The following is a 72,089-nucleotide window of genomic DNA, read 5'->3' on the forward strand; positions in this document are numbered from 1 at the left end:
GATTACTTCTGTAAAGACCTTATCTTCAAATAAAGCGACATTCTAAGATATTAGATGTTAGGACTCAACATATATTTTTTAGGGGGACGTACTTCAACCTATAACACTAGGACTTAAAGATAACATATGGACAATGCAGAATAGAAAAGAGAAGCAAACTGAGTCTCAAGTGTCATGTTCATGGAATCCACTGGCGAAGCCTGGTGCAGGGTCTGATTCTCTCCCTTCTTATGTCAAACCTGCCACCATGTTTCTGGAGCCAGCTCAGCACCCCGGGTACAAATCCGGTGATGCACATCTTTCACTCCCTGTGGTGGTACAGTTTATGTGTCAACTGGACTAAGCTACAGGGTGCCCAGATTTTGCTCAGACATTATTCCGAGTGTTTCCATGAAGGCGTTTTGGATGAGGTTAACATTTAAATCAGTAGACTTTGTAAAGCAGATTGTGGTCCATAATGTGGGTGGGCCTCACCCAGTCAGTCAATTGAAGACCTGAACACAAGGCTAACCCTCCCCTGAGTAAAAGAGAGTCCTGCTGCCTGACAGGCCTAAAGCCAGAACATCAGCTCTTCCTCGTTCTACAGCAGTTCCAGCTTTAAGACTCGGACTGGAGTGTCGACTGCAGAATGTACACACACACCGTTGGTTCTGTTTCTCTGGAGAACCCTGACAGATACGCTCCCCAAACCAGGTCCTACCTAAAAAAGAAAAACCACAAACAACGTAAGTCCCCCTTCAGGATTGCTACCTATCTGCCACAGAGCCAGCTCTTTATCTTACTAAATTCCCAATTCCCCTAATCTAAAGCCTTTACATCTGGGTTATTCACCCAGTTTTCAGTCATCTTTATGACTGAAAGTGCTCCCCCATTGGTCTGTCCAAGAACAAAGCAAAAGCCTGCCCCCAAATACAAAATTCAGCTGCCAACCTTTGTGTAATCATGAACTGAGGAGCTGTGAGGCCCGAGCCAGAGCTCTGGGCCGTGTGTACAAACTCCTCACGTGCTCTTTACACACATTTCAAATCATTGAGGACTTTCTCAAGTGCTCGCATCTGATTTCATCTGGGGCTTTTTATGCATCTAGAGCAGCGATTTTCAACCTTTTTCATTTCATGGCACACATAAACTAGTTATTAAAATTCTGCGGCACACCAAAAGATATGTTTTTTGCCAATCTGACAAAATAATAGGCATATTTTGATGCATTCCCAGTGGATGGCTATTGCCATGTTTTAGTTGATAAACTAAGGGAAATGAGGTCACTGCCCCCCACTAAATAGTCAGGTAGTGTATGTTTTAAAAATTCTTGTAGCACACTGGTTGAAAAACGCTGAACTAGACAATTCCCTTATCAACTGTCTTTTATAGGTTAATATTGTATATGTGTGGCTCTGTAAAGAATCAGCCTTGTCTAGTTAGGGCTCAGCACAAAACCCTCCAAAGTTTAAACAGATCAGCACTGAACCAAACCAGACTTTTGAAAAAGCATCTCCAGACTGGAAGGGGATGAACAACATCCCCTGACTCTGCGGCTTGGCTTTCATCTTTACTTTGGGTTTCTGTTTTCCAGATTCTCACACTCAACCATATCACCTGTTCGTGCCTCACCCAAGGCTGTATGGTTTCCCCTTTAAAAATTTCATTGTGGATACAAATGTATTCCCTTGGCATAATGGAGACAGGCTGGTATTTTTAAGACAGCTTTACTAAACATGAGGGAAAACAGAAAAGAAATAATTGCAGAAAACATACATGGTATAAACATAGCCAACTTCCCAACTGCAGGGTTCTGTTTCTAAAAGTTCCATTGGAAGTAGGAGAGCTTCCCCGGGCCTCGGTCTCGTCCACCCTTACTCAACCACATCCCTTAATTTCTCCGTATCCTGTCAGAGCTGCTTCCCTCCCACCCCCAACGCCTCATCTGCTCCTGAACCCTGTACTATTGAGCTGCTACCTTGATTTTCTTGAACCCATACCTCAAGGAAAAAAAATACCAATGAACTTACTTTTAAAACTATCATTCTCCCAATAAAAATATCCCAGACTCCCAAACACCTGCCAAAATACCTGCTTACAAGAGATTTTCAAGTTTTGGTATTGAAGATCCACAGGGTCTGAAACATGAGCTCTTCTCAACACTGATGTTAAACTAGCACAAAGCAAAGTATATTGTAGGAGAAAATCTCTGGGATCATGAATATTCTTTACAATGGCAGGTTGGTTCTGTGGTCAAATAAATTTAAAGAATATTGAGTTCAACTAAGTTTCACAGTTTTCTCCACTGCATAACCTCTTAAATCTTTTCATGCCATTAACATTTATTGAGCATCTATTATGTGCCAGGAACTGCTCTAGGTACTGAGAACACCCTGGTGAGGAGTGAACAAGACAGATAAATTCCCTTCCCTGCCTTAATAGAATTTACTTTCTGGTTGTGGTTCCAAAAAAAAAATACTGAAAAGCAAATGAGTAAGATTTCAAATAATGGTAAGAACTATGAAGACCTTAACAAGTGATATTACGGGGAAGACTGGAGGTGGGAAAAACCAAGAAGCAGAGAAAACAATGAATCCACAGACTTGGCAAGAAAAAGCTTGGCATATTGGAGGAAGAGAAAATAGCTGAGAAACTGAGGGGGAAATTGCCTATGACGAGGTATGATCTTAGAGGCCTTGGTAAGAAGTAAGATTTGATTGTTGGTGAAATGGAAAGCAATTTGAAGGGTTTTAAGCCTTGGCACAATCCAATTTACAATTTGAAAAAAAAAATCTCCTTGGCTGTTGGGTAGAGAATGGAATTTAGAGGCCAAGACTATAAGTGGAAAGCAGTTAGGAGGCTCTTGCAGTAGTTCATCTGAGAGATAATGATGGGGTTGTCAGTGCGATAAAAAGATGTGGGTGGTGTCCACACGGTTTGGAGGAGTAAAAACAACAGGACTTCCTGATGGGTTACTGTGGGAAATAGGGACCAGAGAGAAGACAGCAATGACTTCTAGCTTGTGGGCCTGAGCAATTAATTACACAGCAGTGTTATCAACTGAGCTGGGATAGACTAGGGAAGCAAAGGCTTAAAAACGTGAGGGAAATCAAGCGATTGTTGTATCCATGTTAAATTCAAGGTACATACTACACATGTAAGAGGTGCTACCATATAGGCAGATCTTATACGTCTATGAGCCTGGAGCTTGGGAGAAGGGTTTGTGATATAAATCGGGAAATTATTGGCCTACAGATGGCATTTAAAGTCACAGAGCTGGATGAGATCACTAGGGAGATTGTAGAGAGAAGCTGAGGCACAAAGCCAAGCCCTGGGGCACTTCAAATTCAGAAATCTGGTACAGAGGAGGAGCCAGCAGAGGAGACTTTACCATGTTCCTGTGCGTTAATGACTGGAAGAGGCAATGCAGAAGGCGGAGTTTCTCCAGCTTATTTGACCTTGATCCTTTCGATACATAACATCTCCCAGGGTTAGAGTTCAGAGGAAAACAGTTTGGAAAATACTGTTTGTACCCTTCTAGCTATGCTCTGTTGTGGCATAATATATTTACTTTTAAGGGGGCATAGACAAGTCTCCTCCCTCCAAGCAGAGAGGTATTTCAGTAAAAGCCCCAGCAATTGTTAAACAAAACGCTGACCTGATGGTCCAGGCCAAGAAACAGACCTGCAGGAAGCACATGTGTGCCAAATGCAGTGAGAGGAAAGGAGGGCTGGGCCACCATCACCTCACTGAGCCAAATGTCACAGAAAAAAGGCAGTTCTAGCCTTTTTATATGAATAATGTAAAGCCTTTTACATGTTCCACCATCACCTCACTGGGCCAAAGCTCATATGCTGGCAGTTTTTAGCCTTTTCAGGTTAATAATAGTTATTCTGGTGGAGGAGCAAGATTGAAAGTCTGAGGAGAGACCCAGGGTGTAAATGCTCTTTGTGTGTGGAGGTGCGGGGGTGTGCATTATGTAACCTTCCTTAGGCTACTAGCATTTGGACGTTTCTACACATATACACTAATATCCTGCTCTGGAAAGAGTTCATTTGGATAAAGGTGTTTTTCTTTATTTTATAGTTAGCTTTTTCTTTTCTTGTTTTGCTTTGGCTTTGGCTATAAAGAACAAAAACTCAGGTATGTTACTAGAATCAGAGACAACTCTAAGAACAGGTTTCACTCTAGGGCACATTTTCATTTTTCCTCTCTCCCACCCCCCACACAGAGGCTCAGAGAACTCTCACTTTTTACAGTTATGTACCAAAAAATCATAATAAAATCCTCTACATTTGCATACCATAATCTAAGTGGAGCACACATGTTATGGACTAAATGTTTGTGCTTCTGTAAAATTCTTTTATTGAAATCCTAATCCTCACTGTGATAATATTAGGAAATTGGGCCTTTGGGAGGTACTTTGGTCCTGAGGGTAGAGCCCTCAAGATTGAAATGAGTGCTTTTTATTTTTAATTTATTGTTGTTCAGTTACAGTTGTCCCACCTTTTGAAATGAGTGCTCTTATAAGAAACACATGGGAGATAATCTCTCTCTCTCTCTCTCTCTCTCTCTCCCCCCCCCCCCGCCCCCTGCCATGTGTGGATACAAGAAGAAAACAGCTATCTGTGACTGGGAAGAGTTCCCTCACAGACACCTGATCTGTAGGGACCTTGATCTTGGAGTTCTTGCTTCCAGAACTGTGAGAAATCAGTGTTTGTTGTTTAAGCCACCCCATCAGTCTATGAAATTATCTTGTAACAGCCCAAACTGACTAAGAAAATACACCAGAGTTTTGGAGGTTTCCTTTATAAACAAGGACACAAAGGCCCAGGGAGGAGAGACAGAACCCAGGGGAAGGAGCCTTAGATGGATTTGATAAACCTGAGTTCTGCTCTTGTGTGACTATAGATAGGGAGGTGGCTTCATCTGAGCTTCTAATTTCTCTTCTGCAAGGGGAGGAGATTGGGTAGGAATAAGTGATCTTCAATTTGCATTTTTCAGTACTTACAGTCCGAATTTACGATTTTGAAGTGGAGTAACTTGACTGAGGTCAGACACTTAGGTGGCTCACGACACAGTGGGAGCCACATCCCCTATCGTATGGCCCAGAGTTTTGCCTTGTTCATTATCCACAATGCATTTCCAGTACAAATTTTTTTTTACCTCAATCCATTTTTCTCATCTATTTGGATTGCTGTGAAAACACTGCAAGCAGGCAGCATTGTGCAATGAAAACAGTATGAACATTGTGACCGTGGAGCAGTTACTAACCCTCCTCAACCAGTTTCATCATCTGTAAGACAGGTGTATATATCTTTCTCATTGGGCTGCTGATCCAACTGAGATTATTCTATAAAGTGCCATGGCCATACTAGGTACCAACATTCTGTCTTGGTCCTTTTAACAGAACACCACAGACTGGGTGGCTGAAATAACAGACATTTATTCTCAGCACGAGAGGCTGAGATTTAGAATCAAGCCACCTTGATCTGGTGTCTGGTGAGCCTGCTTCCTGGTGTGCAGATGGCAGAAGGAGAGCTAGTTAGCTCTTGGCCTTTTCTTCTTTATTTTTTCAGGTTCCCAATGCAATTATAAGTTCTTTTTATAGGTGCATAATTTGAAATTAACGGATAAACTGGATAAGTATGATATGGTTTTTAACTTGTGTTAGATTTTAGTTAACATAGTGAATATGAAGATACCATTATTATGCTAATTGACATCTGTTGCTACTCATTAGCTGGGCAAAATAAACTTGAAATGATACATCTTGTGGTGGTATAATTTAAAACATTTTAATTAATTAATTAACTAGCTAATTAATTAATTAATTTTAGAGAGAAGGGAAGGGAGGGAGAAAGAGAAGGAGAGACATCTATGTGCAAGAGAAACATGGGCTGATTGCTTCTCATACACCCCCAGCTGGGGTCCTGGCACGAAACTCAGGCATGTGCTGTGACCGGGAATCAGACCGGCAGTCTCTTGGTCTGTAGGCTGGCGCTCAAACCACTGAGCCACACCAGCCAGGCTAAAATATCTTTGATATGACACTAACAACTTTCAAATTCTGGCCACAAGCTGCACATAAATTGTAAGCTTATTAAAATACACCTTTTTGAAAAGTAGTAAGATGAACATTTTATACCTAAATAAGTTTTCCCAGAAAGATAAGAAATACTTTGGCATATGAAAGTAGTTGCCCCTCTCCATAAGGATTTCCTTTTTCTAAGGCTGAAAAATATTCCATTGAATGTACATACCACCTTTTCTTTATCTATTCACCTGTCAGTGGACACTTAGGCTACTTCCATACCCTACCTGTTGTGACCAATGCTGCAGTGAAGATGGGTGTACAGACACCTTTTTGAGACCCGGATTTCCATCCCTTTGGATATACTCGTACCTTCTGGATGTGCCCAGAAGTAGGACTGTTGGATCATATTCTAGTCTTAAGTTTTGGAGGAACCTTCGTTTGGATTTCCAAAATGGCTAATTTATGTACTAATTTACATTCTGACCAACAGCACACCAGGGGCCCTTTTTCCTTCACATCCTCACCAACATTAATTATCTTTAACTTTTTTGATAACAGCCATCCTAGCAAGCATGAAGTGATATCCCATTATGGTTTTGATTTGCATTTCCCTGATGATCAGTGATGTTGAGTACCTTTTCATTATCTGTCGGTCATTTGTGTACCTTCTTTGGGAAGTCTACTCTGTTCCTTTTTTTCTTCTAGGAATTTTATGGTTTCAGGTCTTACATTTAAGTCATTAGTCCATTTTGAGTTGATTTATGTGGTGTAATAAGGGTCCAATCCCATTCTTTTGCATGTGAATATCCAGTTTGCACGTGCATATCCCCCAATAAGGTCTTAAACTCACAGGCTTGAGATTTTTATTTTATGCCATATTGTTTATAACCCAAGTCAAATATTTTCTGTTTTTCACTGTACAGGCTTCCTCCTCCAACCTTTTCCCCCAAAGAGACCATGTGCTCCTCTGCCTCTAATTATTGTTAACTACTTCTGTATTTGTCTTTCCTCATTATCATGCCATTGACGGGAAGAGTGGTTGGCCTCTGCTTTTATGGGCACTAATGCCATTTGTGAAGGTTCTGCCCTCATTACTGACTTATCTGTCTCCCAATGGCCCTACCTCCTAATGCCATCACACTGCGGATTAGAATTTCAACATATGAGTTTTGGGTAGATGCAAACATTCAGTCCATAGCACATTCCATCTCACATTTTACCTCCCCCTCCCTCTTAATTATTTGGGGAGATAAAGAGTTACAGCAACGAGTTCATGAACCAGGATGAGGATAAGGCATGTGATGGCTTCATTTGCTGTACAAGTAATATTTATTCAGGCAAACATTTTAGCTCAGTCCCTCTTGTTGAAATCCTTTTCAAAACATCCATCCAAGCTTCTCCTTTGGAAACCACATAGTCTGAATATACTTGAATCTTTCTTGGTGATTGAAGACCTTGCCATGCCTTAGGCTTATTATTCAAAACTTGAATTCAAATTATTCAACTACTTGGATAAATATGCAGAAGGTACAAAACTCAGTTGGAATGTGCTGAACTCAGGAAATTTTCTAGAAGTCTATTGTTTGTTTTAAATTGAAATCTTTAACAAAGTTTTGGTGGTTCAGACTTCAAATAGTGCAAACATTCCATTTATAGATGAGGATCATGGATATTGTGTTCTGGTTAAACAAATAATCAACAGATTTTTTTTTAATGCCTACTTTGTTTGAAAGACCTGAACCAGGCATAATTTTGAAAACAAGGAGACATAAAGATACGTTTGAGGCCTTAAGGAACATATTCTCTCATTGGGAGGCAAAATATAAACTCATAAAAATGTAACTATAACGAGAACTGAATAAATGAGAGTACTCTTCATAAAGAAGTCAGAACTCGGAATGCAACCATGGCAGGATTTGGTCCTGCAGTAATCAGTGGTGGGAAGAATGCTTGATAGGGAAGGGTCTGTAAAGTACAGGGAACAGTTGGAATAAATGCACAGGGATGGGAAAGCTTGGGGTATATCCTAAGGACCATAAGTTTTCCATTTCAGAAATAATTAAGGCTAATACCAGCTATTTATTTGGGACATTTATAGTTTTTGATAATAGGTACTGAATATCTAGATTCTTGAAAAGTGTTTCTTAGGCCCCTGTGGTTGTGAGAAACTGTGACCTACTAAACAGTACATTCTTTTGCAAATCAGTTTATCTCTGTGGGCCGATAATATATAGGTCACAAGAGAATTGATAAGGTTTCCAATCTACCTATTGTTAGAGGCCTGGACCCATCTCTTAGATCCCAGAGATGTATAGTTCACAGACAGCCCTACCAAAATCCATTCCCTTTGCAGAAAACAAGCTTTGGATTGGTCCGCAGGATTGGTCCTGGGTTTGGATCCACCTCCTTAAATATCTCAAGCCAGGAGTGTGGAGGAAGGAGAGAAACAGGTTTCTCTAATCTTCCTGCTTGCCTCACCTGCCCCCATTTGCCAGCCAGGCCAGCCCTGTGCCCACTCCTATCCCATACTGGCTCCTTCAAAACAAGGTCACTTTCCTTAGAGGGTAAAATAGCATTTAACCTACTGATCAACGGACTTACACACTCCTTCTTTATGAAAGTGGAATAGGAGAAAAAGAAGGGGGAAATGTGTGTGGGACATGACTTGGTCAGCTTTGTGGGAGCTATCACTCCCAGCAGAGGTAAAAAAAAAAAAAAAAAAAAAGCATGATATAGCAATGTGTGTGCCACATCGAAGTGTCTGGGCAGAGAGCCCCCTTGTTAAAAATTGCTAGATAGATAATCTCATCAACATGTCCACTCATTGATTGATTCTGGTAAGGAGGGAAAAGAAAGGTTGATAAAATTCTTGAGCTCCTGAGGTAAAGCAAGTCTAGATTATGCCAATGAATACGGCTTTTTTGCTTCGTAAGGACACAGACATTTTATACCGGACACCAAATGAGGAGGGCACTTGGTGTTACTGCTTATCTAGGGCTAAGTTTCCCTTCTTTTTTTGTTGTTGTCTTTCCATGTCTGGCCTCTTTGTTCCTGCCCTTCTTCACCTTCAATCATAATGTAAAACTGTTCTCCATATAGTGAAAAACTCCTTTCTTAACAAGACTCGGGGCCAGAATGGTAGAATTGGAAGGGAATTTAGAAGCACTAAATTCACCCTTCTGGCTTTTGAGATAAGGAAAGGATCTGGCTTTCTTTACCCAGAAAGATAAAGTGGCCGTGTTGAGTGTAGGGATGGAAGCAAATGGTGGAAGGTTGTAAGATCATTTATATAGTATTTGACAGTTTACAGAGTTCTGTCATACATGCAGTTTCACAAGAACCTGTGATGTAGGTGATATTATGATGTCTATTTTACAGGTGAGGAAACTGAGACCCAGAGAATTCTCCTGGAAGGTTTAAGAGCACATATCTTTCATCAGGGAAAGTGCGCATGACAAAGCCTAGGGACATTGAAGTGTTAAACTTTTCTTTGAAGGGCAAGGCATACAGAGATTAGGAAGACCTGCCTGTATGCTCACATCTACTAGGGGAAGGTTGTCAGTCTCCCCAAAGCCGCACACAGGGCACCCTAATGCTGTCCAAAAATTACTTGAACCCTGAAGGGAATGAGTCCCATGAAGCCATTTGATTCTCTGTAAACATGGCTATGTGGTAACTTTGGAAAGGGCCAGCTATTCTGCAGAGGAACCTACATTTTATACAGCACAAAAGTCAGAATCTCTGTAATGTGAAAAGTAAATAAATAAAAGTTGGCTCAAGACGACAGAAGCACTTAGTGTTTACTTGGAAATAGAGGTGGGGTGGGGATGACCTAGGGGCTTTCAGGCCTCTTATCTTTGACTGTCCTTGGACTAGAACTCACCTCTGTGTACCTGCCTTTTCAGAGTGACCCTGATGAGCATAAAATCTTTTTCCTCCTTGTATCTGATCAACAACTACATCATACTTTCCCGGATGGTGAAAAATCATTTGGAACCAAATTCCACTAAGACAAGGGTCAGCCAACTACTGCCTGCAGACTAAATGCAGCTGCCACCTGGTTTGCAGGCTTGTGAGTTAAGAATAGTTCTACAATGTTAAATGGCTGGGAAGAAAATCAAAAGAAGAGTAATATTTCACATCATGTGAATATAATATTAAGTTTAAATTTCAATGTCAGTAAATAAAATTTTACTGGAACATAGCCACTTTTATTATTTATATCTTATTTATGGTTGATTTTGTGCTACAGCAATAGAGTTTAGGAGTTGCAACAGAGACTATATGGCCTGCAGAGCCTAACATATTTACTGTGCAGCCCTTAATAGAAAAATCATTGCCAACCCATCTTACAGCACTGATTATACTGTATGACAATTGGTTCTATTCCTATCTATCTTCTGAGCTAGGCTTTTGAGCTTATGAAAGACTCCACTAAAATGAGGTTTTATTCTTGACTGGTACTTTATAAATGTTCGTAGGATGAACAAGGGAAAATGCTGTGAACTTGGACAAGTCAGTTCTTTCTGGTTTTCAGTTTCCCCTTTTGCTCCATGAGAGAGTAGGCTAAGGTGAACTTCGTCTCTTCCAGCTCCAACAGTCTATATTTTATGTTAATATAAGCAAATGGAGAGATAAGCAAAAGCAGCCTGCTTTGAAGGAGTCTGCAAAGGCTGATAAGGCATATACATAAATAGGAGGGGTTCTTCTACCATGCTGGCATTCTATATTTTATATTAAAGTTACGGTGGCCAAAAATAAATATCACATTCAGTTTATTGAATCTTTTTTTCTCCAGCTCTGGGTTCTCCCTTAGTGACCTTCTGACTGTTGGTTGGTTTCCCAGCTCTGTCAGTGTTATGAAGGGATGACCTTACTAGCTAATGTTACTGGAGCATATGCTGTTAGTGTGTGCATTGCATGTAGTATGACAATTTATTATGAGTCAATAACTTCCTTTCTTCATGTCTGCTGGCCTTGTGTGAGTCTAGTAACATAAACACTTTTCTCAGAGCCTGCTCACCATTAAGAATATCTGAACATGTGGAGTCCAGAGACCACACTCTGGATTTATGGGCACCCCCCACCTCCATCAGGATGCATCCACCTGGCCCAGAAAACAGCCATCTGCTCTAACTTAGAAAATCTCACTACTTAGAAAATCATGGCATTTTCAAACCACATGGATATAAAGTTCTCCTCCAAACCTCACAAGCACATAGGACCAATGCCTCAGGTGGTGTTTGGTAAGACACCTTCATGGCACAAGGATATGGCCCGATGTGTGTCAGTGAGATTGATTTAAATCATTATCCTGTGCTCTTTCCTCCCAGAAGGGCTGTTATGTCTCTCCAGCCCCATTAATGTTAAGGGACAGAATCTTAGAGTTGAGGTGCATGTGATATGAAGAAATGTGTTTGCCTGTAAATGTGGCCTGATGAAGGCTTTCTGTGCTGAAGCCAAGACCAACCCTCACACAACAGGTGCAATTTGTCTTCTGGACTCTTCTGTTCCCTTTTATACTCATTCCTTCAGGTTTTTAACACTATCCAATCTTTATCCTGGGCTTATGCTGTAATGCGTCAGGCAGGGAAACACTCCTAAATGAAGGGTAGTGAGGCAGAGTGGAAAACTATAAAGCACTCCAAATCAACCTAGCCTGAGACCCAGTTCCTCCACTCCCTGGCGGAGCCTCAGTTGCTATTGTCTGCTGACGGGAGCTAATACTTATCACCCACCTCTATAAACCACCCAAAGATGGTGACAGGCAACAACTGCGTGTTATTTATTCTCTTTCTGTCTCGCACCGCTCAGTACACAGCATGAAGCAGGCACTTAACATAGGCCTCCTGAGCAAAACTGAACTGACTTTACATGTAATCTCGCGTGAATGATGAAACGTGGATTGTTTGAGCTAAGAGGAACTTGAAAACCTGTCAGCAAGTAATAGGCAAGTGTGCCCCATTTCCCACTTCTCTGCTAAATGGTCAGAAACAGTCACTATGGGCCTCTGGCTAAGTGTCCAAAGCTCTCTGGGGAACCACTACCGTTCGATTGAAGTTAATCACTGGAGGAAAAAAATCTATATATCATCTGAATTGAGTTCTGACTTTCATCTTAGCAGTGGAGATACACAGACCTAGAGAAATGATACGATTTGGCCGAGGTCACTAATTGCAGGATGAGGTGGAACTAGAATATAGGTCTCTAGGTGATCATCCAGTGCATAACATTTATGTTCTAAGGGAAATCTCAATGCCTTCAACCAGGGAATGAGCACTGGGGGAAATTTCTAGCAAGGACAAATTAGGGGTGCGTGTGTGACAGGAGGGCCTCTGAGTCCTGTGGCTATCTCCGTGGTAATTCAGAAGGCAAGTCAGATAGTCCCCTTCTGGGCAAAGGTACAAGGCCCCAAAGATTTGGATAAAGTGAGGACTTTGTCCTAGAGCTTACACACACACACACACACACACACACACCAGTGAAAAAATATCCAGGATGATAAAGGAGCTAAAAGATAGCTTGGAGTTTTCCAAGGCCCAAGGCCCAGAGGGCATGACCCAGAGAAGAAAGGAGGGCTTAACTGAGGAAGTAACTTCTGAACAAAGTCTTCCAAAAAGAGCCATAGTTCTCCAAAGGAAAGAAGGAAAGCATGTTCCATCAGGAGAAATTGTGTACACAAAGGTGTGGGCTGGAAAGAGCCAGACACATATACAGGACTAGCAAGCAGTTCTGCGTAGAAGGAACTTCCGATGCTTAGTGAATGGGGGAGGGAAAGGGAGAGCAGCCAGGGCAGTGTCAGGACAGGGATCTGAAGAGATAGCAAAAGCAGCCTGCTTTGAAGGAGTCCACAAAGGCTGATAAGACATATACATAAATAGGAGGGGTTCATCTCCCATTTCGGCAGCTGAAGCTCTGGTTACCCCTGCAGTGATGCCCCCCTGGTTCCACCTATACCACTGCTGCTCCGCCCTCACTCTTGGGATGCCCAAAGAGCACTGAGCACCTGTGACCATAAGTTCACTACCTCTTCAAAGTTGGCCTTACCAGGAAAGAGTAATCTCCAGCCTTGATTTACTCAAAACAAGTTTAATCTCATAACCAAGAGTATTGTTCGAGTAAAGTTTGCAAAAGAAGCATCCAGGTTGTGCCCTGACTGGTTCAGCTCAGTGGATTGAGCGCAGGCCCGAGAGCCAAAAGTTTGCCAGTTGGATTCCCAGTCTGTGCACATGCCTGGGTTGCGGGCGAGGTCCCCGACTGGAGGAGGGCAAGAGGCAGTCACACATTGATGTTTCTCTCCCTCTCATACTCTCTCCCTTCCCCTCTCTCTAAAAATAAATGAATGAAATCTTAAATTAAAAAAAAACATCCAGGTTGATGAGAAAAGAATAAAGGTATAGATGTGGAACACGGCAGAGCAAGAGTGATGCTGAGCTACGGCATCAGCATACTATCGTGGAGCATAGGGGCCTTTTTGGTTATGACAGCGATTTTCAACCTTTTTCATCCCACAGCATATATAAACTAATTACCAAAAAATGTTATTTTTTTTGCCTGACCAAAAAAAATAGGTATAATTTTGATTCATTCACACCAACAGCTATTGTTGTGTCGGCTGTTGTTATCTTTCTGAGAATCTAAGGGAAAAGAGGCCAGCGCCCCTGACTAAGTAGTCAGGTATTGCATGTTTTTAAAAATTCTTGCAGCACACCGGTTGTAAATCGCTGGTTTATGACATTGTTAGATGTCTCAGATATGAAAATGTAGAACCACAGCTGAGAGACCTGAGCGATCATGCGGATAGTGACACTGTCACCATGCTTTGGGGCAGTAAGGGTGATTTGTGTCATCTCAGGGCAGTTCCCATAGATGAAGCAAGACGTTTTGCAGAAAAGAATGGTTTGCCATTCACTGAGCCGTCGGCTCTGGTCTCTACAAATTTAGGAGCTGCTTTTTAGACAATTCTGACAGAGATATGTCTCACTGTTTCCCAGAAGCAAATGTCAGATGGAACTGAAAATGACATGTCTCTCAGCAACAATGTGGTTCCTATTCATGTTCCACCAGCCACCAAAAGTAAACCAAAGGTGCACTGCTTTCAAAACCTATAAGACATTTGTGTTCTCCCCTAGAAGGCTGTGTGTAGGCCATTTCCCAGGTCTGAGATTTAAATACACTTGTAATTCTTATAGTCACTCTTGTATTTTATGACTTCCTCCTACTTACCATATTTTCCATGTCTTAAGTCTTCTGATTTCAGCTTTTTTTTCATATTATGACTTTACCAGCCTTAGTGGAATAAACTGAATGTTTGGATTCCTCATTTATTATTTACTTTTCATCATGGAAACCTGCACTATATACATAATAGAACTTGATCACTTGAAGCTCAGACCTGTTGGTTTTGATTAACTCAAACTAAGAAGACTTTAGAAATAAGCTATCATTTTGCCACAAAGCGACTTATGATGAACAGCTTATAATTCATACACTCTTCTCTCAGTGCAGAGCTTGAAATTTTTCCATTATTCTGGAAGTCACTTTCTAAAATGCCTTAATAGGGTTACAGAGTTCAGTAAGTTTTGGTTTTAATTTTTGTAAGCATCAAAGTTGATTCAAGAGGAGGCACTTTTTTCCTGGACAAGAACTATCCTCATAAACACAAAAGACTGTTTAAAAAGACATACACGATTAGTAACACACAATAGAAGGCCACGTGCTTTCAGATGATCAAAGGAAATTCAGGGCAGCTGAGAAGAGAGAGATTTCCCACTGGAGGTGGGAGACTATCACTATTAGGCAGGGTTTGAATTGGTCCTTTTGAACTTTGGGGACTCAAGTAGAAGTGAAAAATCTGCCATCTGATTACCCGATCATTTTCTTTTCAGATCATGTCTTTAACTTAATGGACCAGATCTTGCATCTCAATGCACAACTCAGTAGGGCGCCCATTCCCATGACATAACATGCCTGTTGTCCACCACTCTTCTGTCAGTGCCTGGAACAGAGCCTGGCCCCTGGTGGGGGCCCAGTAAATATTTGTGGGATCTGTATTCCAAACAATGTGTTTGTACCATGGCAATTACATACTGTAGATATTTTCAGAATGTTTTAAAAATATTCTGTCCTTGCCCAGGCTGATATGGCACTGTTGGTCAGAGCATCATCCCATAAACCAGAAGGTCAAGGGTTCCATTCCCAGTCAGGGTACAAGCCCGGGTTGCAGGTTTGGTCCCCCAGTCAGGGGCATGCCAGAGCCAACAGATCAATGTTTCTCTCTTACATCCTTTTCTCTCTCCCTCCCTTCCCCCCTGTCTAGAATCAATAAACATGTACTTGGGTAAGGATGAAAAATGAAATCCTGTTCCTTTGTTGCCATTAGTACAACTGTATTTGTCATGCATCTGGACTTCTGATTTAAAAAATATGGTAACAGAACCCATAGATGCAACACAGAAAAGCTTCATTCTCATTTTCTAACTCTCCTTCTGCCAGCTGGAGTGTTTGTGAGGGAGGTGGGAAGGGAATGTGGTTTTGCGGAGAGCACACCATTTCTGGGCTCCAAGCCTCAGCCACACCCTTCCGCATGGTTGGGTGCCCATGCGGTCTCAGACCAGAGCAGTCCCTTCATCTTGTGCTTTACCCAATAAACACACAGGCTTTGGGAGTCTTGGATGAAGGTGGAAAGTAATAGCATCTTAGAAAGGATGTTGTTAGGGGTGCTTTGTGGCCTTGTTTGGGTCTTTCCAAACTAGTTTCTGGCTGCTCTGTTGGAAGAGGAAAACTTCCACATCTGCAGGGATGAAAGAGACTGTTGTTTCACAAACTTAGCTAGCAAGCATCTGCCCAACACTCCCTGCAATGTAACATTTAATGTGCTTCATCATCACTGTCAAGTGGACCATCAGTGAAAATTATCGACCTCATATGTTCTGCCATTTTCTTTCTTTCTCTCTTTCTTTCTTTCTTTCTTTCTTTCTTTCTTTCTTTCTTTCTTTCTTTCTTTCTTTCTTTCTCTCTCTCTCTTTCTCTCTCTCTCTCTTTCTTTTTCTTTTTGGCATTCCATTTCATTTAATTTTAGGTTAAATGTCAAATCTACTGGGTGCATGTAGATTGTTTTTTGTTTGAGTTGAGAAAGAGACTTGCATTATAGTCTGACTTTTCAGACTATCTTTATCTCTACTTGAAAACTTTGAATCCCATCTGTGTGTAGAAAACAATAGAGAAGGTTGCCTTTCTTAATGTTTTCACTACCCTCCAATTAACCACAAATAAAAGCTCTTAGAATTATCTCCTCCATTCCTCTTACCACTCCTTTCTTGAGTTCTCCTAATTCTAACTCCCAAATTATTCTCACAGGTATCTCCTCTTGTCTGGCACCTGCATTGAGGCTCTCAGTCTAGGCCATTCTAACAGCCTCTTAACTGTCTTCTGACTCCAAGACCTCCTAATCAGATCAACTTTGCACTGCTCCCTAAACCACCAGTAGACTATGATACTCTCCTCCTCTAAGCTGTGGATTTGCATTTTATTCCCATCACACAGGGAATAAAATGCAAATCCTTGGCATGCTATTCAGGACCATGCTAAATCTTGACCACGCTTTAGAGCCAAACTTTGGAAATGAAAGATAAGCAGAAGGAAAATCAATTTAGAAAATATACTGGATGTATTACATAAAAACTGTTCTCCAAAAAAATCAGTGCAAAAATAATTTGTGTGTGTGTATAAATATATACATACAGATAGACAGATATGTGCGTACACACACAGTGTTACAAGTGGTCATCAGGGTTTCTAGGCAAGCCCACGAAAGTCTATTCAATATATAATCCTAAGCAAACTGCTGTGCATGTGCAATTTTAAAAATTACTGAGTGATGCCAATTAATATAATAGGAAAACCACTAACATTTAAAATTATTTTAAAATAAATATGTCCTGACTACTGGCCCTTGAAGGTGACAAGACTGACAGATGACTCCATTTGTCTTAATAGCTTGCCTTTCTACTAAATAGCTAACATTTACTAGTGCTTACAATATGCCAGGTCATGTTCTAAGACCTTTACAAACATTAAATTACTTGATCTCACAACAACCTTATAAAATAGATATTATTATTTTCCCCATTTAACAAACAAGGAAACTGAGGCACAGGGAAATTATATAACTTGCCCAAGGTTACACAGGAAGCTGTAAAAGTGGGGTTTGAATTGAGGCATCTTGGTTCCAAAGTTCCCACGCTAAATGACAAGCCTAAATTAAGAACCACTGAAGAGTTATTGGGAAGAGTCAGGGCCAGTTAATAGTGGAGGGTGCATAGGAGGTGATGGGAAGTGTCTAAAGGTGTCAGCAAGAGACTGGCTAGGGGCAGAGCTGGGTTGGGTACTGGGTATATGTTTTGCTGAGGTCATTTTGATACTAGTGATACTTTGACATTCACACTCAATTCATTTCTTAAAGAATAAAACATTAAGTTTTCAACTTTTAAAAGTAATCACACATTTGAAACCTATATAATTTTATTAACAAAGTCACCCCAATATATTCAATACCAATTTAAAAAAATAAGTATTATCAGACATAAATAAGGTTATTTCACATTGATAAAAGGCCAGTTCATTAAGAAGACATGCCAGTGCTAAATGTGTTTGCATCTAATAAAAAGAGCTTCAGAATAAAAATGAAAACATCATCAGGTACTCTGGGCAGAAGAAACTTAGCCTATGTCATGGTAAAGTGAGGGTCAGATGGGGGATTCGAGGATGGGGCTGGGGTCAGAGGTGTGGTGAGAGATGGTGCAGCTTAGAAACTTAGAACTGGGCTCACGCTGTTACATTATTTTTTCATTTTTTATGAGTGATTGGCTTGATATTTAGGGTCATGGAATGTCCATGGTGTCAAAACAGTTGAAATAAAAAGTTCTGCTTCAAAGAGGGGCTTGCAGGAGGAAGAGGTTAAGCGGAGAGTGCTAACCACAGCCTGTCTTAGGCAGAAGCAGAAGGAAGCCTTAGGCCATGTAATGGAAGAAAAGTTGCTTTCTGTTTTGGTTGTCAGAAAGGGCAAAGAATCAAAACACCACTTTGCAAAGGATGAATTTATAAAATTGCAGGAAGTGTTTCAAGATCTGCAAGACAAGACACATTTTTTAATCATCTTCATGCAGTATCTTTTTGCTGTGATGTATTTCCCATCTGCAAATTGGGATTATTTGACCAAGTGGCATCACCTCTGGTGTTCATGGATCAAGACAGTTAAAATATTGTGAGAAGATGGGATCCAGAACCAGGTTCAAACCCAGACTCCACCACTTGCTAGCTGTGTGTCTTCTGGCAAATCTCAGCCTCTCTGAACCTCAATTCCTTAATTGATTAGAAGGGAATAATAATGCCATGTAAATCTTGGGGCTGTCTGGGCCTTAAATTGTGCCTCCACTAGTCAGCATTGAGCAAATATGCATCAAATGACCGAAGTGGTTAGTGGGATTACAGTTGAGTCTTTATTTTTCTTTACTGAACTTTTTAAATTTTCTACCATGAGCATATATTGTTTTTATAATTAGAAACAAAATATAATAGAAGTTATTTTCTACACAGCGATATTCAAAAGATGGGACATCCACGGCAGGATGCCGGTTGTCTTCTATACTCCAGCTTGGCTTTACTGGAGTCAGCTCACTGTACCTGGGCCTGGAGCACTTAAATAAGGCCGAGATCAGTGATAGCTCAGTGCCCAGGAGCTCTGTTCTCTCCATTACATATTGGTTTCTGTCCTGCTATTCCCTCAGTCTGCCACTCAGCTGGATGTTCCCAGCCACCTCCAGTCCTCAGGGAGCTCCATTTTTTAAAATCCTTCTAGTTTCATTTATTCAGTGCTGAGGCCTGGAAGCACTGACATTGGCCGCAGGAGTCAAGTCTGCATTTGGTCTTTGGAAACCAGGGAGAGTGTGGGCGAGTACATTAAACAAAGCAAAACCCTGGCAGGAAATCAACTTCTAATCCTGAAGCTTCCCCTGGTTCTCTTCTTTTTCTTTATAATTTTAGGTTTGTGGGTCCCAGAACTACCTTAGTAATAAGAGAAAAGATGAAAGTAGGGATTTAGGTCTGAACTGTACCATCCCTGAAGCATTCCAGCACCAGGAAGCATAACCAGGGGGACTCTGTCACATTTGAGCTACCAGGACTGTCCACCCCCTCAAGCAAGGAGCCCATACCCACTCAAGGAGGCAGGGAAGAGCCAAAGGGCCAGGATCTTTCTGAGTGTGTGGGCTCCTCAGAGCACAAGGTGTGGTTCATTAGCTTCCTCTCGAAACCACTCCTGCTTGCTTGTTTCTGTATCAGCACACATCGCTGCCATCCACCTAGCTGCCTAAGTCAGAAATCTAAGAGCTGTCCTTGACCACTTCCCCTCCTTCACATCCCACAGCCATTATAGATGCAATCCTACTCACGCTACTCCTTTAAAATGGCCCTTGCAGCTACCAACTTCCACTGCTACCAACTAGTCAAGACAATCATGCTCTCCTGCCTCTGTAACAGCTATTCCCCAAACAGGACAGTTGCTGGGATGCCAGGTAGCCCCAGATGACAACTAGAGAAGATAAGGTACATGCATGGATCACACAGGCAGTGAGGAACGGACATATCCAGAAGAGAATCCAGGCTTGCTGGCCCCAAATCGAACACTGCTCCCGGAGACCACCCTGCTCCATTTGTTCCTTTATTTGCTATACTGAGACCCTGACAGGCGCCAGGCACAATCATGGTCTCCCTCTGGGGGTGACTGCTCGCGTTGGGTTATGGTTTTCTGCTTGTTAATTTATGTCCTCATCACTCCTGCAGATAAAGGAGGGCATCTCTCAGGCCCCTGCCTGTCCTCTCATCCCAGCATCCCATGAGTTGACTTTTGAGTGGTCTACTCACAAACAGCTTCTGAGCTAGTGAGGCCAAGAGAAAATATGCACAGCAAGGCAAAGACTCTATGTGAGTCCAAGATGCAAGACACAAATAAGTAGAAATAGTTCCCTTTGGGCCGAACTTATAATCTACATAGGAAAGGGAAAAAGGAAAGTGATCTGGTTCAGTTTTTGTTCCTATCACACAGGAGACATCAAGGAGACACTCAGTTAGCCAAGTGCCTTTCTCTGCTTTGCCAATGCTTAAATCCCTTTTACAACCCCGCCCCGCCCCCGTCAAGTGATCATGCACTCCTCCTTTGGACATCTTCAACAATATGGGATTTACTACCTCCAAGGTGGCCTATTCTTTCAATCCATAACAGGAGTTAGAACATACTTCCCTACGTCAAACCAAAACTGGCTTCCCTAAAACTTGCACTGTGTTCTTCCCCTTTGACCTACATAGGCCAAGACAGCCTCTCCTGCTCTGAGTCGGCCCTGGGCTATGTGAGGATGGCTATTCAGTCCCCCAGGCATTCTCTTCTCCGGACCAAACATCTCCACTCGATTCTACCTTTCCTCATAAACATGGTTTCCAGCTCCTTCTCCAGTCAAGTGGCCACCAGAGCCACTCCCTCCCACCCTGTGGAAGCATAAACAGAATCTTCACATAAACAATGTTATTTGCTTTGACTCTCTCATATTGTGCTCCAAGATCATGTGATCACGGGGCAAATTTCTCCCACCCCTGCAACACCCCTTCATATAACTCTGTAGCTTTGAAACAAGCAGGTCAACTTTATTGTGCACAAACTAGAGCTAATAACACTGAGCTTTCCAGGGTTGTCCTGAGTATTAAAAGAGATAATAAGTGTTGAATTAAAGATTTCAACAATATTGATGGAACACGCATCATGTATTGGGCACTGCGCTGGGCTCTGGGTAGGATGTAGTCCTGAAGTTGATAGAAAAGACCTCTACCCTCATGGAGCTTACAGACTGAAGATGGAATATAAGCATCTTTTCAAGGATAACAGAGTTTGAATTGAAGCCCAGGAATCCCCATGACCTAAACTGGAAGCTTAAAAGTGGTACCCACTGTTAGGATCACCATCGTGATGAACACACATGCAACCACGTTAACATCAGTGATGCCTTTAGGTATTCTAGTTTCCTTATGAGATTAATGCTTTTAGAAACAGAGGAAAAACCATGGTGGTATTTCTGATGAATAATAAGCACTGTATCACAAATGGTCTCATTACCTCCTCCTAGAAACCCTGTATTTCCCATAAATCAAGGAGTTTCATGTTATATGAGCTGAGTTAGCTTTTACACGGTAGGTGTTTATTTAACTGTATTACTGGGGAATTTGGAGCCATCAGAACTGCCACCACAACTGTGGGTGAGAGCAGCAAGATGCTGCAGCACATCGACTACAGGATGGGGTGCATCCTGCAGTCCTGTCTTCATTGGCTCCTTCAAGGCGTTTGACAAGTGTATGAATTTGATCCTAGGTGATTGTGATGAATTCAGGAAGATCATGCCAAAGAACTCAAAACCAGCAGGAAGAGAGGAGAAGCGTGTCCTTGGTCTGGTGCTGCTTCCAGACGAGAACTTTGTCTCCATGACAGTCTACTCTCAAAGATGCTGACATTGCCCAAGTGCCACTTACTGGAGCTGCTGGGGGCCCAGGGATCAGCAGGGCTGCTGGCAAAGGAATCCCAGCTGGTGTTCCCATGCCCCAGGACTCTGCAGGACTTGCTGGGCTAGTTTGTGGGGTTGGTGGGTCATCCTAACAGGTAATAACCCCACAAGGAAGAGGCACTGTTGTAGCTGCTGCCCCAGCCAGTACTGGGGCCTCTACCCAGTACCCACCTGACCGTGGGGATCCTCCCCCACCAATGGGCCAAGGGACACCCCCTCCAGGTGTAATGGATGCACTTCCTCGTCTGAGACCTCCCATGGGTCCCCCAGGGGGATCTCCCCTGGATGAGGAACTCCAATGGGCATGCCTCTTCCAGGAATGTGTCCCCCTGCCCCAGGAATGCCAGGCCTTCTTTGACCCTCGGCCACAGATATGGAAGTAGCTCCACAGATGTGTGTGCCCAGTGTCCCAGGGCCACATTACTACAGACCTGATTGTTATGCCATTTGAGTCTCACCAGATTGTCTGGTTTCCCTTACAGGACCCCTCCCCCAGGAATGCATCCACCAAGGCCCTAGGCTCACACTGGTCCTTCTCAGCTCCCTGCCTGTTTCCCGAAAGACTGTACATAGTCCTTTTATTTCTTTGTGGCCAGTGAAACAAATTTATAAAAAAAAACCTCTTAATAGGATATTTTAAATGCAAAAAAATAAAATAAACCTGGATTAATTTCCTAACTTGGTCAAATCGAACGAGAGATTGTAGTGCAGGACAGCAGCTTCATCAAGGAAGTTGCGAGCTTCCTCCCTCCTTCCGCCCATCTGCTAGAGCAGTTATTCTGCCCGTAGGGTTGTCTTTAGCCGTCCTCTCATTCAGCACGCTATGGATGCAGAATGTGCCTCCCACACCAGGGAGGCTTTCAGCTTGTCCCAGAGATGAGTCTTGGCTTCCTTATTATTTCACATCACTATTTGCTCAGTGTTCGGTCAAGGAAGTGAAAAAAAATAAAGAGTTACTTACTGTAAAACACGTAACATCTTTGCTCAGTTTGAAACCACTGACCTTCCTGTTTCTCTGTTACCGTCAGATAATCCACCATCTTGGGTGGGGTGTGATGAAACCACCACCTAATGTCTCCCTAGAGGAGTGGTGACCACAGGATGTCATCACCTGTGCCAGAAAAGGGGCAACTGTTTAACAGGAAGGACTTAACATATGCATATCTGAGAAGACACCCCATGTCCACCTTGGTGCGGAAATGAAAGTCAGGATCCCTTTCATTAAGCCTTCTCCACTGTTCCTATAAGCTGACAAGACTTTTAAATACTCTGTATGTCTTGGTATATTAATCATATTGAGATTTCTATGGCTAATATGTATTATATACAATTAGCCCGGCATGGTGCTTGGTAGGTACTTTATCTCAGTCTTCACAACAATCTTGTGGGATAAGCATTATTCTCTTTTTTCACATGAGGAAATTGGTTCAGAGAGGACAAGTGGCTAGCTCAGGGCAGTTCACTAAGTACAAGTGCCAGGATTTAGGCCCCATCCAGTGCACATGATCTTTTAAGTCCCCCACCCACCACCCGGTACACGTGAATCCCAGTTCAGAACAGAGGGCACAAAGCTCAGGTCGTCCTTCCTCCCCTACTTATTCACTCTCTTCCACTGTTTGTGTGCTTTGCTAGCTCCTTCATAGTATGTCAGTTCCTGAGGGAAAGACAATCTATTCGCCTTTGTGTCCCTCCCCAGAAAATAGAATGTAGTAAGGTCTCAGTAAGTGCATTGCAAATGAAAACATATACACAGACCAAAATACAAAGCTACAGCTAGAATTTCTTTTTTAGAAGATTTTATTTATGTGTTTTTAGAGAGAGGGGAAGAGAGGGAGAAAGAGAGGGTAAGAAACACTGATGTGAGAGAAACATTGATCAGTTGCCTCTTGTACGCATCCCGACCAGGGACCAGACCCGCAAGCCAGGCATGTGCCCTGATTGGGAATCGAACCCATGACCTTTAGCTTTGCAGGACAATGCCCAACCAACTGAGCTATACCAGGCAGGGCTATGGCTAGAATTTCTGACTTCAACTTCAAAATTGCAGAAAGGCTCCTGTTTTAAAATTAATAATGAGTCAAATCACTAAGATAGCAGATGTGATAGCAGCCACGGGATGACTAAACAGTAAAACTTCCTTTTTTCTATGGCTCCAAGTTGCACATCCTTTTGTTGTCCAAAGCCAGAGAGAATAAGATTCTCCACCATCGTGCAGACTGCACGGGAAGAGAGCTCTCCTCTTTATATAAGTTTGGCTTCACTGGGAGCAGTTGCAGGCTGAGAGGCAGAGTTCCTGGCATTCGTGTTTAAGACTGTGACACCTGAAAGTCATCATTCCAAGTGGAATGGAAGGAAAATGGACCAAATCGGTGTATAGGGATCAGCAAGCCGGGAAAGACAGCAGACGGAGACGGTAATAATAACAACTCTGCATTTACAGAGCATTTCCTAAGTTCCAGCCACTTACTTACCTTATTTATTTTAATCTTCCAACAGTCTGAGGGGTAGGTACATTTTAAAGTTGTAGAAATGAAGCTTAGAGAAGTTATGTAACTTGCCCACGGTCTCTTTGTTGGTAAATGTAGAGCTGAGAGGACTGAACCCAAGTTTTTCTGACTCCAAAGTCTAAGCTCTTAACCATTAATGCTAATCATTAACTATACCTGCCTAACCATTACATATGTTCCTTGGTGAGCAAAGACTAGAGGTTAAATACTAGAAACACACTGCCTATTATGTGTTGTCTTTTATTTCTATTTATGTAAAAACTAAATGTATAGTTCTAGCCTTCTACGAGGAATGTTATTCTAAATTAACCTTTTAGTTGTCAATTTAAGTCTTCACTAACAACTATCTCTACATAACATACAGGGCCATCTGGACTCAGTGTCTCCAAGCTTACCATTGTATTCAAGATACTGATCCCCAGAGCGGGTATATGCGATAAGCAGCAGCCGTTACCGGCTCGAGCCTGGTGGAAGTGCTGCTTGTTTCACTGATATCTGTAGAGTAGATGGTGGTCTACAAGCCAAGGCATATATATTATTTCATTAGGTCCTCTAAGGAAAATTATGAGACAGGTAAATAAATAATACCTCTATTATACAGATGAGGAGATTTACCCACAATTAGAAACCTACTAAGTAATAGAACTGGGACTCCAGTTCAGGTCCTGAGGATGTAAACCCCAAATAAATGAACACCCTGCCTTTTCAATCCTTCAATAACGCAGGTGTAACTGAGCCCAAGGCTTGACTCTACCACACACCTCTGTCAGGTGAGGGAATGAGGCCCTCTACCTCACAGGATTGTTACACTAAATAAAATAATGTAGGTAAAGCCCCTTTAGTAAAGCAGTGGACAGAACAGATGCATACCCTGCCTGTCTCATAGACCTTACAGTGCGGAGTTGGGAGGCAGGAGTGAAAACAAACATTCAGTAATCACACACTTACTGATCAAGGTACAGTAATAGCAGGTGTTATAAAGGAAGAACACAGAGTACTCTGCAAGCGTACAGTAGGCAGAGCTGGCCCCCTGCGTGGCTGAGGGAAGGTGTCCCCCGCCCTGTGACAGCTAAGCTGAGATCTGAAGGAGGAGTGGCAATTAACCAGGTGACTGGGATGAGGTGGGAGGCCTGTGTGGGGGTCATCATTGAGGAGGATGCTTGGTACCCTGGAGGAACAGAGAAATGACTGTGTGCCTGGGGTATAAAGAGCTGCAGGAAGAATGATGTGAAAACTGCTGGCGAGGTAGGCAGCTCCAGGCCACAGAAAACCTTGCAAGTCAAGTTAAAATATTTGAACTTTATCCTCAGAGTAACAGGAAGTGCTCAAATGCCCCCAGGCAAATGCCAGCTTCTCATTATTACCTGCAGGATCTAGGACAGGTCCCCTCCGAGACTATCTCTGCTCTGGCCACCTAATACAGTTCTTCTTTCTCTGTGCAAGAATGAACCTCCAAATTCTAAAAGTACATTGAAAACCAGTGTACACATTTCTGGGAAGTTTGTTTATTCATTCTTTCAGTTGAGCAAACATTTATCAAGCATTAACCATGTGCATGTTGGGTGCCGGGGTACAGAGGTGAATAAGTAATCACAGGAAAAATAAGATCTATCACAAGAGAAGAGGAGGGAGGGAGTAACTCACAGAGCCTAGAGTCAGGAGAAGTTTTTAGAAGAGGAAATTGGCCAGCAGTTTGTGCTCAATACATGTCGAGTGATACATGTTGTATGAATAAAAGTTTGAGCTGAGTCTTTTTTCCTGAAATTTATTGAGATATAATTGACATGTTACAATGTGTGAGTGTGAAGTACACCACATGTTGATTTGATATACTTATATATTGCAAATCGTTACCACCATAACACGACTGGGCCGAGTCTTGAAGGATGAGGGGAAATTTACGAGGGAGAGTAAGAGAATGAAATGAACAAGACTGCAAATACCATAAAAGTGATCTTTTGGGATTAGTTTATCAGTAGTCAACTGCATGGGTTGAAAGGGAAAAACTATAGGTGAGGAGACCAAGTAAAACCCAGGGCAATAACCCAAACGAAAGTTGAAGAAGACTTGATCTTCACTCAACAGTACCCCTGACTGTACTCAGTTTGCCTGACACAAAGTTGCACTTGGTAGTACAATGTATGGCTTGTAGCTGTTACTGAATCTCTCCATGAATGGATGTCTGTTCTCCTTCACAAGAGCAGAGACTGAGTTATCTACTAAAATATTTAGCCAAACCTGCTTGCTTCTTTTCCTGCAAAGCCTGGTATGTCCTTTTTCTTTGTCATTTGTAGCCATCCACCCTAGCGAGAAACCTCAAGATAATACTGGAAGCCAAAGACAAAATATGGGCGGCGGGGGGTGGGGTGGGGATCATTTTTTGGGTTTCTAAGACTATACTTTTTCCTGCAGGATCTCCAGAGGAGTGTTTCCTCTCATTCACACGTAGAGAGAAGTAGGTGATCCTAAGATCCAGCAATGTCGCGTCTCTGAATCTACTCTACAGACACACTCACACACGTATACAAGGAAGATCTTGTAAGCATGTTCTTCCCGCCAAAGAGGAAAATGGAAACAGCCTAAAGTCAGTTAATACCACACATGCTAAATAAACCATGGCATACCCATGGCACAGACTACTGTGCAACAGCTAAAATGAATGAACTAGATCCATAAGCATTAACACAGAAAGCGGTGCAAGACTGTTTAGTGAGAAAGGCCATTTAAAGAATGTTAGATATTATACTATTTGTATAAACAGATAATTAACAAAAAACCGACAACTTGAAACAGTAATTTGTTTCCTGTGGCTAACATAACATCAAATGCATAGAAACTGGTCATTGTAATTACCTCTGGAAAGGGGGGAAGGGAACCAAGGCTGGGAATGATGGCCAAAAAGAATTGAGTGTTATCTGTATCTAAATTTTTTTCTCAAGTATAGAAATGCATTCATGTATTCAAAATTTAATTTAAAAATTAAAGAATTTTTAAGGTAAGAAAATTATTAATGATGCACTATTCTATTTTTAGTAGCAAAAGGTTTGAACTACCTAAATATCCAACAATAGAACTATTATTAAATCAATCATGGTACTATCCATATGGCAGAATTTAATAAAAATGATGCTGTCTTATGTTCACAGGTGTAAAGAAATTAGTAATCTATACTTCCATTTAAAAGGAAGTAGATACTAATTAATATGTCTCGAATTATCCCATTTTTGTTAATAAATATATGCCCAAAAATGTTTAAGATAATTTTATATAAAATTAAACATTTTATATAAAATGTTTATAGTTGTTTCTACATCGATGAGACTCTGGTCATGTTTTCTTTTCCTACTTTATTTCTTAATTTTCCTATAAGGATTAAGTAACAAGAAAAATTGTGTTTTAAAAAATAAAAATGGTGTAAGGAAATTATACTAGGAATAATGAAAGAGGGAAAGGTAAGAGGAAGAAATACATAGTGGTGGATAATAACATAAGGAAAAGATGTTATTGGGACTTTTTAAAGAGATTTTGTTATTTTCCAAAGAGTTAAGGGGAAAATATTTTTGTCCTCAGAGTTTTTCAGTATAATGTCCAAGCCTAAATATAACCAAAGATGACGACTTTACAAGCAAGCCAACGTAAACATGGTAGACGTTTACACTTCTACATTAACACCATGACGTTAGCACTGCAAAAGTTCTTTCAAATCGGCTATATTTTATTTAAAAAAAAATTCCATTTGTGTCCCCTTTAAAAATATAACACCCCCCCCCCCGCAACTTGGCTTTGGATTCAAGAAAAGGCAGAACTAGGTTAACAGAGTGACATTTAGGAGTGGGGCAGGGGTGGAGGCACGAGAGGGAGGAGGGAGAAAGAAAGTTAAGCATTTGGGCAGGAACTGGACAGGACGGACTTTTTGCAGAGTCTTACCTTAAATCAGTACTACTTTAGTGTGTATTCAGGTCATCTGGGGATCATGTGAAAATGCAGATCTTGCATCAGCAGATCTGGGGTGGGACTCCCAGGTGACACCTACACTGCTGGTCCATGGACGAGTTTGAGCAGCAAGGCCTCAGAGTCAGGGAATTTGCTTTTCCACCCTGGTTGAACTGCATTTCACTTTAGAAACCTCTGGCTGTGATAACTTCTTTCTTTCTAACCTAATGGTTTTTTGGTCAAAATACCAAACGGTAGAAACTTCTCGGGAAGTCATTTTACCACATTACAAGGGACAGTTCAAGGCCCTATGCATGGAAGTGAGTAAAATGTGAAACAGAATATGAAATGGGCAGGAGCTCCTGATACACAAATGTTATTTGGCATATAGGGCATGGTATTCTGGAAAAAGCCCTGGACTGGATGTCAGAAGACCTGGTTTCATTAGCTAGCTGCATGCCTTTTCACCCGTCATTTCTCTCCGGTTCTCTGTGTCCTTTTCTGTCAGATAAGGGAAAAGGTCTACGTGGCTTCTAAAAATCTTTTCAGCTCTGACACTTAAGGAATCTATAGAGGAGAGCCTATACCAGCAGGCTGGGACGAAAAGGAAGATGTGCCACCACACACAAAGCTGCCAGGGATCACGAACATGTGATATAATAACGGAGGAATTTTTCCCTTGTCTGCCCAGACACAAAAATGTTATTGGAGTGAGAGGCTGGGAAACTTGCCTGGTATGAAATCCTAGTACCACGACTTCCTGGTCTTGACAATTTAGAGTTTTGGGAATCTGTCCCAGCGCCTGTAAAATAAGGCAGACCATGTAAACAGGCTCTCCAAGAATCTCAATGCAGCTCTGGCAGCTTTCAGGTTCTGAGGTCCTCCATGCTTGGGGCCACCCTCAGGTTCTACCTCATTCCCCTACACCCATCAGCAGCCAAATTCTGAAGCCTCTTGAGTGTAAGGTTCAGCCAAATGGCCCTACTGCCTTCCTGTTTGGGAAAGCCTCCGATTTCCAGCCAGTGGCCAAGGCCCACTTTCGTAGCAACTCAACCCAATAGCAACCAGGGGATCCTGAGTCTCCCAGACACTGAAGACTCTATTCAGGACTGTAGCAGCCTCGCTGAAGAGAAGTGGGCAGGGCAGATAGAGACACTTCTCTCTCCTCATTTAAGATAGTCCTATCCTCAATGTGGTGATCAGTCCCTAGTTTGATAAGCACAGGGTGGGCAGGGGACTTGCTGCAGTGAGATTACCCAGAGTCTGAAGCAATCTCCACCTCACACCTCAACAGACGGGTAGTCCTTACACTTTAAATTATTAATCAGGCCTGTGGCTATTTTAGCAGAGACGCTTAAGTCACCTATAAACATGCCAGCTTCAGGCAGTTTCTTACAGTTTGCCTAAGCCTACAGGAAGGGTAGCCAGGCTCCAGCCATGGTCCTGAGACCCCTGTCTCCCACCAGATACTCACTCAGGGTCTGGTCTCCACGGGAGCCCACTTGGGATATGGTGACCTGTGGGCTGCAGGAGTTGTTTTTTCCCTTCACCCCCAGCCTAGGCTGAGCTGAATGATGGGGCTGGCTGGTACAAAGGCTGCTTTTTATAATGTGCTTCTTTGGTATTTCTGGTGTCTGGAAAGGGCCTCCTTTCCTCCCACAGTTAATTAGCAGCATCAGAGCACTTGCCTTCCTCAACAGAAATTCTGTTCTCAGCCCCAAGGCCAGGCAGAGGAGGCAGGTGTGGCTAAATGCTCCCTGAGGTTCACCTCAAACTCAAACTTAGAGCCATACTTGGTGAGAAGCAATGAGAAATGCAGAGTTAGCTTCCATTTGGGCCGAGTCGGCAAGAAGGCACAGGTCCCTGGCAAGCCAGAGTGTTGTCTTCCAGCCTCTGGATCAGGTGAGGGGACAGGAGAGGGGGGTGGGAAACCAATGTGTGTTTGATACGTTTGTGAATTGTTTCTACAACAAAGGCTTTTTTGAAAACAACAGAGAGCTTTATATGTTTGAATGAGAAACACACAGAAGAACCTATTGTCAGGAGGAAAGATTGCGTGAGTAATCGTGCATGACTTCAGTCTTCCCATTTGAAATGTTAGGCGTGTTAAGGATGATTGTGGAGTTTCCAGTGTTTTCAGTGTTGGGAAGTGGAGGAAGGAACTCCTGGGAGGTGAGGAGGCAGGTTGTCTAGCAAGACAAAGAAGGCAGGAATCAGAGAGGCTTTTCCCAGACTTGTCCTTGCTGGTTCCCGCTCTTCCTTTTCATAGTTGAGGAAGCCATCCTGCCCCTACTTCCTTGCCCCACCTTGCACTTTCATTATTTACTAGACTGTGATACTATTGATAGGCTATAGAGCAGTGAGCATGGACTCCTCAGCCAGACTCCACTGGTTCCTAAGTGTATAACCTGGGCGAAGGTGCTTATCCTCCCTGTACTTCAGTTTTTCATCTATGAACAGGAGTAATACCTAACTTCTGGGATTGTTGAGAGGATTAAATGTTAAGACATATAAGGCACATAGAACAGTGCCCGTTCTATAGTATCCACTCAATAAATATTAGCAATTGTTATTTTTATTTGTGTCCCCCCTGGGTAGCACAATTTATAACATATCATGGGTCAGTGGTTTTTCAACCTCCATATGCATCATAATTGCTTGAGGAACTTTAAAAAAATATAGGGGCCTGGGCTCCACTGCTCTAGGAGTAAAATATGGTCAGAGCATTTTGGAAAACTTCCCAGCTGGTTTTATTACACAGCCAATGTCATAGGTGCTCAATGAATATTTGTTGAATGAAGGAACCAAACGGGATCAAACTGAACAAACTCAGGTTATTCTGTCCTTAGGAACATCAACATCATTCTGTCTCCCAGAAAGTTGGCTCTTCCTGGGGCAGGCTCAAAGAGAAGATAGGACAGTAAATATAGTGGAATACGTGAAAGAATCATAATTCTAGGCATCTCAACATAATGCAATATTGAAGAAATATAGAGAAAAACGATTAGCTACAACTAGTATTAGAGATCAATAGGTATTTTCTTTTGTTCTTCCTTCTGTTTATGAGGACTTATTCCTCAGAGAGTTGCCATGGCAACCCTAGCCAGAAGCTGAACTTTGACCTTTCCTCCAGTTTTCATTTCGATTTGCAACCCAATCTTTGATTTAGTGGAGGTGATAAAACATTTAAAGACCTCAAATAAAGCATCCGTACCATTCTAATATATAATTATGTGCATGATGATAGCATAATTGTAATTAACTTCACCTAGTTGGTTTGTAAAATTTAAGCTGACTGCTGCTTATAAAACATTGTCAGAGACCTCACAATAGAAATAAGAACCTATAGCTAGGTCCCCTACTTTCACAAAACTTATATTTTAATGGAGGAAGTAAAGATAAACATTCTTAAAAGTAGGGAAAGCAAATATAATACAAACATTTAAACAGTATATGGAAGTACAAACTGAGCTTTGGAGTCAGACTTTGTCTATTTCTTAGTAGCTGTATGACATCAATTAATTCAATTAACCTCCCTGAGTTTTAGCTTCCTCATTGACTGAATGTGGATTTTGATGCCTCAATCACCAGGATTGTTGTAAGGCTTCAAATCAGTAATATATGTAAGTGTCTGACACTTTTTATTAAATGAAATTATGTTAATTAACAAAGAAGCTGTATTCCAACAGCACACTTTGCTGTCTGAAATTTCATCATCAAAAGGAGAGATAACATGGACTAGGAGGAAGCAAACCAAGATAGAGAACTGAGCACATACACCTGCCCTTCCACCATAAAGCCCTTCAAAGACAGAAAAAATAGATTGTAAAATCAGTAAGTCCTTACCAGCACCAGCAAACAAGAGAGGAGGCGGAAATTATGATAAAAATCTGGATAGAAAGCAGCTGAGATCAGACTAACAGACAACCCAGAACTGAGTATTAACACACTCCAAACACTCTTAAGAGAAATTACTTTGAAGGTGGGGACAGAGAATCTCCTAGCTCAGAGGAAGCCAGTAGAAAGAATAGGAGAGGGGTGGGAATAAGTCATCAGGGTTACTTATTAATCTTCAAACTACTCTCTGAAGGAGACCTCTCTCCTCCCTCCACTTTAGGGGGTGGTAAGGGGATGGGATAAAACACAGACCTTCACTCTAAGGAAGGAAATCACCTGCCTGCAGGAATGCAAGGGCTTATGAGAAAAGCAGTCATCTGCCACAGGCACAGAGGAGGAAAAGGAAAAGATGTTCCTGCCCAGCCTATCAATTGCAGCTGCACTGAAGTAAAGGCCTTATTTTGGCATTTGGGTATGGGTGAAGGACTGAGTGGGGACAAGGACGGTCCCCACGTCTACTCTGCCTGCTTCAAGCCTGACAGGGAAGTCTGCAGTCAGTGTCCTACTCACGGGTCCGAATGAACCCTCCATTCATCACAGGAGCCAGTAGGGGAAATGGATAGCTCAAAACTGAAAAGAAAACTTAAAGCAGCTACTAATTAACCTATTCTTCAAACGTAGATGTGAATGGAAAACCAAGGATCACCAGGGACTTGAGGAAATTCAAAAACTCTAAAGAAAAGAACTAAGATGAACAAATTAAAAATTGACCTTGGAGGAACCAAGATGGCAGTGTAGGTAGACACACTGCGCCTCCTCGCACAACCAGAACTGACAGAGAATCGAACAACAAGGGGGACTGACACCAAGGAAATAGAAAATAAACATTCATCCAGACTGGTAGGAGGGGCGGAGATGGGCACCGGGGTGGAGAGGACTTGCGTGGCTGTGGCAGGACTGAGACTGGCGGAGTGTGGGACAAATGGCGCAGGCAGTCCGAGCACTAGCAGACCCTGCAGCCCCACATTTGCACAGATAAACCCAGAGGGCCGGACTCAGAGTAGCAGAGAGTGGGGCAGGCAGAGTGGTGGGTAGCACCCCGCGGCACCACATTCGCCCACAGATAAACCGGACGAACGGCGGGGAGCGAAGCAGACCACGCAACCCAGGGCTCCAGCTCGGGGAAATAAAGCCTCAAACCTCTGATTGAAAGCGCCCCTGAGGGTTGGGGCGGCAGCAGGAGAGACTCCCAGCCTCACAGGAGAGGTTGTTGGAGAGACCCACAGGGGCCTAGAGTGTGCACAGGCCCACTTACTCGGGAACTAGCACCAGAGTGGCCCAGTTTGATTGTGGGTATCAGAGTGAAAGATTGAAATCCGGAGGAGAGTGAGGCGGGCGTCATTGCTCCCTCTGGGCCCCTCCCCCACGTACAGCGTCACAGCTTAGCGACCAGTGCAACCCTTCCCCGGTGAACACCTAAGGCTCCGCCCCTTAAAGTAACAGACGCGCCAAGACAAACAAACAAAAAAATGGCCCAAATGACAGAACACTTCAAAGCTCCAGAAAAAATACAACTAAGCGAGGAAGAGATAGCCAACCTATCGGATGCACAGTTCAAAGCACTGGTTATCAATATGCTCACAGACTTGGTTGAATCTGTTCGAAAAACAGATGAAAAAATGAAGCCTATGCTAAGAGAAACAAAGGAAAATGTACAGGAAACCAATAGTGATGAGAAGGAAACTGGGACTCAAATCAACGGTGTGGACCAGAAGGAAGAAACAAACATCCAACCAGAAAAGAATGAAGAAACAAGAACTTGGAAAAATGAGGAGAGGCTCAGGAATCTCCAGGACACCTTGAAATGTTCCAACATCCGAATTATAGGGGTGCCAGAAGGAGAAGAGGAAGAACAAAAAATTGAAAACTTATTTGAACAAATAATGAAGGAGAACTTCCCTAATCTGGCAAGGGAAATAGACTTCCAGGAAGTCCAGGAAGCTCAGAGAGTCCCAAAGAAGCTGGACCCAAGGAGGAACACAACAAGGCACATCATAATTACATTACCCAAGATTAAACGCCAGGACCTACATCCAAGATTACTGTATCCAGCAAAGCTATCATTTAGAATGGAAGGGAAGATAAAGTGCTTCTCAGATAAGGTCAAGTTAAAGAACCTCATCATCACCAAGCCCTTATTATATGAAATGTTAAAGGGAGTTACCCAAGAAAAAGAAGATCAAAAATAGGAACAGTAAAAATGACAGCAAACTCACAGTTATTAACGACCACACATAAAACAAAAACGAGAGCAAACTAGGCAAACAACTAGAACATGAGGGTTGTCAATAAGGGAGTGGGAGGGGGAGAGGGGGGTAAAGGTACAGAGAATAAGTAGCATAGATGATAGGTGGAAAATAGACAGGGGGAGGGTAAAAATAGTGTAGGAAATGTAGAAGCCAAAGAACTTATAAGTATGACCCATGGACATGAACTATGGGGGGGAATGTGGGAGGGAGGGGGTGGGCAGGATGGAGTGGAGTGGGGGGGGGGGAAATGGGACAACTGTAATAGCATAATCAATAAATATATTTTAAAAAATTGACCTTAGAAAAAAGATAACTAAAAGAACATAAAAGAACATGTTAAAAATTCTAAACAGTATCATCCTCAGAAAGATGTTTGAGGATATTGTAGCAGCCTCCTGTGAAGAAAGAACAAACAGGTGCTATGACAAAGGAAAAACAACAACAACAAAAGGAAATTTAAAATTATGATACTAAAACTAAAAAAGAGATAGACGGGACGAATAATAGAATAGATATGACAAAAACTTGGTATGTTATCCAGAAGCTAAGTGTGAGGAAATCTCTCTGAACATAAAAAAAAATAGGGAATGGAAAAGTTGAGACAAAAATGAAGAGAATGCTGTGGACTGAATTAATGTCCCCAAGCCACCCCCAAAATTCATATATTGAGGCCCTAACTGTGACTGTATCTGAAGAGCTGATAAAGAAAACTTAAATGAGGCTGTAAGGGCAGAACCCTAATTCAATAGGGCTAGAGCCCTCATAAGAAGAGAAAGAGACCCCCGAGATATCTCTTGTCCTTTTGAAAACACAGTAAGAAGGCACCTTGAAATGGCACCTTGGCCATCTGCAAGCCAGGAAGAGAGCCCTCAATAGGAACTGAATTGGCCTGCACTTTGATCTTATCTCCAAAACTGTGAGAAAATAAATTTGTATTGTTTGAGCCACTCAGTTGTGATATTTTGTTGTGACAGCCCAAGCAGAATAATGTAGATACACAAAGGATGTATTCAAAAGTGCCTCCATTCATTAAAAAAAAAAAGTGCCAGGAGAGTACTGAGAATTGTGGAAAAGTAATCCACTAAGGAATAATAAAAGAAAATTTCCCCCATCCAAAGAAAGACTCAAGATTTCACAGGACCTGCCAGGTGTCAGGCAAAGAAAATTAAAAAAAAATCTTTACTTAGACAAATACTAGAAATATTTCAGAGCCAAAAAGACAAAGAGAAAACCCTAAAGGTATTTAGAGAAGAAAACCAGTTTACCTACAAGGAGCAAAAATGAGATCAGCTTGCAGACTTCTGAGAGGTAACTCTAAATGCTGGGCAGCAATGAAGCAATCACTCCAAAATCTGAAAGAAAATAATTTTGAGTCTAGAATTATCTGCCATGCTAACCAAACAAGCATTCAAATGAGAGAACAAAATGAAGACATTTCTATTTACTCTTTAGGTTGTCAAAAATGGGTAAACTTGCCAAAATCCAGCACTGGCAACGGTTCGGGGCAATGGCACTGCCAGACTGTGGAATGCCAATCGGAAGTGGGTATCCGAAGTTTCCATGAGCTGCCTGCGCTGGGTGTAGGCAATGAGTGGTTTCATCAGCTGAGGGTCATTTTCAACAATAACCTGAAATCAATAATAAATAGTAATAAAGGCTTCTTCATCTGCTTTTTATTATCACCATGAACAGTGAAATCAAACAATGTCAGTGATAAACTACGACTTCCTGCCAGGCAGCCCACTGCTCCTTCCCTCTCAATCCCTACCCCTGTATGGGACTGAACCTTCCTAAGTATATGAAAAAAGTTATGGCAGAAACTTACAGTACTTACTAAATGAAATAATTTACAGAAAGAAATGGGGGTATGTGAGTAAGGATTTTACTTTTTACTAGTTACATGTTTTTTAAATTTTTTACAAAGACTATTTATTTATAATTACTGGCTTGTATAGTTAAAATTTCTTTCATTTGAAAAAAGAAAAAACACGGTAGGCAGCAGTATTTATTCCAGGAAGTGTGGAAAACGGAGTACGGTGACATCGTGTAGCCATTCCCCCAAATAGTTTAGGTTATGGTATATGAGTTAGGTATTTTCAGAATGAAAAATCAGAACCCGGTGTCTGCCAAAGGATTTTTGGAGCAACTTCTGAGTAGGAGAGACAGCCTGGGACATCCAATCTAGATGCCAAAATAGTGGAATTTCTGGGACACTCTGATGGTTTGTAATTACAAATAGACTATTTCAAGCTGGGCCTGTCCATAAATCCCCAATACCACTCCATTTTGGATCTTCTTGAAACTGAACTCCTCCTGATATGATATCAGCTTAAAATCTAGCATTCAGTGTGCTTTATTCTAATTCCCCCAAGTCCAAGGCCTTGCTGTCTTTGCTGCCCCTCAAATCTGCCAGGAGCCCTGACAGAGTACTTTGAACTTCTCAGTTGCCTCAGCGGCATCCCCAGGTGGTACACTGTCTGCCCTTGCTTGAGGGAGTGGCTATTTTCCTGACTCTCTATCAGTCCCTGGTTCCTGCTGGCCTCCCCTACTCCCAGCTTGGTCACCTGCACCTGCCACACACCCCTCTATCCGTCCCACCCTCCCCTCCCTCACCCCGCCCCTTGGTAGCAGCTGAGCCAGCCCTGCCTGGGCCACTGATACCAATCCTGCTGAAGCTAGCACAGACAGTCCCAGGCACAGGGTAAGCTGAGGCCATGGAAATGACATTGCTGTGTACAGAAAGGACGGGGGTGTGACACAGCCAGAGAAAGAGGAAAGAGTTTGCCAGGAAACCAGACTGACACAGGCTGAATGGAAAAGAGAAGTTGGAACAGTACTCATAGACAGTCTTGGGGCCAGTAAATGAAGTGGGAGAAAGGTAAGAACTAAATATACCCAGTAGTGTGAGAAACAGTGCAAGGTAAGTGCATGGATTGATCACTGAGGAGAAAATGAAAGGCTCCAGAGGGCCCCAGGGCATTCTGCTGGGGAACAGGGAAAGACCGTGTGTTGGGAAGACCTGCTCCCCACCCTGGCTCTGTGGGGTTAGCCTCCTGAGTACTGCCTGTAAGTTGGGGGTTCTTCTAAACATTAAATGAATTCAGATGAGTAAAGCTCTCAGGCCAGTATTCAAGAAATCGGAATTTCTTTCTCCTCCCATCAAAATACAGATGGTGATGATGAAAACCCACTTGTAACCTCTGCTACCCACACACTCTATTTTCAGTGTGAACAGTGGACACACTAAATAATAGCTAATTATGAGAGCTAACATTTATTGTGGGCATGTTATTTGCAGGCCCTGTTCTAAACCTTTTACAGTATTAACTCAATCCTCACACAACCCAATCAAGTAGACAATATTATTTTTCCTAGTTTACAAATGAGAAAAGTAAGGCCTAAAGAAGTTAAGTAATTTGCCCAAGAGGCATAGCTAATAAGAGGCAGACCCAGGATGAAAATCCAGCTCTAACTGCAAAACCTATGCTCTTTTTCATTGTACTATGTTCCCTCCCAGTAGTAAGGCAGCAAATAGAAAAAGAGTTAAACAAGTAGAAGTCCTATCCGAGGCTTCGATGGAAATGAGTAGGCGGGAGTGTGAGACAGCAGCTGCGGAAGGAGACTTCTTAAAGAGCTCCCATTGGACAGTGGACCCAGGGGAAATGCTACTGCTACGTTGAAGACATAATCCCCTCCCAACTGCCAGATATGGGTGATGGCACCAGAGAGCAAGCCAATCCTGTATGTAAACAGTGCAGAGAAAGCTGTGAGCAGGGGCATGGCCTCGTGTTATAAAGGTATCTTGCAATAAAGGATGTGGTAATAAGTCCAAATAGAATGGTGGTGAGTCGGCAGGCAGTCTGAAACAAGCAGGGTCAAAGTTCGTCCATGTGTATACAGCTCAGTCCACTTGGAAACCACATGTTCCATCTGCTACTGTAGACAGAAAGCCTTGTGATAAGGAGAGGGGCCTGAAGGAGATGCTGCCTGGGGAAGGTCAAAGCACCAGTCAAGTAACAGAAACGACTACTGTCGATTTAATAGTGCCGATGATATTAGAGGTTTTCACTGAGGTTATAGTCATCACCACCACTTCATTTATTTACTCACTCATGTGTTTACCCAGGAAACATGTAAAGAGAGCCTACTGTGTTCCAGGTCTATGCCAGGTGCTGGGACATGGTAAGGAATCCTCAACTACTGACGGAGAAGTCAGGAGACAATAGAAACAGGCTCTTCCAAACCATTGGGTAAAGGTCTGCTCTCAGCGAGGGCCTTCCATGTAAACTGTGGCTTTCCCCAGAAGGAGGTGATTGGGTCGGTGAGGAGTCAGGAAAATACCTCCTCCAACGTGTAAGCCAGAAAGGACCTTTGAGAATGGGTCCAACTCCCTCCCTGTATAGAGAAGGAAACCATGAACCCGAGTTATAAAAAAACCTGCAGATCAAGACTGCATATAGTATCAGCTGAAGAGCACTATCACAAATACCCCAGGAGTTTAAAGGAGACAAGCAGCACTGTGAATCAAGAAGGCTTCCTGGAAGAGGTGGGACTTAAGTTGGGCTTTCTTGGAAAAATAAGATGTGTGCATGTGTTTTTAGATAGTAATAAAATTATTCCTTAAAGCTGTCTACATTTCTTTTATCTGGTTAATCACCAAAAGTCTTCCAGCTGTGCAAATTTTTGTTTGTTTGAGAATATCTGCTATCAGATGTCATATGATTTGTTGCATAGCCTTTGGAGTCTGACGGTCCTGGGGTTGAATCCAGACTCTGCCGTTTTCTAACTGTGTGACCCTAATTTCCTCATCTGTTAATGAGGATAATAATACCTACCATATGATTGCTATGAGTATAAAGACAACAATGCATGTAGAGCATGTAGTATAGGACCTGACACTCAGGAAACACCTTGCATAGCTCCTTAAAGGTTGTGATAATGACTTATCTACACGGACCCCATGGCATTTACAGTGTACCCTATATACATTAAGTTCCCGTGAATTTTATCAAACAGTTAGGACAGTGGCAAGCACCATGCTAGACGCTGGACACATCCAAGTACCAGACAGACACTCCCCCTGCCTGCTCTAGGCAGTATAGAAGGACGTCAGACACGCCGACACATACCTGTGGTGCAGTGTGAGGTGCAGTGTTAGCATGGGTAGGCAGTGGGTATTGGTGGTCAGCCTTGGGCGCACTGTGGACTTGAAGGCTCATACCAGGGCCTGCGGGGCCTGACCTCTCCAGGGACCCATAGCTGCCCTAAGACCCGGCTGGAAGATGCTCCCGCCAGCAAGTCATTATCACTTCTTGAGAGCACTTAACTTATTCTATATTATCTGCAGTATAATTTCTATTTAATAGCAGAAAAATCTGAACAGAAAATAAAGTTCTCTCTTATCAGTCCAGTATCCAAAAGAAACTACAAGAAGAAGTAAAAATGCACCTGAGCTTACGCTTCAGCAAATTTTCCTGGCTCCTCTTGTCTCCCAGTGTGCATCCAAGATGGCTCCCAATGATCCCCACCTCCTGCAGTTCACACTCTTCCATAGTTTCCTCCTTCATTGCACTGTGGTTGGTCTTTGTGGCCAAGAGAAAATGGCAAAAGTGATATCACTGCACTTCTTTTTCTATTTTAATTTTATTTTTCAATTACAGTTTACATTTGATATTATTTTGTATTAGTTTCAGATGTACAGCATAGGGTTAGACAATCATATACTTATCATAGCACTTCTACGGTTAGGTTATAATCTTGGGGGCTCTCTCACATACACACTCTCTTTCAGATGACTTGCTTTGGGGGGAAGTCATGACTTGAGCAGACCCATAGAGAGGCCCACATAGCAGGAACTGAAGCGTCCTGCTGACAGCAGTGTAAGTTAACTTGGAAGTGGATTCTCCCAGCCCCAGTCAAGACTTCAGAGACTACAGTCCTGGCCAACAGTTTGAGCCCATGAAGGGTCCTGAGCCAGAATCACTGGGCTAAGCCATTCTTAAATTTCTGACTGTCAGTGTATTTGTGAGACAATAAGTGGTTGCTTTAAGCTACACAGTTTGGGGGTATTTGTTTTACAGCAATAGATAACTAACACAGTGCCTCTCCTCTGTGCTTCAAGCATTCTACTCCTCCTCTGTCATGGCACTTACCACACTGTGTTGTAATTACCTGTTTACATGTCTGTCTCTTCCTTAGACGATGAGCTTAATGGAGATCTTGTCTTATTGTCTTTGCAACCTCATCACCTGGCCCATGGCAAATGGTCAAAAACTTTGGTAGGTGAATAACTTGCATTCATGTAGCACACTAGAAGGGGCAAAGTATTGGAGCATCCATTCTCTCATAGCCTTCATGAGAACACTAGGATATAACTACTAACATCATCCCTATTCAGCAGGTAAGGAAATTGAGGTTCAGTGACTCACTTAAATATCTCACAGCCAGGAATTCATAACCTCAGTCCTCAATTCCAAGTCATCCATTTCCCAGTCTATGCTCCTTCCAAACTGTTCTTCATTTAGCTTGGATGGTGGGAGGGCAGGACGGGCACAGGAGGAAAACTAATCTGGAGAATGGGGTGCTGTCCAATGATGGTGGAGTTCCATAGAAGCGGACAAACATGTGGCTCGTTTATAAATAGGCCGGGTCTCCATGGGCCTTCTGTGCAACCCACATTCAATATTTCACTTAATCCTTACAAAAAACCCCAAAACAACAACAAAAAAAAACCCCCTAAGCTAGGAAATCAGTTATTTTTATTCCCACTTTACAGGTAAGAAAACCAAGTCAAGATCTCTCCTGTGTTAAGTGATAGAGCTGGGACTCAAGCAAATGTATTCAAACTCCTAGTTCAAGGCTCTTTAAAAAAAACTCAGACCACTTCTTTTTCCCAGAACCAGACAGTGGCCTTTGGAGTCCAGATAGAATTCCTGATTTCAGCAAGGGCCCACAGAGCAAGATGTCACAGTCTCAGACAGTGAGCAGCCATGACTCATGCAAGGATGCTATCTGTGTGTCTACATCCCACCTCACCCTCATGCTGAGTTCCAGTCACTGATTCTCAGGCCCGAGGTCAAAGGTTTCACAATGTTCCTTTTAGCAATAACAGCAAACATGCTACTGTGATTAGAGTCAGTTTCAGTTTGCATATCTTTAAAAGGGGAAAAATAATTACATCGATGATTAAATGTGATGATATAGGTAAACTGGCTGGCACAGAATAGGTATTCACAAGCATGTAAATACTCTTCTCCCCTTTGGCTCTCCCTTCTATTCCTATAAGACATTGTCAGGACAGGAGCACACATCCTTTTGGGAGTCTTTCTTCTCCCCATAAGCTGAAGGCTTAGTAGTGGCAGTGGAAAGCAGAGGGAAAAGAGGAAATGTCTGAGGGCTCTGTGCAGTCTCCAGCCTGAAGGGAGCTCACAGTGGGATTTCTGCTTTATGTCAGCTGCACAGTGAGGCGGGAAGACCTCCATTCTCAGAGAGCAGGTATCACTCAGAGGAGAAGAAGCCCCAGCTGTTCTGTGGGTCCTAACGGAATGTGGCTCAGTGCTGCCTGATGCCTGGCAGCACTGATAAAGTTTGGATAAACTTAGCCTGTTCACTTCCATGCAACAGACCTTTCCCCTTGAGGACTCAGTGACCAGAAAAACATCCCAGAGGCCAATGATTTCTCATTCTCCAGGGATCCAGGCAGCAGACAGTTTCTGGGCTGAACATCAGGGACAAACCAATGAACTGTGAGGACCTTTGCACTGAGGGCTTCATCTGATCCCAGGAAATGGATTGCTGGTTCCATGTACTAGAAGACAGCTTCCTGCCAGGAAGAGGATCTGGGCTTTGTCTCCATGTGCACCAGCATATACATGTGGCTGTCTGGCATTTCATAGATGGCTGTGGAGATGGCCAGCCCCAGCTGTAAATCAGAGTGAGCCTGACTCGTGTGGTCCTATCCAATACAGTTCATAACAATTAAACAGCCTAGTGAGAACCTACCAGGTCACGCCTTTGAAGAAGCAAGTGATGTTGGGAAAAGGTCATGGGCTTTGAAGTTTGAGAGGCTTCAGTTTAAATCCTAGCTCTATCACCTACTAACGTTGACTTGGGAAAGATTCTTACCCTCTTTGGGCTTTAGTTTATTTATATGTAAAGTAATAGTAATAGTTATACCTGCTTTGCAGGGCTGAGATAAAAATTAAATAAAGTTATCATGTATAAAGGGTGTAGAATAATGCATGCTGCCTAATTGGTGCTCAGAAACCAATCTTCATTATTAGGTTTCATGGGGAGATGGAGAAGAGGTGAACAACAGACACAGTTAGGGAGATAGAATACGTAAAATTTAATATAATTCCTTTGATTTTTTTTCAACCAGCACATATTAGAGAACCTCCTAAGTGCTAGCAACTAGAGGGGAGATACAAGAACAATGACCCCTGACCTAGAGGAACTCAGAGTTTTGCAACTGAGATTGATGAGTAAGCATAATTCTACCAGGATTATAAGTGGTCTGAGATAAACAAGTTAAAATTCTATGGGAGCAGAGTGGAAGAAGTGCTTACATTCTATGAAGGAGTTAGAAGAGGCCTTGCTGAGAAAGCAACTCTTGGGCTCCATTGGCTGAGACTTAAAAGATGAACAGAAGCATAGCAGGTGAAATGGGGGTGGAAGGTCACTGCTGATGTCGGAGACAGTCTGCAGAAAAAACACAGAGACATGAAAGAGCTTTGTTAGGGGAATTGGAACCATGGAGTAACTGGATATGAGACATGATAAAGGGCCATCAGCCTTGAGAGATACTAAAAAGTCCTTGCTTGTTCGCTAAGGAGTTGGGACTTAATTCTGCAGGCAACAAAGGGGTTTTAAAACAAAAATAAGATGATTAATTTGTTTTCAGGAAAGGTAAGCGGACGGAGGATGGAATGCAAAGAAGAAAGAGTGGAGGCCAGGAGACTGGAAGCATGTGGAGATAAGAAGTTCATCTGGGTTACATAATCAGGAAGTTGGTGGTGATCAGGAAGAAAGGCTAGACCTCCTGGCTCCTGGTTTGAGGTTTTTGATTAGATTGCTCCTCCTTTCACATCTTTGAAACCTTCCTACTAAGCAAAACTTGACCTAAAATTATAGTGCTCATGTGAACAGGAAAAAAAAAGCACAAAATATTGCAACTAGGTTTGAATTGGACTGAGGCACTTGATTTTTACCCATGATCTACCACAGTATTAAGTATTTTTCTGAGCATCCACTCTGTGAGATCTGTATTTCTAAGGAGAATGCAAATCCTTACTGATTTGGGCCAATCATTCATCCACAATGATTGGCCCAAAATGAGTCAGTCAATCATTTGTTCAATCAGTCCACCCATCCACAGAACTACAGAATCATCCATCCATCCACAGAAATGCATTGGCAGCTGCTACGTTCTAGTCTGTCTAAGTCCTGGAGGTATAGAGAGGAAAGGCAACCTATGCTGTCAGAGAGCTCACAGCTGCATGGAGCAGGAGACAGAAAAACAAACAGGGACAATCCAATGTGATGAGTGCTAATTCAATGAGAAGTCTGAGCCATCATGAAAGAAGGGGACACTTGCATCAAGCCCTGAAGGGTACCATTGTAGAAGGAAGAGCATGTGCTGTTCGGGTTACAGTGCAATGATGAGGGTAATTAGAATTCGAGAAAACAACTATTTTCCTAGCCCCAAAGCCAAACAATTACTGTGCCTATTTTAACTACATAAATCACATGAACTCAGATGTAATTTATGGCTTCCCTCCGGCATCTCACTATACAAGACTAAACCAGTGTCCACTTTCCCCAAAACTATGAAATAGGCAAAGTTTGCTTACATTTTCTGACCTCCCCTTTCAGTGCCTGTCTCAGAGCCCCTGGTCTTCTGCTGGCCTCAGTGCCCTAAGTCGTTCCTCCAACATACAAAAGCCAACTTCAGCCCCTCCTGGGCATTGGCTCACATTCCCAGTCTCTGTTCATTCTCACTCACTTCCCTATCGAGTCCTAGCTTATGCATCAAATTCTGTCAGGTTTTTAGATAGCTCTACATTGTTCCTAACTATATTACTTTGTTTAGAACTATTGGCCAGCTTAGAGCATTACCCTGTCAGAGGTGTCTGCACTCAACATTCCTTTCCTCATCTTACTTGTCCTCTGTGACGTGCATGACTTCATCATCCCTCCATTTGTGGTTCTCAGTGACATCCCGTTCTCTGGAGTCACCTCCCTACCTGTCTGGCAGCCCCATAGGTAAAGCTGTATCAGACACACTGAGTTTTAACCATCTCCCTATTTTGGTCTTCTCTTCAGGCAAAAGTTCTGTATCCTACTCAGTTTTTCTCTCCCCAGTCCCTCCACATAGTGGCAATAATAAACATCTGATGGATGAATTAATTACTAAAAGAAGTGTCTGAAACAAACTTCTGCCAATAGAATGACACTCTAGAGGTAGGAATGGCAAGTGTAGCAGACAGGTTGGAGAACCAACGTTTGAGAGCTTCAGCATAGGCCTCTGCGATAGGCCAGCGCCTATTTTGCCTGTGTCTAAGTTTTGTTGAGAGAAGAGAAATGCCACACTTGAGACAAGAAGAAGATAGTATCTTATACCTTAATTTTTCTGAGCCCTGTCTGGCCTAATTTCTCCAGGCCCATTTCTGAGGGCCTGTGCTACTTTGTGTGGTTCTTATTCATAAACTAGGATCTATTAATGACACACCAAGAGTTGATATTATACTTGACCTCAATTATGTTTTAACATTAATGCTGAGAAATTTCACAGAAGAACTAAATTGAAGTTAATGCTCACTAAAAAGAAAATGAGTAGTCCCTCGTTTATTATTTTTAAAAAATCCTGGCTTTTGGTCTGAATTTTTTTTTTGTATTAAGATCCAAAAATACTAAAAAGTCTGACTGACTAGCCATGTAAAACATATGCTGAGAGTCCTGAGCCAAAGCCAAATATGAGAAAAGTCAAACAGTGTATAGAAAACAAATAAATGAATCACAGTGTTGGGTAAACTGCTGTTTGGCACAGACCCATGAACACAGATCAAGAAGTGTCTCTGCAAAGACGTGAGAAATATCTGTGGAAAATATCTCCAAAAACTGATCTGCATTTGCCCTGAAATCTTGTCTACAACTGAACTTTGTTCTGTAGGAATAACCCATAGTGTTTTCCTTTAGTACATATTTGTTCACTTATTTGTCCATGGATCCTGGGTGAGGCTGGTCCCTGCAGGGTGAACTGCACCCTACAGTGGCCTGGGTCATCGTTGTCATGCATGGCCAGCTGGAGCCAGGCTGACCCACAGCATGGGAAGCAAAGGGAATAGAATCTGCCTGCTTGGAGACATGGCGCGGGGCCAAGACTAGGAGTTGGGGCCTTGGGTCAAATAGCTGTACACCACATGTAACATTCTTCAGAAAACCCAGTCCTTAGCGTGCAACAGCTTACAGACTGTTTAGTCTAACGTCCAACTTGACATTTAATTACCATAGCTTCTTTAGTTTTTGAAATCCCTTTTTTATTATTAAAAGCGTCTTGTGAATATTAGGGATGAAAAAGAAGGAAGGACTTAAGCTTAAGTGTTCCAAAATCTATCCGATAACTAGTTTTGTGTGGTAAGTTCTAGGTACAACAGGAGCTACAAAAAAAAAGGGAATAGGCACAAATTCTCTTGCTCTCAAAGAATGTGGAGTCTAGGAAGCAACACAAGACAGAGGTATTACATCTGTACAGTTAGGTAGAAGGAACAGAGTAATAATGATAGCCAGCATTTATTAAATACTATGGGTAAGGCACTATTCTAAATGCTATACGTTTATTAGCTCATTTACTCCTAACAAAAGCCATATGAGGTAGGTACTACAAGCAGCTCCATTTTACAGATGAGAAAACTGAGGCATGGAGAAGTTTATAACTTGCTTGATACCACCAGTAAACTACCAATAGGGATTTGAACTCAAGTGGTACAACTGCAGATCCTGTGTGCTTAGCCACTGTGCTATTCTGCCTGCCAGAGACTTTCTGAGAGGTGTATATCAAAAGTGTTCTGGGAGCTCAGCTGTGGGAGATATTTGCTTCACCCAAGGAGAAAGATTACTGGCAACTTGTGGAGAGGTGACATTTGCATTAAGCCTTGAAAGATGGAGAGGCTTTGCACATACAAGTATTGGTGGTGATAATGGAAGATCAACTCAGAGAAAAAGAGAAAAGTGTTTCCAAGTTGAGAGCAGTATTGGTAAAACATGAAGCAGTAAACACAAAGGATCTCAGGGCAGCTGTTTGATAGCCAAGCATTGGGCAGGCCCAAGGCTGCTAACAGTCATTAACAGTCACTGAAATTTTGACTCTGTGATAAACTAAGGCTGTCTGTTTTCCCAGCAAAGTACAGCGAAGTCCTTCAATAGAGGACTGGATAAAGAAGATATAGTATATATATACTGTGGAATACGACTTAGCCATAAGAAAAGATGAACTACTACCATTTGCAACAACATGGATAGACCTTGAAAATATTATACTAAGAGAAATAAGTCAGTTAGAAAAGCTAAGCACCATATGATTTCATTCATATGTGGGATATAAAACTGAAACTTAGAGACAGACAGATAGAAGGGGGTGGGGGGATAGTAAACAGTTAAGGGGGCCAAATATAGGGTGATGGAAGATGATTTGACTTTGGGTAGTATATTGCACACAGTGCGATATACAGATCATGCATCGTAGAAATGTTTTCTTGGAACCTATATGACCCCATTGACCAAGGTCACCCCAATAAATTTAATTAAAAAATTTAAAAATGTAAATAGATGTTGAAAAAACGCAGCAAGGACAGTTGGTTGTGACACACAGGAGCACCTGTTAGAAGTGTTACTTACCTAGAGGCTTTCAGTAAGGGTGGAAGTCTTAAGAATTAAGACTTCTTATTTCTACACTTTGGCTGGATAATTAATATTTCCTGGTAAAAAGTTAAGTTTCACCCACTATGGAGATACCCACCTAGCTATGGAGATCATGTACTGTAAGAGTTAATAATGCGGAATTTGGTGTCAGGTGGTCCTGGGTCTGAGTCCAGACTGGTACTCACTGGTCGTGTAACCTGGAGCAAGTTACCAAATGTCTTGAAGTTTCCTCCACCATAAAGTGGGGATAAGGGTAGCATTGTGAGGGTCATTGACCGAATGTTTGAGGTAAAAGCATTTTTAAGTGCTCAGCATAATGCTTACCACTGTGCTCAAGCAGTGTCAGACGTTGTTAATTTTCATAACTCTAACAAATTATTTTGTAGCATGGTATATTTTTTAAAAGCTCATTTTCTAAGTGGACATAAAAAATTGTGTTCAGCCCTGGCTAGTGTGGCTCAGTGGATTGAGTACTGGCCTGCAAACCAAAGGCCACTGGTTCGACTTCCATTTAGGGCACATGCCTGGGTTGCGGGCAGGGTCCCTGGTGGGGGGGCGCATGAGAGGCAATCACACATTGATATTTCTCTCCCTCTTCCTCCCTCCCTTCCCCTCTGCCTAAAAATAAATAAATAAAATCTAAAAAAAATTGTGTTCAATTTTCTTTTAAAGCTATTGGCTATTGTATTTTAACCAAAATTTAAAGATTCATGAAAGAATGATGGAACAGCAGAACACTGAATACATCTATAAGCAGATTTTATAATGTGCAATAAAAGCATTTGTTTTACTTTCCAAAAATTTTGTGTTCAAAACATATTTTCACTATTGACTTGCTGGATGACTTCAAATAACTCCACTTAACCTTTTTAGCTTTTTTTTTTGCTTCCTCTGCAAAATAATAGACTACATGGTTTCTAAAGACCCTACAATTCTAAAATAAATACATAGATTTACTTTACACTCTAATTATATATTACTTGCATAGCTGTAAGAGTAATTCAATCCCCAATTATTCCTAGAGAAGCTCTGGAATGCTTCATGATTATCAAGGATTATTGCCAAGAATCTACAATCTCATATGATGTTTGCACTTATTAATCTGATAATTTGACAGGGTATAGCTGACCTGCAACATCTGGAAGGATAGTCACATGGGACAAGCAGAAAACTGGAACCAGAATTAAGACCCCTTGTACTTGCAGGTCCTTGGGGAAAGTGACTTTTTTAAAAAAACATTCTCTCTTCTGCTCCTTTGTATTGTCAAAGTTTCTCTCTGAGAGTGTACTTTGGTGATAAGTTAACGAGTTTAACCTGGGAATAGGGTAGCAAGGATCAGATTTATGAGTAAACCGTTCAGGTCTAGCTCCTGCATGCCCTCCTAGCCCTCACTACTCTGCTTTGTAGCCTGTGTGGTTTGCCTGGGGCCCCAAGCAGGAGTCTAGGGTCTTGAGCTTCAGTGAGCCTAGAGCCCAGCCTTCTGCTCTGCCTGGCTCCACCTGTGGTTCCGCTGACCATAGGCCCCACTGGCGGCATTAAAGAAAATGCCTTTGAGTCTCTTGCTTCCTCCATGTCCTCACTGTCACTGCCCTTCTTTAGATTTCCACCAGTCCTTTCTTGCCAAGACTACTCTAGAACCCCCATGGCCTCAAGCATCTAACCTGACACCTTCCCATCCATCCTCCCTCTGCTACCAGAATGACCTCTCTAAACTGATCATGTCAGCCCTGGCCTGGCGGCTCAGTTGGTTGGAACATCGTTCCATACACCAAAAGAGTACGGGTTTGACTCCCAGTGAGGGCACATACCTAGGTTGTGGGTTTGATCCACAGTCTGGGAGCACATGGGAGGCAACCAGTCAATGTTTCTCTCTCTCTCTCCCTTCCTTTCTCTCTAAATTCAATAAACATACCCTTGGGTGAGGATTAAGAAAAAAACAACTGATTATGTCAATTCTCTACTCTGAACTCTTTGATGGCTTCATGTTGCTGACAAAATAGAATTCACAATTTGGCCTTTCCTTACCTTCTGGGGTTCAACAAATATTTGGTGAATTAGTGAATGCTCTCCTGTTTAGACATCTTTTTATCAAATATTTCCTCCATTTGCTCTTCAATGATTGGATTACTGAGTGTCCACAACATGTTGAATTTTAACAATTGCAATTTTTTCACCTAGTAATGAACACAGTTATGGACATAGAATCCAGAGACTTGAGTTTAGGTGCTGTTCTGGCCCTCTGTCTCTCTGTGGCTTTGGGAAAGTCATTTCTCTCTTCTGGGCCTCAGTTTCTCCATCTGTGTAAAAGTAGGTAGATTTAAACTATCTCCAAGGCTCTTACAGGCCATGTCTATACTGGTTCCTGGTGCTAGAATCCCCGTGAGAGAAAAACTAACAATGTAAACAGCCAGCCAAAGAGGTGCACCCCACAGCTAAGTCCTGTGCTCAGCAGATTGGAGACATCCTTGCATTACCCATGTCGCCACTTTAGCATCGTCTCTAGGAATCTCATGACCAGCCCTGCACTGAATCATTGCTCTGGCATGTTCATCTTCAGTGTAATAGATCCTAGAGCTGAGACAATGGAGCTCTTAGAGCCTTCAGCTATGATCTCATCTACTGATCAAGATTTTTCTTGGCTCAGCCCTGAACAACATCAGCAAAAGCCCCTACTTCAGGAAGTGCTGGTATTGACTCAGCATGCTCTAGGTCTAGAGTTGGAGCAGGAACTTGTGTGGACCAGTGGGAACCTTGTAGTCTCCAGTAGTAGAGAGAAAGAAAGCTAGACAACCCAGGAGAAGCCAGCCTGAGGACAAAGAGATTTCCGAAGGTGGAAGGCAGCAAGTCTGGTGCGAGGGAGAACTCCTTTCTTGAGAACCATCTGTACACAGGCACTTTCCATCTGGGCTACAACTTTGCAAGGCAGGTATTATCCTATTTCCCAAGCTCAGAGAGATTAACTAACTTTTATGAATCACGTGACTACCAAGTAGCCGTGGAGCTTAAATTTTGGTCTCCAAAGACCTGCATTCTTTCCTTCACACACCAAGAGAAGCACCTGGGAGAGATTTAGGAAGTCTTGAGAGTAAAGCCAGATGCATTGGAAATAGTCACTGGATGCTTGTTTCAAGGAATGAGGCAAAATACAAATGGAATAATACTGAATCCAAAATCACAAACACTAACCATGAGAAAAATTAGAATGACATTCAGAATACTAAATACCTTTAGGTCATAAATAAATGTTGTCTTCAGGGGTGCATGAAATGATGTTAATTCCTCAAACAGGTATCATGTGACTAATATGCTGGGTGTGGCCTCAGACATCTTATCCACACAGCTGTCTGGGTAGCTAATCTGTGGCTCAAGTCTCTAGCTGCTGTCTGCCCAGAGGCATGCAGCGCTCTAATCTCCAGTCTTCCAGTTAGCTTGACATTTTTGCTGAGTCTGACTCACTCACTCCCAGCCTCAATTGTTCTGTGCCAATGCAGACTTCTTTTACAGTTGGCCTACTTAGAAACACAGGATGTTAGTGTTGGAAGGGAGCTACCTTAGGAGTTACCTAGTATAACCCCCTCATGTTACAAATGAGAACATGGGCCCCAGACAAGTTTTGGTGGCGTCTGAACGCAGGTGGGTTTGGGTGTGAGGCACTATGGGACCTGGTCAGGAGGAGGAGGAGGAGGAGGAAGCTGGGGTGAAGCCACACCGGAGCTGGCAATACTAACTCCCCTGCAGGATTACACAGGTAGTGGTGAGCTCAGGGAGCAGACCCAGCCTCCGGGAAGACTGGGTTGGGATAGGCAGGCACAGTGTCAGGATCCCAGCCAAGCAGTCTGGAGTTCAGGGCAGGGCTTCTGACCCCACAGGAGAATATGCAGCTGGGCAGGGGAATTGGGCTGAAGGTCAGTTGTGAGGACTAAGCCAACATACCCAGGCAGGCAATGGGGTGTGAAGAGAAAAGTCATAACTCAGAGTCTATCAGCAAATGCAGAGTTCACCAGAGGCACGATAAAGTCCAGGTTAGTGGCAGTATTCCCCACCCTCAAGGTGGGTTGTGGTTGATGTACTCCTCACCCTTTTTTGGAAGGCTCCAGCCTGTAGCTGGAGGGAGCAAGTGACCCCAGATCATAGCTGGGGAGCCCGGGAAGACATCACTGAAGTATTCCAACCATTCTGCCTCCCACATGCCTCTGGAATGCTCCTTTCCACCGCTTCTGTTGTCGTCTTCCTGAACCCTGGTCGCCACCAGCACGAATTATTGCAACATATTTTTGGTTCATCTCCCTCTTTCTCTACCTGTAATAATGCATTCTCTCTGTCACCAGAGAGATTTCTATGATACATGAGGCTGTCACTTGCTTTCTATAAATGTTGGGTGCTTTACCATTGCCTAGCAGCCTTTCTCAATGGGGCTTCCATGGGAGAATCAAACTCTATAGAAAATTATTTGAGTGACTATTTTGTCAGTTCTTTCAAGGATGAAACACAGCTAGGTATATCATTCTAGGTACCATTCTAGGTATACAGGAGAGAAATTGATTTGCATATGAATGCCTGAAGTCAAGAGGGCTTAAAACCCCCATGTCTAAGCCCGGCATACTAGGTCCCACATATCCTCAGCCCAATCTTTCCTCTGGTCTCATCTTCTGCCCTTCCTACCATACATCTTATGTTCTTGCCACACCAAACTCTTCCCATTTCTTTCTCATGCTTTTTTTTAAAATGTTTTTTGTTTTTTCTATCACCATTTATCCCATTATAATCTCTTCCACTTCCATCCATCTCCCTTCCCCCACAATCACCATACTGTTGTCCATGTCCATGGTTTAATTTTTATTTACTGATTTTTTTTTAGAGAGAGAAAGGGAGAGAGAGAGAGAAAAAAAACATCAATTTCTTGTTCCACTTATTTATGCATTCATTGGTTGATTCTCATATGTGCCCTGACTAGGGATCAAACCAGCAACCTTGGCTTATCTGGGCGAGGCTCTAACCAACTGAGCTACCCAACCAGGGCCCATCATGCTATTTTTATCATGTCTTAGCATTCTTCCTTCTACCTGGCCTCCTCACTGGTTTTGTAAAATCTCAGTCATCCTTGAAGGTCTTGCTCAGATGTTACCTCCGCTCTGAAGTGGTGCCTCTACAAGATGCGAAGGTTGATTAAATCATTCCTTCTTCTATGGACCCATATTATTTGTGTGCGTGTGCACCACTGTATCATTCAGAGTTGGAGGTTTACTTATCTGAGTGATCTATAAAATTTTGAGCACAGCAAGCAACATCCCCTCCCCGTCCCATGACCTAAATAGATGTTTATCAAACTGAATGGTCCAAAACTCCCAGGATAATCAAAAAATAATGCTAATTCTGGAGCACAGGACTCTAGACATTCTGTCCATCATTATCTAGGTTTCTACATGACAACAACTAGATCAAACATTAAATACGTCCGTGTGAGACACACAGGTGTGCTAGAGTGATGGTGATAGAGTGCATGGTGATAGAGTGTGCTAGAGGAAACCATCATGAATAGTTACAGACAAAATGAGGGGGTAAGAGCGAATAGGGCCACCGGGAAGGGAGAATGGAGCTAGAAAGATGTTTGGTGAGGCGTAGGAGTAGACTCCTTCAGGAGTTTGCATAGAACCAACTTTATAATTTTTCCAGGAAACAAGAAAAGAAAAATAGAGAGAAATATTTGGTAGTAGGCTTAAGTGAAGGACACATATGTCAAGGACTGATGTCTGAAATGACTCACTGAAGCTGAAATTTGATTAAAAAAAAAAAAAGACCTTACATTTGCGTAGTGCAGAACATCATCATATACATGATCTCATTTAATTCTTAGAATAACCATGTGGCAGGGGCTGGGTTGCGGTTAGGGTAGGAGTGGTGTGTGTGTGTGTGTGCGTGCATGCTGCTGTTGCAGTTTTTTCTTTACATAGGAGATGATTAGGGCTCAGAGAGGAGAAATACTATGTCAAACACCCACTGTCGTGACACTGAACTGAAAGGCAGGCCTGTCTATCTCGGGTCCAGAGCCACATTCACGCTATGTCAGAACAGGAGGCCGCTCCTGTGCTCTGAAAACTGAAGGCCTTTATAAAATCAAATAGGATGACATGTAGAGGTTGCTCTGAGTCATGACTCAGAGGGACTCTCCATCAACTCAAGACTTTTTTAGACTGTTGTAAAAATGAAGATAGAAAACCATTAGTCAGCCAACTTGCAGGGAGTAGCTGATACAGAGCAATTCTCAGCTTGAATTGGGTAAAAGTGTGACTTGACTAAAGAATCTGGGACAGGGCAGAAGAGCAGAGGGTGGTTTGTTTTAATTTGCCTGAGGCTCTAGGGGCTCTAGGACAGCAAATGAGTGCTCAGCTGCTGCACTGTTCCGTCCGCTTAGGATGAAGAAAAAGTCTCGGGAAGGTGGAGAGGAAGAGCCGGGACCACAGAGGTCACTCAGCTGGTCTTCTCCCTCTTAGATTTAGCCATGAAGCTTGGAAACTGTGGGACCTTAGAATAAAAATCCACTGGCAAAAAAATAAATAAATAAATAAACAAAGAAACAAAGAAACAAACCACCGGCCAGGCTCTGCAGATGATTCCTTCTGATTCCTTCCATTTAGCGTCTTTGGTTTGCATTTCCTGTCACTCAGGGGCACAGAGTTAGTTAAATAACTTTGTACCCCACTGTCTAGCGCTCTTACAACCATTTCAGGAAATGAGGGTAACTATTTCAGGTTTGTAAAAAACATCTTTTAAATAACTCCAGAGGAGAGTTCTTGATTTCTTTTCCCTCTCCTTCAAAAGTTACCAAGATAGGTTTTTTTAAATCCTCACTTATTCGTTTATACTAATATTTATAGGACCCACTGTGATGCTACATGGAAGGCCCTATGCTAGGTGCTGAGTAACCAAAAGTAAACCAGAGCCGGCCCACCCTCACGGAGGTTAGAGTTTAAGGTGACACAGACGGGCACGGTGGAACGAGACCACAGAGAATAATTCGACTGCCTCATTTTAACAATGAGAAAAAGAAGGCCCAGAGAAGGGTAGTATCTCACTGAAGGTCACACAATGAGTCCTTGGAAAAGCCAGATAAAGAAAACAGTTCTTCTACTTTTCAATTAAGATCCTGATCTGAATTTATCTAGGAGGCCAAAAAAAGCGTTATCTTCCTTCCCTCCCTTTCCCAACTCAGTAAATTTCTTTCTTGGCTTCTTGATTATTAGAGAAAGTAAATGTTTTCCTACCCTGTCTTTTCTGGAACTAAGCATGCTCTGTCAGTAATAAACCAGTTTCCTCATTCTCTGGAATTCTGTCTCCTCTATCCTTTGTAAACCTCCCATCTCCACAGAAGCTCTCAGTCTTATAACCGCAGCTCTGGGACCAGAAAAACATGCTGCCTGTTTGATTTTTTTCCACAGGAAGCACAATGTTAACTCTCTGTCAGAAAACACCATGAAGTTCTGTCTCACTGTTGTCTAAAAGATTTATGCTGTAATAAATACTGATAATATTTGTCTTAGTTAGTGTTCTCCAGAGAAACAGAACCAAGAAGAGAGAGGGCTTTGGGGGAGAGAATTTGGGGAACTGGCTCGTGCAGTTATGCAGGCTGGCAAGTCCAAAGTCCTCAGCGTAGGCTAGCAGGCCGGAGACCCAGGGTAGAGCCAATGTTGTAGTTCATCAGCTGACAGCGTTCTCTCTTGCTAGGGAGTGGTCAGCTTTTTGTCTATTCAGGCCTTTGACTGATCGGAGGAGGCTCACCCACATTATGGAGGGCAATATGCTTTATTCAAAGTCCACTGATTTAAATGCCAATCTGATCCAGAAATGCCTTTGCAGAAACATCCAAGAATAACATTTGACTGAATATCTTGGCGCCATGGGCCCAGCCAAGTTGACACAAAATTAACCATTACAATATCATAAGCTGATTTTTTTACAGCCCCAAGAGTCATACCAGATTTCTGATGTAGCCACATGGAGGTAGGTGCTGCAGAAACCATGGAGGTAAAGGCCTCATGAAACTGGAGATCAGCATCAGGGGAGAAGGAAGGAAGCCTGACCAAGGTGGAAAAACCATCAGTTGGGCAGAAATGATACAATTGGAAAAGACCATCAGAAGAGGGCTTTCTTTCAGCAAACTTAGAGACTCCCTAGCCCTAATGCTTTTCCAACTGTTTCATGGATGAAAAGGAGGAAAATTTAAAGACCAAAGACCAGATAGGTGAGACATTGCATTGCTCTTCCTTGGGATATTCTTGTGGACCAGATTTCAAACAACCAGACCTTTAGGGCTGAGATATTTCCCCTCCTGACTCCTCTGTATGGGGGACCGAGGCAACTGGATTCAGGCTAAGGGAATTAAAGCCTGTGGCTGTAGAAGATCGGTAGGGACTCTGACCCTCAGGGAAGCAGCAGCAATCTTAGAGCTCCAAACACACGCCATGAAGGGCTTCAGAAGGGAGGGTTTTTAAAAAGTAATCCTCACCCAAGGATATGTTTGTTGATTTTAGAGAGAGAAGAAGGAAGACAGAGACAGAGAGAGAGGGAGAGAGGAAAAAAGAGAGAGAAACATCTATCTGAGAGAGAAACATCAATCAGTTGTCTCCCATGGGGGCCCTGACCAGGGATGCAACCCACAACCCTTTGGTGTACAGGACAACACTCCAGCAAACTGAGCCACCCAGCTTGAGCCAAAAGGGAGGTTCTTGTGTACATTCAGCAAACATCTCTTGTGCCAGACACTGTTCTAGGAGCTGGCAGTACAGCAGTGGACAAAACCCACACAAATCCCTGCTGCCCTGGAGTTTACATTCTACCAGGAGAGGCAGACAATGCACAATATAATGACATGAAAGACAGCATATAATATGCTCATGACAAATGATAAAGAGGAAATGAAGGCAGGGAAGGGGATTAGGAAATGCTGGGAAATGGATGTTGCCATTTCAATAAGGTGGCTAAGGAAGTCCTCACTGAGAAAGTGACATCTGAGTAAAGACCAGAAAAAAGAGAGTGAGAAATGCAGACGTGGGGGAGGAGCATTTCAGGCAGAAGACCCTTTTTGTGGGTTGAATTGTGTCCCCCAGAAGATACACTGATGTCCCAATTCCTGATGCCTGCACAATATGCATGTCCTTATTTGGAAACAGGGACTGATAAGAGGACACAGAGACAAAGACACATAGAGACACTGCCCTGTGATGACAGTCAGGGATCAGAGTGAGCCAGCTGCACACCAGGACGCCAAAGATTGACGGCCACCATCAGAAGCCGGGGGAGACAAGGAAGGCTTCTCCTTTATGGGATTTAGAGCGAGCTTGGTCCTTCTGACACCTTGATTTTTGAACTTTTGGCCTCCAGAACTGAGAGACGATAAATATTGTTGTTTTAATCCACCCAGTTTATGGTACTTGGTTACAGCAGCCCTAGGAAAGGTGTACGTGTGCATCCTTCCCATCAGCCCTGCTCGCCCATGGGCACTCTGAAATGACCAATCTCTTCCACACGTCTGTGCATCAGCACCTGCTGCCCTCCCTGCCTGGGTATACTTCCCCCTCCTCACATTTGTCTCCTAATAATGCCTACCTATCTATCAAGCCTCCACCTAGGTTTGCTTCTTCTAGGAAGCATTCCCTATTCTCCCTTCTTCCTCTTCTGTCCACACCACACAAAATCACACCCTAACACACACTTACTGGGAGCTGGCAAGGAGGGTACCTAATGGAGATGTGCTTCTCGTTCCCACTGTGTATCACTTAAACCTGTAATTATTGGCTTTCTTACCTGCCTTTTCCACTACACTGTAAACATCTCTGTGGCAAGGGCTGTATCTTTTGTTCCTATATTCCTGGCCTACCCTAGTCCTCATCTCAAAAAAATTAAAATTAGTTTTTTTTAAAGTAAGTGAATAAAAACAAACCTTTTGAAGAAGGGGTATTATCTCTATTTTTTCAGTTGAGGAAACAGGCTCACAAACTTGTAAGTGACTCCATTCAAGGTCATGCAATTAATACAGGACAGAAGAGGAGCTCAAAACTAATCTTTAGGCTTCAAAGTTGCACATTTCTTCTGTAGCCTCACAGCCATCAATTTTTGTGCTGGAGATGCCCAAATTCCTCAAAAGTAAAATGAGATTCAAAGGTATTCATTTTCCAGGACAGTTGTGCAGGTGAACTGAGACCGGCTTTGGCATCGCTCAGCGATGAGTAGGTGCCGTGACCGCTGACTTGGAGCAGTTCTCTGCAAACTGGTGAGGCTGAGGATGCCTCTCTGTCCTTCTCTTTTGACCCTAAAAGGTTTTGTCCGTTGGCCAAGGAGATCACAAGAAGGTGATGTCTTCCAGGAGAGAAGGGGCCCACAGATTGTGCCAAGAATCTGAGAATCATATTGGAGTGAGGACGGAGTAGATACAAGGTTCATCTTAATGTGAGGCCTTTTCAAAGCCTGACTCCATGCTGGACCAAGAGCCTGGCTCCTGGAGTTGAAAAAGGTTTTCTTTTTTTTTTCTTTTGAAAAGGTTTTTCAATCCTACAAGAATGATTTCAAAAACAGCCGTCCTGGCACTAGGGATACTTGCCTCTGCCATTCTGAAGGGAAATGATCTACCCAGATGTGGGCCTGACCAGGCGCCCTTCTCTATCTAGAGCAGGACATAGAGCTCGGAAGGAGAGAAGACAGCACATCCGTTAACCAGCCGTTTTCGCATACTGTTCGTGCACAGCGTTCGGGATTGTGTGCAACACAACAGGTCGAATAACACTGGTGGAGTAACACTGTGTCCTCTCAGGATAATAAACATGATGGGGAATTTGCTACAGGCTGAAGCAGTTTAATAAATGGGGCAGATCCAGATGTGAAAATGCTGTGTGGCTTGGAACAGACACTGAATTATGTGAAGTATGAATTTATCTCCCTCCCGAAATTCCTGGTATACGATTTATTAGTCTCTTCTCACTAATTAAGTATGGTGTTCTATATCCAGCCTTGGACTTCTAAGTAAATTCTGACCATTCTGTTCATTACACAACTATATATTGAGTACCTACCAAATGCCAGGCAGTGTGAAGAGTGTAGGGGATCTAGATTCTGATTCTGAAGGAAGGAGAGGAGATTGTTTTGTAAAAACTCAGAGGGCTTCTCCATTTAAATGTCTTTGTGGGGAAGTGAGAATGTCCCCCCTATCTGCATATGGAGAAAATCATTTCACATAGAATGGCTTAGTTCTGCTGTTCACGGGACTCATCATCTCATCCGGGGGTAGCTCAAGATTGGGAAGGATAGAGCCGCAGAACATGTTGCTATGGAAACTCAACATTAACACACCTTGGCTCCTTTGTGTCACCCCTAAATTACCTTTATAACTAGTGTACAGTTTCAGAACATGGAAGCTTTCTTTAATTTCCATATGGCCAGTCATAAAGCATTTTCCAAGGCACACAGACAAAGGAAAGGTCCTTTGTGTTTGAGGCTATGCAAATGCTGTTTCCTAAATCAAGAGTATGGAATCAGGATCCAGACTATCTTATCTTATTCTTTTGTGGAAGATTTCACTTTCAAATCCCTTTCACAGGTTATCTCACTTTTTATTGCCACATTTTTTAACCTCATGCTTAAGCAATCCAAAAAGGCAGAAAAATGAATTTACAAACACTTACTTATGCCTGAAAGTAATCATGTAGGGTAGGAACTAATATCCCTATTGTTTGAATGGAAGAACTAAGGTTCAGAGGGTTTCCATGGTGTGACTGAGGTCACATGATTAGAAATAGCAGGCTGAGCAATGGAACCAGGCCTTTAGATTCCAAATTTGGTGTCATCCTGTTATACCTCCACTGATTCCCAGTCTTTTCCAGCTTTTGCTATTTTACAAAAGTATAAAGCTTTTCTTAAAAGCTTTGCTTTTTAAGAGAACAGCTTAAAAACAGATGACATCGATCTAAAAAAAAAAAAAGAAGAGTAACAAGACGACAACAGCAGAGCACTAAACCTAGTGCAGGTCCTTCCAAGCATGGGACCTTGCATGATCCAAAAAACCCATGAAGTTGGCCCTGGGATTAGGGTTAATGTATATAAAATACTTTGTACAGAACAGATGCTCATTAAATTGTAGCTATAATAATTGTATTAGTTTCCAATTTCTGCTATAACAAATTATTACAAACTCAGTGGCTTCAAACAATGCAAATTTATCTCTCAGTTCTGTAGGTCAAAAGTCTTATGGGGTTAATATCAAAATGTCAGTAGGCCCCCATTCCTTCTGGAGGCTCTAGGGGGAAATCCATTTCCTTGTTTTTTCCAGTTTCTAGGGGCAGCCTGCATTCCTTGGCTCATGGCCCCTTCCTTCATCTTCAAAGGCAGCAATGTAGTATGTTCCCATCTCTCCTGCTTTCTAACCTGTGCTACCCTTGACCCATTTCCTTCTCTGACTCTGACCCATTTCCTGTTAGAAGGACCTTTGTGATTATATTGGTCCCACCTAAATACTTCAGACAACCTCTCTGGCACAAGATGCTTAATCACATCTGCAAAGTCCTCTTTGCCACGGAAGGTAGCATATTCACGTAAGGTTTCAGGAATTAGGACTTGAACATCTTTGGAGAATCGTCATTTAGCCTACTACAATAAAAATGTGGTGATGATGATAATCATGAAGACGACAACAGTGTTCTCCTTTTTTGATCCTTCAGTGATTTCAGGATAAAGTCAAAACTCTTTTGCAAGACATGGCCAGCCAGTTGTGATCTGACCCATGCCAACGTTTCTAGCTTCAACTCTTTCTACTGCCCCACATTCACTGAACGTTCCAACAACACTGAACCACTTGTGATTCTTCCATTGCAACCTGCTCTCACTCGCTGACAACCCTCTCCCCTACTGTTGCTGCCGCACAGAATATGCTCTCTCATTTCCCCTCTTCAACATCCTTCTTCCCTCTCAATTCTCGTTTTTAAAGTATAGTTGGCATACAGTATTATATTAGTTATATTAATTTCAAGTGCCCAATATAGTGATTTGACATTTTTGTATCTTGCAATGTGATCACCCCACTAATTTTTTTTAGCAATAAACCCAAGTTTTCTTCTTGCAGAACCCTCAGTCTACCACTTACCTGAGATCTTGAGTAAGTTACTACTATTCTGTAAGTCTCAGTTTTCATACCTAAAGAATGAAATAATAAAATATTACATACATTATTGTAAGAATCAAATGACATGATGTACACAAAGCACTTAGCACACTGCCTGGCACATGGTGAGTGCTCACAAATAAATCATCTGTATTTATCATTGTAAATACTTCTTGACTATTCCCTCCAATGTGATGTAAGAACTTCCTCCTCTGTCCCTTTTAGCAACCAGTGCACCGAAGGTAGAAGCCTTTACTGAAATTGTCTTTTCATTCTGCTGTACTGACCATGCTTTAAGATCAGGACCTAATCATTCGCGTCCGTGTCCCTAATATCTAGCACAGGGTTTGTACCTGTAGGTTAGTATTTATTGAGGCAAAATAGGAAAATAACTCTTAGGAGGACACATGCTAATTCTATCCTCAGAATATTTCTGTAACACATTCCTTCCATTCTGATCTTCCTGCAGTACCAGTCTAAAAATATTTCATCTGCTTATTTAAATAAAAGTGCAGCATTAACAAAAATGACCCTGTTGTGCCAAATTTCCTCTTGTCTTCCTTTGCTCTAGCCACTTCCTCCTTTTTTCTTTCTACTTCCTCCTGGTAAAAGTCATCACTTTCTGTGTCATGATCCCATCTTTTTATTATTTCTTAAGAGTGAGTGTCTTTTTCCCAAAATTCAAGTTACTGCAAACTTTGCAGAAAGCTGCGTAGTGTTACTCATAACAAGGGAAGTCCCACCCTTCCCTTTATACCTTGTACTGCAGCCTTTAGGTCACCAGGATATCTGAACCTTGACCACAGATAGAGTCAGCATGTGCTCCTTGTCCCTGCAGGTTACAGTCAAGCTAGAGCCAGACCGAGAGCTAGACCACCCTTGTCACACACTCAGAAACTATTATTAAACATGGAGCCACTTGAGCCTGTGTGCTCCTTGAGCACAGATTTGAGGAGTACGTGGGGCTATCTAAGGCATTCATGAAGTCATCCACTTGACAGGCGTCACAGAGATCCAAAACCCACCCTTTCCCTTGGAGAAGAGACGCTGCACAGCTTAGTGGAGAGAGTGCTAACTTTAGAGTCACGACTTGGCTTTGAGCCCAGTTCCTTCATTTACCTGGCTGGCTGCTCTTTTGGCAAGTCACCAATACCTGTAAGCCTCTCTGTCTTCAACTTCAGGGTAACATTAAACCTAGTTCACTTATCTTATAGGGTAGATATAATTTTTTTAAAGAATGTAAAAATACTGGTATTTACTGGGCACTAACTATGCACCAAGCACTAGTAGGTGCCTTTCCCCTATTTTATACATGAGAAAGCCAAGGTTCAGAGAGTTGTCACATGGTTATTCTGCTGACACACAGGGAGCCAGGATTCAAACACAGGGTTATCCGATTCAAAGGTCTCTGTGTGTTTGTTGTTGTTGTTGTTGTTGTCTTCCATTTAATTAAACCAGACTGAGATTCATGAATTGTGCATCTGAAAACATTTAGAACTAAAAAGTAGAGTTTTGCACCACACAGGATGAATACTATTTTATAGGTGAAGAAACTGAGGCCCAGAGCAGTACAGTAACTTCCCTTAGAAGCTGGCGACATATTTTAAATCCAACAAGTAGTCAGTGGGGCTGGCATGTGTGCAGGTCACTCAGGAGTTAAGGTGTGGCTGCATCCGGGTGAAAGAGGAAAATCCAACATGGTGGGGGGCATGAATTTAAAACTGTTTTCACATGTCTCCCACTTTGTGTTGACACAATCTCAGTGCACTGTGTGGGTCACGAGAGTTTCCACATTCCTTGTTGTGGGACAGAGGAGGCCCTCTAGGCTTGGCCCCAGCATAAATCTCCAGTCTCACTGTTGTCAGGCCTCCTTTGCCACCACCTCCCGCCAAACTTCCTCCTCTGTCATAATGAACTGCTTGCAGTTCCTGGAACACACCCAGTGGGTTGTGCCTCTGAGCCCTGTCCCCTTTGCCTGGATTGCATTTCACCCTCTAAGTACCCAGTGAGCACTTACACTCCTTCGCAAAGACTGCTTAAATGTCGCTTCCCGAATGAAGTCCCACCTAGAGCTAGCCTTCCCCCGTCTCTCCTCGCTTTAGCTAGAACCAACCATTCTCTCCTTTGGGCCTCTAATATCTCCTTGACATAGTTTTGTACCAATTTTACTTTTTTATTGCACCAATTTATGCAATAAAAATGTTTATTGCAGCACACTCTCCCTCCTGGGGGCATGCCCGTGCCTTTCTTCCCTCTGAGGAGTGCATCTCCCAAACACTTCAAGGTCCCTGCGAGACTTGTAACCAGGGGAGCAGTGGGCAGCAGTGGTCATCTGGGGCTGATCCCCTCAACTTCTCTCCAAGGCCCACTTTTTTCTGACTTCTCAGTGAGCCAAAGAAGCCCTGCCTAGGCTCTCCTGTTGCTTCTTGTATCCCAAGCCCTTCCTTGTTTCACTGCCACCAGCTTTAATGAATGTACTCTCAAAGTAAAAAAAAAAAAAAATGTTTACTGCAATAAAACTGTTTTTTACATGTCTTTTTTCAACTGATAACACGTTAAGGGTAAGAACTACCTTATTTCTAATTTTATTTTTAGTTTTTAGTCTGTAGTATGGTGAGCACTTGGTAGCAGAACCTGGTGGTTTGCTCACCCAAAATCTACTCCCAACTTGCTTATCTTTGCCTGCCTCTTCTGTAAAGGCTGGAAAAAAGTAAATTCCCTTTCCAATCTCCATTAAAGTTATTAGGGACTGTGTGTGGTGGGGGCAACAGTATGGTTGTATAAATATATACATACATATTTATATATATTTATATTTACATACATACATAGATTCATACAGGGAACCCAGCACAAATAACGCCCCTTTTTTATGAGTTGATAGTCTATACCAAATGTCTTATTACAAAATCATAAACATTTAATTCTGTAACATAACAATATCACACTCAAGCACACCATATGACATTTGAGGGGAAATGTTCAAATTGCTGCCCATCTCATGCAAGATATTCACGTACCCTACCAACCGCACTCAATGGCGTTACTTTGGCCAGACCCTGTATACGTAGGAATGTAAATGCATAGAAAAATGTTTTGAAGAAAGACAGAAAATGTTAACAGTGCTTAATTTGGGGATGTGAGATTGAGGCACAGAGAACATTGACCTTTTGTACTTTGTAAACTTGTGCATTGTTTGAACAGTTGGAGTGTATTATTTTTATTATGTAGAAAATAGAAAATAAAACCTCACCAAAGAAGATATCCAAGTGGCAAGTAAGCATATGAAAAGACAATCCACCTCATATGTCATAAGGAAATTGTAAATTAAAACAACAGTGAGCCCTGGCTGCTGTGGCTCAGTGCATTGAGCCCTGGCCTGTGAACCAGTCAGGGCACATGCTTGGGTTGCAGGCCAGGTCCCAGGTTGGGGGCGTGTGAAGGGCAACTGATCGATGTTTCTCTTGCATATTGCTGTTTTTCTCCCTCTGTTTCTTCCTCCCTTCCCCTCTTTCTAAAAATAAATAAATAAAATAAAATAAATCTTATTTTGTAAATCTTTATTAAATAAGATATTATAAATCTTTATAAAATAAAATAAAATTTAATAAAATTAAAAAACAGTGAGAGAATTTCCATCCTGCAACCATGGCCCAGTTTGTCTGTAACCTCACGGAGAAGGCCCCAGTGCTGGTAAACGCTGCTGTGACTTACTTGAAACCTGGACCGGCCACATTTTGGCCCCATGCTAAGGCTGAGCTGATTTCTCCAACCCAACAGCTATTCAGAGCTTGAAAAAAAATAGTCAATAGTGCTCAAACTATAGCTTCGAACAGCTCCCCATTAAGGAAGCTGTGCCGAATGGTTTGGTGGCCACGGAGGTGTGGGTGTGGTTTGACATCGGTGAGATCATAGGCAAGTGTGGCATCATTGGCTATAATGTTTGAAGATCAGTCTTTAACATCTATTTCTTTTTGGTTTATTATTTGAATGTTCTTGGACCATGAGGGATCAGAAAGGTATTTGAATTTAAAAAAAAAGATATTTTAAAAAAACAGTGAAATACCATTACCTACTAGAATGGCAAAGACCCAAAACACTGACAACACGAAATGCTGGCAAGGATGTGGAGCAACAAGAAGGCTCATCCATTGCTGGTGGGAATGCAAAGTGGCATAGCCACTTTGGAAGGCAGTTTGGCGATTTCTTACAAAAATAAACATGCTCTTACCATAGGAACCAGCAATCATGATCATTGGCGTTTACCCAAATGAACTGAAAATTCATTCTACATAAAAACCTGCACACTGATGTTTAAAACAGCTTTATTCATAATTGTGAAACTTGGAAGCAACCGAGACCTCTCTCAGTAAGTGAACATAAAAACTATGGTACGTTCAGACAATGGCATATTATTTGGGGCTAAAAAGAAATGTGCTCTCAAGCCACGAAAAGACATGGAAGAAACTTGAATGCATAAGTGAAAAGACTATATACTGTGTGATCTCAAATATGACATTCTGCAAAAGACAGAACTATGGAGACTGTAAAAAGATCAGTGGTTGCCAGGGGCGAGTGGGGAGAAAGGAATGAATAGGCAAATCACAGAGGATTTTGAGGTGATGAAACTATAATTGTGAATACATGTCCCATGTATTTGTCAAAACTCACAGAACGTATAATACCAAGAATGAATCCTAGTATAAGCTATGGATTTTGGGTGATAAGGACATATCGACATAGGCTTATGAACTCTTATAAATGCACCACGCTGGTGCAGAACATTAGTAGCAGGAGAGGCCATGTAGTGGGTGAGGAGGAACTCTCTGTACATTCCATTCTCTGTAAATCTAGAACTGCTCAAAAAAGTAAAATCTATTTTAAAAAATAGAGGATAAAAGAAACTACACCAATTTAAGACTTAGCTCAACATATTTATTCAATTTTTATTATGCCCAACACAATGGCCTAGGTACTATGAGGGTACAGTGATAATTAAAACATAGTTCCCTGTCTAAAAAAACCCCACATGGTTTGTGTTCTCAAAGAGCTTAAATATAACATGGTGAAGACATAAAACTATACCATACTATAAAATAGAATTGCTAAAGAGCTACAAAAAGACACAAAGAACTGGTTATGAGACTCCAGAGAAAGGGACGATTTGCTCTGTTCTGATTAGTGGATCTTAGAATACTTAACCGAAGGAAGAACACCTGAGTTAGGTCTTCAAATGTAAGTAAGATTCTGTCGGTCAGCTTTGGTGCGGCAGGAGAACAGGAGGAGCGCTCTAGGCAGAGGAAACAGCATAGATAAAGACATGGAGGCATAAAAGTGTGTATTGATGTAAGAAATGGTGGCTGCCTGTGTGGCTGCGAGGGATACAGTGGGAAATAAAATTGGGATCGAAAAGCGGAACAAGTGTGAAAAATCTTGTACACTCCATGCTAAGTTGTTTATATTAATAAGACAAAAGGAGTCAGCACAGGTTGGCAAAGTCTGGTAGACTGGTTCGCTCGTCCTGCAGCCAGGACAGGATAAAGAGGCACAGGCTTCAGTATTCAGGAAGGATGGGATCTGGCACAGGAGCCCTCAGGAGCCTGCTGTTGGAGCTCCCAGGATAGAAGCAAGGCCTGGGTTGCACCAGCAGCCAACTAAGAACTTCTACTGCTTTTGGGGGCCGAGCAGCTCTGCCCTCCCTGCTCAGCCTCTCTCTGGCTAGGTAAACCTTCCATAAGTAAAAATCAAGCTTTCTCATGCTTGGTGTCCTCATTTGGGGTCCCCTTCTCTACGCAGAGAGAGGAGATTTGTGGAGATTTCTGGTGAGTGTTTTTTTTTGCTCTTCCTCCTTATTCCCTCTATTCTAGGAGTTGAGTACAGCACCTGTCACCTGATCCAACTCTCTCTGATCATCTGTAATTTAGTCAAAGCATTGGTACTTTAGAATCTCTCTAAATTTTCCTGACCCTGGTCTTCTAAGCTCCTGACCTTATAGTACTACCTTACTTTTTCTCTAATGTTCTATTTGTGTCCCTGGCTGATTCCCAGTTGTTCCAAAACATATTGGTTTAATGGCTTGGCTCTGCATTTTCCTTTCATCTGAACCTCAGCCTGAGAAGCCTAAAAATAAAAGCTTGTCACCTAATATGGACTGAACTCATTGTTCCTAAGCTACTTGTAACCTAATCAGGAATGCACAATTTATAAACATTAAACAAAATGCAAAAAGTAAGGCATAGTGAGAAGAAAACTAAAATCAGGATCTAGTTCTAGCAGTCACTAACTGGTTGAAGGACCCACCAAGTCTCTGAACCTCAACCATAACATTGGAGGATTGTTAGAAATCACATAGAAATCTACATGATTTCTAAGAGAACTTAGAATTCTGTGACTAAGTGCTATGTTCAGGGAGAAAGAGAGAGATCTATTTGGATGGTGTTTGTTGGGTACATCTTCCAGGGACAAAATGAATTAAAAATGAGCCTTAAGGATGGATGGGATTTTTGACTGAAAAGATTGAGAACACTTGCCAAGTTGGAGGTAAAAATCATCAGCCAGTGGAGAGATAGGAATGAGCAGAGTGGTTTACAGCACAGCAAACACACTTAACTGCACACAACAGCTGGGAAGCAGTGGAGGAGAACTCGGTGGGCAGGTACGAGGATGCTGGCTACAAGACCAAGGGGTAGTAGAGGATCCTTGCAGAGGGAAGAGTGGTCTGGGAACTGTGGGCAGGATGGACAGGAGGGAGACTATGTTGGAAGGGAGATGAGATTGTAACTGTGGCCCAGGAGAGAGTTAGGTAATTTCAGGCAAGGGTAGGTGAAGTGTGAATGAAGAGGAAGTGGAAAATCTAAGAGGCATTTTTGAAGAAGAGGTTGAATAAAGAGGGGGGAAAAGCGGAAGCCATCTAAGTTCACCCCCAAAGGTGGAGGGTATTTCTTTGGGGGATAGTTGGTCTACTGGGGAATTTCATAGACTCATTTTTAGACATGTACATGCCTGAATAGTTTTACTGGGAGTCCTCTAAGATGATTATGTCTCTGTAGGCAGTTAGAAATGAGATATGTAGGGTTTTTAATCATTCACACTAAGGCAGTAGTTGAAACCAGAAAAGTAGATACTATGTGTGAAGGAGAATATGGCAAAGAGAAAGACATACAGATAAATCATTAGAAGGAAAAAAGGAATAATAAGTCTTTTCCAACTCCCAGATTCCAAGTTAGCTTTCATTATATTATTTCCATCTCTTAGAGTGTTCCTTTGACCTGTCTCAAAAATCTATCTATCTATCTCTGCTCGTATGTTAGCAGTCTTTTCATCTCTGATTATAATAGTAGATAGATTAGTGTATACTTATACGTACACTCAAAATCTCAATGACTGAAAATTAGTTCTTATTTACTCTGTTTCTCATTTCAATGCACATTTTATTGGCCAGAGAAAATCACAGAGCCACATCACTCTTCGAAAGAGGTGGCGAGTGCAATACTCCCGTATGCATTAACTGAGAGTGGGAATATTTGGGAGCAGCTCTAGCAACAACCATGATAACAAAAATTTTTCCTTAGACTCCTTCTGTCTGCAACCATGCCTGCTCCACCCTTTTATCTGTATCATCCCTAAAATGTTTCTGGCATCAGCATTTTATAACCAGTGGTAACACAGTACAACTCCTGTGTAAACACATTTCTGCTTCTTTTCTCTGTTTTCTCCTTATTTTGATGCCAAGTATTCCTTTGGTTCTACGGTTGCCTCTCTTTTTTTCCATAGTCTTGGAACTGAAGACTCAAGAAAATGCTACACCTACAATCAAAACAATCTTTGCTCCTCTTTCTCCTCCCTCTAGTTCCCACTTCTTTCTTTCTCAAGAATCAATTACTTCCCTTTAAGTCCTGTCACACTTCCTTCTTCTGCTTTCCCACTTCCTTGTCACTCAGCGTTTAAGGCCACCCCAGAGTAAAATATCCAGCTGACAAGTTATAGATATTACTCAATCCACTACTTATGCTGTTTGAGATTAATTACCTGGGTGCCCTTGAGTTTCATAGCTTGTGAACAATTTCACAAATTGTTGACCTGATTAATTATAACCAGAATTAATCTTTTATTCCATCAGCATCCAACAGAATGTTGTTTGAACTTCTAATAGGATTATCACAGTCTGCTCTGTCTCAGGGTTATTTCTGTATACACTCCCTCACTAAATCGTGACACTCTCATAGTTTAAGCTGTGACCTGCTTGCACATAATGGATATTCAATCATTGTTAACTCACTGATGAATTTTATTTTTGACTTCGTTGACCATTGGTTTTGGTAACATTTGGATATATCTTAATTCAGCAAATGGCACTTATTAGACTCTTGTTTATATCTAAGAAAAAAGGAATGTGCAGTATTTTTCTATTGATGACCTCTTTACCTTTTACCTCTCATATTAGACTGTAGTATTATTGCTTATTTACTATTCATACTACACCTACCTCCCAAAGGGATTTGAATAGATGTGAGGCAGTAAATTGACTTATTCATTCATTCATTCATTCATTCACTGATTTATTCAATAATTGCCTAATGAGTGCCTATTATGAGCTAGAGATGGGGAGAAAGTCTGGTAAGACAAGGTAGCCTCTTTCAAAATCTGGCGGCCTGTGGGAGGCAGATAAGTAAAGCAATTGCTGCAGTGTGATAAATGCTATGGCACAGAAGTGTCAAATCATACTGGGACTCCATGAGGGATAGGATCCCTGGAATAGCTTTGAGGTTAAAAGGAGACAGGTAGGAAATTGAGGTGAACAAGGGCTGTTTGTGAAAAAGAAACATGCCATGTACGAAGACACCAAGATGGGAAAAAGTTACAAGCTCTAGGAACTGCTCAAGAAGTTTAATATGACTGAAGCATAACATACAAGTTGAAGGATGGCGGATGAACCTGGAAAAAAACGACAGGTGTCAGATCTAAAAGGAGCTTGTGTATTAAGCTAAGGCATTTTAACTTCAAAGCTATGGCACATGCCTGAACTCTCCCAGTGGAATATGGTAGGCCATTCTGGGATATAGTTCCAGAAGCTGGGTCTGGTTATGGATAGGGTGAGACTTCCCCATAAGGTGCAGGGAATGGAACTAAGATTATCTGAACATGAAGGCCCAGGGGCAAATCCAAGATTTATTCAAAATTGAGAGGAAAAATCAGGAATAATGAATATGAAACATAAACCACAGGACAGAGCAAAGAGGCTGAAACAGAGGGCCAAAGGTATGATTTCTTTTTTTAAGATTTTATTTATTTATTTTTAGAGAGAGGGGAAGGGAGAGAAAAGGAAAGGGAGAGAAACATTGATGTGCGAAAGATATATCAATTGGTTGCCTCTCGCACACCCCCAACTGCGGACCCGGCCTGCAACCCAGGCGTGTGCCCTGACTGGGAATGCAACCAGCGGCCTTTCAGTTCATAGACTGGTGCTCAGTCCACTGAGCCACACTAGCCAGGGCCAGACGTGTGATCTCTGAGAGCCTCCTTTCCCCCTTCTAGGCTCCTTCAGCCAGGTCTCTGAGTGGCAGAAGAATATTCTGAACTACTTTGGACCTGAGGCCCTCCAAAGATTTTAATTGTTAAGCAGAAGAGTGACAGGGACCCTCACTCTTTTCTTAATTCTAAGCACACAGCATCTTGCCCTGTCCCATGAGCCCTCCCCAGCGCGCATCAGACCCAGACTAAATCCTCAAGAAATATTTGGTGAATGATATGCACTTGCTGCTAATTGTTAAGTACAAGAATGCTTTTGTTTAGTCTATTCATATGTTATGTGAGTATAATGCCATGGGAAAATTAATTTCATACAAATCCACAAGAACTTACTCTTTTGTTTACTTTTAATAAATGTCAGCTGGAATCATATCATTTAAGCAGCCATTCAAATGTAACACTAACCTCTTTTTTCAACAGTGTCCCAGGCATGCAAATTTAAGTCATATGCATTAAGAAAGAATATAGAAAAGAAACCCCCTCAAGAAGAACTAAGTAAAATATAAGGACAGTGTAACACAGCTAGTTTGGCTGTCATGTGGTATAAATCACTATAACAACAGGAACCCAGAAACAGTGGCTGAGATGTAAAACATGAGTTGAAACAACACGGAGCTGCTCACAAATCTCGTGTGGATGTGTGTGAGTTGTAACCGAGCTGGGTGGCTACAAGTCAGGATGGCAATGGCAGAAGATAATGTCCTGGGGAGAAGCTTCACTGTTTGCCTGCCATTCTAAAACTGGGGGAAACGTGCACTTTGGCACAGTCCCCAAGGAGAGAAGGCCTTCTAAATAAATATCACTTGAACAGGGTGTGACCAGCTTGTACACATGTCACAATGGTGCCATCATGAGACAAGTCCATGTAATATAAAAAGCAAAGGAGGAAATACAAAATGCTAAGAGCTGCAGAGCCTCCCAGATTACATTTTTCCCAGAACAAGGCATCAGATACACCTTGCGGGCGTGTGCATCACAGGTTGTGTCAACAGGCATTTAAACCCATAGAGTGATTTCAGTTATGTATATGAACTTCCTGCCTAGGATTTCAGGATAATTTTTTTATACTTAACATCAGCAGAGAACAGAAAGCAGCATTGTTTTTCTGCAAAGATAAGCCTTGCGGTATCATAACAAATAAGTGTTTGGCCCTGGCTGGTGTGGCTCAGTGGATTGAGCACCGGCCTGTGAACCAAAAGGTCACCAATTTGATTCCCAATCAGGGCACAAGCCTGGGTTGTAGGCCCAGTCTCTGGTTGGGGGCATGTGAGAGGCAACCTATTGATACGTTTCTTACACATCAATGTTTCTCTCCCTCTCTTTCTCTCTTCCTTCCCCTCTCTCTAAAAAGAAATAAATAAAATCTTAAAAGTAATAGATTGCCCTGCAGATAACTGCAGTAACTTAACCAACTTCACCACAAATTTGCTGGTCTTGGAAATACAGTTTTTGGAGTCTCTGAGCACAAAATGATGTAAAAGTTTGTCAGTTTTATTAATGCAAATGATCCAGCTTGATAACTCAGGATGGCTTTTTTTTGGGGGGGGGGGTTTACTCCTTTTGCTTGATTGATTATTTTTTGGCCATTTCTTCAATCCATTGCTTCTAAACAGCATGACCTAGAGTGTTGGCAACGAATGGTTAATTTGGCCAATTCAAACAACTAACTTGGATAAGAATACTAAATTGACAACCAGAAAGTAAATCAGGATCAAATTCAAAATTAAATTCCCTGATAGTTAGGTTATGCTAAAGCTAGGCCAAAAGTCTTCAGAAACTTATTGAGGTAATTCCCAAATATCATAAGTAGATACAGGAGTGGAGGAGGAGGATGGGATGGAAAACTACCCTGTAACCACCCCGGGAATGAGAGGACTGTATGATACACACCGTTCTGTACAGGATACGCAAATCTCCCAAGGGCAGCGCCACGCGGCAGCACTGGCTGAACTGAGGTCCTTAGCTGGTTCCGGCAGTTCACAGACAGATTCAAAACGCTGGAGTGCGTGTGGAGTAATTTCTTTGGACTCCTCTTCCTTAGAGCCTGCTCTTTAAGCCCTTCTCTTGGCTCCATTTGCTATCCAGGAGCATGTTAGACACAAGGACAAGGTTTCTATATGTATGAAACCATGACTCCCTGCCTTGGGGAGTTAGCAGCAGACGTGAGAAGCAGTGGAAGGTCTTACCTCTGGGGAATGGTCCAGATAGAAGCATTCCACTCAGGACTGGAAAGGCATCAGATATTCCAGCTCAGTCCCAGGACAGCAGTTGAACACTAATGAACCGGGATTC

At 42.3% G+C, this 72,089-nt stretch overlaps 1 long non-coding RNA gene and 3 pseudogenes across 1 annotated transcript; all 4 read left to right on the plus strand.

Moving 5' to 3' along the window:
* The first annotated feature begins 12,514 nt into the window (after positions 1-12,514).
* LOC112315881 (ras-related protein Rab-11A-like) lies at positions 12,515-14,127 on the plus strand (annotated as a pseudogene).
* Positions 14,128-21,318: 7,191 nt separating this feature from the next.
* Positions 21,319-22,140, plus strand: LOC112315880 (small nuclear ribonucleoprotein-associated proteins B and B'-like; annotated as a pseudogene).
* Positions 22,141-36,902: 14,762 nt separating this feature from the next.
* LOC139440960 (uncharacterized) lies at positions 36,903-46,314 on the plus strand. Its single transcript, XR_011651286.1, has 3 exons — positions 36,903-37,085; positions 41,898-42,228; positions 43,110-46,314. It is a non-coding gene; the product is annotated as an uncharacterized lncRNA (long non-coding RNA).
* A 17,603-nt stretch (positions 46,315-63,917) lies between these two features.
* On the plus strand, positions 63,918-64,216 carry LOC112315848 (ATP synthase subunit g, mitochondrial pseudogene; annotated as a pseudogene).
* The last annotated feature ends 7,873 nt before the right edge of the window (positions 64,217-72,089 follow it).

This window comes from Desmodus rotundus, chromosome 5, assembly GCF_022682495.2.
Source record: "Desmodus rotundus isolate HL8 chromosome 5, HLdesRot8A.1, whole genome shotgun sequence".
NCBI classification, from domain to species: domain Eukaryota; kingdom Metazoa; phylum Chordata; class Mammalia; order Chiroptera; family Phyllostomidae; genus Desmodus; species Desmodus rotundus.